Source organism: Tauraco erythrolophus, chromosome 5 (genome assembly GCF_009769465.1).
Source record: "Tauraco erythrolophus isolate bTauEry1 chromosome 5, bTauEry1.pri, whole genome shotgun sequence".
Taxonomy (NCBI): Eukaryota; Metazoa; Chordata; class Aves; order Musophagiformes; family Musophagidae; genus Tauraco; species Tauraco erythrolophus.
Window position 1 is genome coordinate 27915462 of NC_141469.1, and position 72089 is coordinate 27987550.

General features: G+C 37.9%; 3 protein-coding genes across 4 annotated transcripts; all 3 read right to left on the reverse strand.

The window, feature by feature from the left end:
* Window positions 1-25662: 25662 nt before the first annotated feature.
* On the reverse strand, window positions 25663-47332 carry RNF212 (ring finger protein 212). 2 transcript variants are annotated; one of them, XM_086612531.1, is made up of 12 exons: window positions 47221-47332; window positions 45607-45668; window positions 41590-41664; window positions 38719-38775; window positions 35564-35622; window positions 33385-33449; window positions 33226-33295; window positions 32362-32407; window positions 30953-31016; window positions 29098-29170; window positions 28121-28312; window positions 25663-25702 (listed from the first exon to the last, which is right to left on the reverse strand). In XM_086612531.1, exons 1-12 carry the CDS (start codon window positions 47330-47332, stop codon window positions 25663-25665), a joined length of 915 nt encoding a protein of 304 aa, XP_086468657.1. The 2 variants fall into 2 exon arrangements, with proteins under 2 accessions (XP_086468657.1, XP_086468656.1); XM_086612530.1 differs by having other exon boundaries at window positions 25663-25700; window positions 28116-28312.
* Window positions 47333-48911: 1579 nt separating this feature from the next.
* LOC104377336 (transmembrane emp24 domain-containing protein 11) lies at window positions 48912-53845 on the reverse strand. Its single transcript, XM_009984114.2, has 5 exons — window positions 53716-53845; window positions 52734-52834; window positions 51688-51813; window positions 49921-50067; window positions 48912-49061 (listed from the first exon to the last, which is right to left on the reverse strand). Exons 1-5 carry the CDS (start codon window positions 53843-53845, stop codon window positions 48912-48914), a joined length of 654 nt encoding a protein of 217 aa, XP_009982416.1.
* A 6624-nt stretch (window positions 53846-60469) lies between these two features.
* On the reverse strand, window positions 60470-66741 carry SPON2 (spondin 2). Its single transcript, XM_009984115.2, has 6 exons — window positions 66574-66741; window positions 65550-65775; window positions 64967-65190; window positions 64507-64698; window positions 62883-63057; window positions 60470-60648 (listed from the first exon to the last, which is right to left on the reverse strand). Exons 1-6 carry the CDS (start codon window positions 66739-66741, stop codon window positions 60470-60472), a joined length of 1164 nt encoding a protein of 387 aa, XP_009982417.2.
* Between the last annotated feature and the right edge of the window lie 5348 nt (window positions 66742-72089).

Consider the following 72089-nt stretch of genomic DNA (forward strand, 5'->3'; position numbering starts at 1 on the left):
CTAACAAAAGAGAACACCAGGCACAGAGAAATGAGTTTCCATTGCTGAAGTGCAGCCAGGAAGAGGTTAGGAAAATATTTTTATACCTATGAAATAATCTGAAAAGAACATTTCTTTAATGTAAAGGGCTTTTCTTTCTCTTCCTGTTTAACAATTTTGTATATATTTTAAAACAGATTTTCTTCTGTGCTCATATTTAAGTTACTTGCTTCTCTATAGAGAATTTCACTAGTGCTAAACCTGGGCCAGTCCTATGTTGCTGGATGTGAAGGTGCTCAGAACATAACAAGGCCTAGTGCCAACCTCATGGAGAGGGAGAAGAATTAATCCTTTTGTACATGTGTAATTGTGGCTCCTGGATGTACATCCCAAATTCACCAGTAAATTCTACTGGAGATTATTTTGGATTCCTACATTTCAGTTTCAAAATCATGTCACTGGCTCCCACTCTGTACTCTCCTTCTCCGACAGTGTTCCTCACAGCGGGAATGCACAGAACCCTTCTTTGCAGATGCATTTTTTCCAACCAACTTGCAGAAAATATTCTTGCAATGCTGCATTACATGTAAATACATGAAGTACTCAATTTAAATGTTTAGGAAGGCCTGACATAGTCAGACCATACAGAGATACTAGCAAGTCTGAAGCTGAAGGTTTTAAATAACAGTACTGGCTTCATGTCCTTGGATAGGTGGCAAGGTCAGTTCTGAAACTGCAGGAATTGCAGGGGTTGTACCTTTGGAGGACAATCCAAAAGACCATTTAGAGTTGCAGTGTTCTCTAATCTTCAGGATCTTAACTATTGTTAACATGGAAACAACTCAATTGTTGTTGTGGGGTTTTTTCCTCTCCCTGTCTTTGCTGTATGTGTTTGGACACTCCAGCTGGTACCCTTCCCTTCCAAATTTACCACCATCTTCCTCCACTCCTTTCTTCATGGTCCAGTTTGCTTCTCCCTTCACCTTCTTCTGCCTTTCTTTGTTGCTTCTATATCTATAGCATCCTGTCAGTGTTTCTATTTATGTCTTTACCTCATTCACGTCACGTTAAAGAAGTTATTTCTTTCAAAATGCCCACAAAGAGAAACTAATAATGGGCCAAGAGATCACCACAAAGTCATTCACCTCTTTAATGCTGCAACCTGTCTCTTCTGTGTTCAGTCCTTCACAGTGTGGGCTGCCTTTCCCCTCTCTCTGTCCTGTCCAATACCAAGAAACTTCATAAATATTTAGAGGAAGTGATTTGGTTTGGAGAATGAGGCACTGATCTTGCTCTGCTTTCAGCCCTACCATTAAGCTGCTAAATGACCTTGAAAAACTTTTTTAACCTCGTCTGTCCCAATCTGTCTCATCCTGTGACTTTCTTCAGCAAAACGTGTAAGCTCCTGGGCTCTTGTTATGTGCTGTTAAAGCCTCTTGAACAAAAGGGCCCTATTTTCCCATTGGCTGGCTCAGCTGGGACTTACTCCCTGTAACCACAGACATTTACACTGTGAATATCTATCTACGTGTGAGCTTTTAGCTAAAGTTTCCTAGACAGTCAGAGGGGAACAATAGGCAGGTTTAGGTTGAGATTCACCTAAGCAAATGTAGGGTTCACCTTTGGGATGAAATTAATTGCTCTGTCATAATGCTTGTGTGTTGAAAATAGTACCCCAAATATTAACTGATTGCAATTCTTTGGTGAATTTAGCTGAAATACCTAAATTATATTGGGACAACTAGATTGCATGTTTTAATAAATAAACCATTCCATTAAAAAAAAAATCACCCATATCTTTTGGGAAACACTAAATATTTGAAAGGTGATTATCTAAGTCTTTTCAGAAGTTTCTTTGTAAATGGATTCTTGAACTTCTGCTTCATGAGGAGATTTTATAAGTTCATGCTCCTGAAGAGTGATAACTCTGCACAATGCATGTAGACATGCAGGTATCAGCAAGTCAGCACATCAGACCCATCTGAGAGGTCCCAGGTTGGTTCTGTGTAAGCAAAAAGCATAAGCTCCTTAACATCTTGAGAACTACATCAGTACGTAAATATGGATGTAACACCGCAAAAATAAGATGGGACAAAGACACTTTTCCTGCCTTAAATGAGAACTCCCATGAAACAGCATCTGCTAAAGAGCTCATGGGAAGAAACATTCTGTTTTTCTACCCAAAGGAAGAAGTTTTGAGAACAACAGACCTTTTGCAAGGCAACTAGATGGAAAGGTCATGTCACTCACCAAATAGTCAGAAATGGAAGAGCTGAATAACTGACTCACATGAATATTACACCTATCACTGCTAATCAACATCACCTCATACAGCTGAAATGGCAGTAGAATATTGGAGTGTTTTTGAAAAAGCTAAATAACAGAAGGAACTTTTGAAAAAAGTCAAAGTTTTGCCAAAACCTATTACATGCACTCTACAAAGGAGTGTCTGTGAGCAACTGGGAGGGAAACAATAATAATAAACTGGAGGAATAGCTTTCATAGGATAATAAATGAATTGCAAATAGCACACGTCAGGTATTCTAATTCTAAAACAGAAAACTGTTCCAAAACAACAGAAACAAAATGAGATTGTGACTGGGACAAATAGCCTCTTCATCCTTAGAAAACGAGACACGCTTTCCTGAGTAAAGGATTAATTTATTAAAAAAAGAAATCTTTGGAGTTCAGGTACCATTTTATGTGTCAAAGCAAAAAAAAATATATATACATACATATACATATATATACACATCCATCCAACCAACCCACAATCCCGAGTCAAAGAGACCTTTTAGAGCCCATCTGAAACTGAATTAGGCACAACTAGGAGAATAGATCTAGCCCTAGGAGAAAACCTTCCTCAAGGAAGAAAATTCAGGGAATTCATTCAGTTATTAGTCATAGTTATTGAAAATGCCTGTGCCAGGTGTATGAGGCTGGAGAAGCCATCATTGACAATGGAACACAGAGATGAACACAGATCCTGTGAAGGAGACAGAGGAGTTAGTACCTTCCTGTGAGTCTCTTCCTCCCAGCACTCCTCAGGAAGGGCTGGTAAAATGTGGAGGCTTAATTATTCCAGCTCATGTGAGTTTGACACTCCAGAGAAATATTGGAGTGGCTTGTAATTTTGAAAACTAGAAGTTGCTCAGTCAAAACCTTAGTTAGTTGGAAGCCAGGGAATCCATCTCTGTATACAGCAGCTGGAGATGTAAAGAAGAGGAGATATAACTAACCAACTGGATGGAAAACTTCATCAGTTCATCAGTTCCCGCATCCCTCCGATCCCATGCCACTGCGTTGACCTGTAGATCATTGCTAAGGAAAGAGAGGATTGTCTTCTGTTTTTAACAACTCTGCAGAGACTGCTGCAGTACAATTATGTAATGTGAACACCTGGTAACAGGACAGAATGGAGGCTAATCATCTCATTTTGAATGGGCCACCATCCCAAATACCATTTGCATTTATTTTCAGGTTGGACTGGAATTTAGCAGGGCCTGGAAAAGAAAACTGTAGCTTTCAACAAGCCCCTTGAGCCATCCTGTTTAAGGAAGAAACAGCACTGAGACATCATAGTAAGGTAATGGAAAAACATAGCATCTTCTTTCTTGAAGTATATGTCTAATGTTTCTTTGGTTGTAACATTGTGCAGGCCTGCAGAAAACAAAAACTATGTGCAGGTGCTGAGAAACACCCCAGGAGCAGCCACAGATGAATACAAACTATGACCCTCCAGTCTTTGAGGTAGAGCAGTGACAACCTGCATCTTCAGAGACTTGCGCTGGTACATCCTCGAAGGGAATCAGCAGCAGTCTTGGAATTGTTTAGGAGTCCTAATGTTTATGGCAAAGTGTTTTAGAACTGAATAGGGCTAAAAAAGAAAATATTCCATAGAAATTAGTCTGCAAAACACCGCAATGTCTTAGAGAGTGAAAGTCTTTCTACAGGAAGCCTAAAAATTCTGCGTTGAGGATAAAATTCTGTACTAAACTCCCCTGAAGGATTCAACTGCTGGTTCAAACGTAACCGGTCTGCACTGCTTGGGTTAGTAAATAACGTTCTGCTGCAACGCCTGTGCTTGTGTCTGACTTCTGTGAAATCATTGCTTATTTCTTTCCTTTTGGTCAAACTGCAGTTCTCATGGTGGTCAGTAAAGGAAAGAGATGCTCGAGAAACAGAAGTAAGAGGATGGATTTGTAGTGAAGACTCATTTAGACAATTTGGTATCTATTACATGTTGAAGTCAGACAGTGTCTGCATGCAAATGGATGGAGGCAGTGAAAGTGAGCCTTGCACAGTGAGAGGGTCCCTTTTCTTCATTAGCATTTACAAAGTCAGTAAGTGACATAAATACGGGCTCTGATGACTGGAAACACACTGGACATGCTCTGCACGTCACACGGCTCTCAGGCCTCTCTGCTTGCACCATGTGTTGTTACCATGTTCAGGTGCTCTCTTCATCTAGTGACTTTAAGGATTTATTACCATTGTGGAGAGTGTTTGTAATCTCACGTCGGTACGACGTGGCTATCTGCTGCTGTATGCAAGGAAAACCTTTGTATTTTAATTCCTTGTCCCTTGAGCAGAATGACTGCATTTAGGAGAAGGTAATCAGGATATTGTCAGATGCCTTAAATTCTTTGCCACGCTGTCTATGGCTAGAAAGCAAGGAAAACAGAAAGAGGGTATGACTCATAAAATGACAGTGCATGCCCCAAGCCTGACAGTGTTTGAAAGGCACTTGGTCAGTCCTGAATTGGTCAGGCAGTTGGACTAGATGGTCATTGTAGGTCCCTTCCAAGTGTATGCTATGCTATGCTATGCTATTTTATGTTGAGGGTTAGAGGGTATCTTCCAAGAAGAGAGGTCAGCTGTCTTTGCCTTCAGATCACATCAGGAAAACAAGCTACAAGTTGCTCACAGAGCGTGACAGTAGCAATTACCTGTATATGATCACTTCTGCTGTGCTCCATGACCACTGTGTGTGCGAGAAGGGATGAGAGCAAGTGAGGAAGGCAGCGGATGGCCTCGCACCGGGACAGGTGATTTTGAGCAGCTTCCAGATGGCACTGGCTCAGTATGTTTTATCTGTCTCATGAAGAAAGTGGATCTGTCATTCAAGTCTTTCAGACAAGGCTTCTTTTCACTCTCCTGGAAGTGTTTGACTTTACCTGGCAGTTTTCTTACTGTTAACCATTAAATAAAGATTTGTATCAGTTACAGTGGAATAGCCACAACTTCTTTATTGTCAGTTCTGTTGAAACAGGAGGCCAGTGATGACTGGAAAAGCTGGCAGTGTGTACAGGCTGACACGAAAAATCATTTGCTGAGGCCTGTCATTCAGATAAGGACAAAGGACCAGGTCCAACTCCGAGGGAAGAGTGCAGCTTAAATGAGGGTCTGCAATTTGGGAAGACGCAAGGCAGCAGAGGAGTATGGTGAAGAGAGATTTCTAAAATGAGGATTGTGGAAATAGCATCTGAAAGACAAAGCAGAGATGGCAGGTAGCTAAAAAAACATTTACAAGATTTTGTGCACAAAGGAAAGAAGTGACAGAGAATCCACACTGTAAGACCAAGCGTGCAAAATCTTCCCACCACTCTCCTCTAGCCCTATTATTGCACAGAAAAAATGGGAGATATTTTGGGTGCAGCTTTAGAACAGGCAATCATATGCTTGAAATTGCACCAAAAAAAAAGCTGGTTTAAATTTCCCTGTTGAAGTACTTTCTTTTGCTTGATGTCAGTAAGTGGCCAGAACAAGACAGCTCAGAACAGTAGGAAGCTTTGTAACGTATGATGGCAGAAAGGAGTTAGCAGGAATAGTAATCGGAATGTCTTTAGACCTAATATTAATTCCTTTTTGCCTAGCAGTGGAATTGGAATATACTGCTAGGGAGCATGATATGCCATACCATAATTACAGTACTTACATACAAGAAATGCTGTTACAGTGCAGCAGCCCCTGCCTTGGCCTCCTCATGCACAAATACATGAGACAATACACTTCCCACGAGTCTTTCAACATGCTAGACAAATGTTTTTTCCAGAGAAAAGACAAAAGAGGAAATTCGATGAAGGCTGGGGCAGGGGAGACAAGAGGAAGGAAAGAGAATGGGGAGTGATAAAATGGTGAGTACAGAAAAGCACTGGCCGTACAGAGGATTAGCAGGGCTGTGGCATTCTTTTTTTGCAGCACAACATAGCATTTGGTCACTTGAAGGATGAGAAGAACCAGCACAGGGACTTCCTCCTGTATCTCCCACCCCACAGCCACTATCACTGCTTGGACCGAGACAGCGGCAGATGAACACAATATTACTGATGTTACTGCATTTAAAGGATGAGTTCAAACTAAACTGCTAAACTACTTTAATTATTTTTCTTAAATTTTTAAATCTCAAAATATTCCTTGAAGGCAGCTCCTCAGCAGGAGCTGAAGGAAAATAGGCTGGTTATGGTTTAATGGACTAGTCCCCGAGAGCCTTCATAAAATAGTTACAATATTATAAACGAGAAATGTTGTAAGAATAGCTAAAATGGGAATTTACGCAAAGTATGGTGCCTATTATTTGCATATGACCTCAATGATTATGTGCAAGATTTGGCCCTCCTCACAATAAGTGCCACATTCTGGTTAAAGAAATATGATGCCTTTGTTTTGGCAGAAAATAAATCTCTTAAGGTAATCAAAAATTCATGTAACATATTCTAAAAATAGCCCCTCCAAAACTGTCTGTGCCAGACAAAACAGGAGAAAATATTTGCCTTTGACAGGGATATTGATCCACAAAATGTTTCTTTTCTTCTCCCGTCTTTGCCCTCTTGATTTTCCTCCAAGTTCCCCTCTTCTGGTGCTTTCAGCCGAGCAAGGGCTTCTTCTGGGAAGGAACATCTTGAAACACGGCTTTGCCAGCTATTGCCTGGTTTTTATTTACACTGAGGCCCTTTGCACTGTTCTGGCAATTTAGAGAGGGATTACATCCATTTTTAGCTCTTTAGACTTCCCCCAGCATGTATAAGGACCTTTGTATGAACAAGGACTCAATATGTACATTTTTGCAAAGTGGCTTTGGATGCCCCCTCCCCTGCATAGAAATAAATGGAAGTGAACATGGAAAAAATATTTCACTTCCTATGAAAGTCGATCCACCTAGAAAGGAATCCTCATAAAGAGGAATATTGCTCGAGGCAGGGATTTCTCTGAATAAAGTAAGTGTCTAGGTGCTCAGGAGGTGTATTTCCTATTCATTGGTGTACACTAGCGGCTTTATTATGCTACGGTGACGCAAAGCACCTATGCTAGTTTAAAAATAGAAGGTTTAGGATCACTGGAACAGCAGTGCAAAGCAGCTGGACTAGACCAGAGTACCTGGCACTTGCTATACTAGTTGTGGAAGCTAATTTACACCAGCTGCGGCTTCCTTACATCGGCCACTACTCACCTCTCACATCTTTTTAAGCTGGGGCGAGAAGAAATTGCACCACTATACCCCTCCAAGATCAGGATTTTGTTTAATGCCCACTTTTCTTCAAAGGCCCAGCAGTGTCAAAAAAAAATTCTGCAAGTCTGTGCCTGATATGATAACAAAAGGTGTTTTTTTGGGGGGGTGGAAGGAGGTTGTTTTCTTGTTTAAAATAAAATAGCCAATCACTAGGGATACGGCATTTCCAAACAACAAATATCCCACCTGTCTCTTTAACCTGGCACCCTGTCACACCAGAATGGTGATGGATTAAAGCTTTTATACAGTTGACTGCTGTTTCTGAGTCTCATTTTTCCACAAAGAGCTCTATTTCCCCATTAGCAAGTGTTTTTGTTTCAGACAGACTACAATGCTTTGGTTGTGTTTGTTTGGCAAGACATGGCTATGCCTGGTCAAAGGAAGGTGGAGACACAACCCATCCCTTGTGTGTTTGTCTTTTAACAGCTCTGAAACGCTGCTGATGGGCAGCTGTCCCTTCTGCTCCCATGCTGTACTTCAGGCAGACCATTACTGAGATAAAACAATATAACCTATTAAGCATAAGCTGACATATGGATTTTGAGGGACAAAATCCAATAGGAAAGAGTTTAAATATTGAATGTACTCACACAGACTTATAATTTCTCTCTTTGTAAGGAGAAACAACACAGAGGCATACTCTGAACTCAATCATTTCAAAATGGAGTCAATAAAACCAGTTTATAATAGCTGCTGGTAACCACAATCATGTTTCAAACGATCATCATATTTTCTAGGAAAGAGGATGTGAGAAAGTCTGGTTATTGGACCATTCTTTTTCCTGGAATACTGTATGTCTAAAATAGCAGATTAACAAACCACCACAAAGATCAAGGGACATTTGCTGTCAAAGACCAAAGGAAGCACAAGGTTCCTAAACTGAGAGGTCTTCAGGGTCTGAAAGAGCTCTGAAAATGGTCTTTCAGCTTCTCTCTCTCTCCTTTCTGGTCTATTTTTTATTTGTAGCTATTTGTAGAACTAAATCCTTCTTTCTCCTAATTCACAATTCATACTTTCACATGGAATAGGCTTAACATTTGTTCAAGACGTATGACATAAACTGGTGTTCAGAAATCCGAAAATATACATCTGTATCTTTGTGCATACATGGAAGTACCTGGAGGGTAGCCAGCTACTCTGATAGCAGATTAAGGATAAGGATTTCAGCCTTAATATTCAAAGAAGTCTTTCAGGTCTTCAAATTTTGTGACAGGGCTTACTGTTTCCCCATGACCTTTGAGAAATCCTACTATGTTCCTGCTCCTTCTTTCCCTGCGGCCCTCAGAGATGACAGGTCAGCTCCCTAATTGCTAGTACTTTTATATTTTTTTGAGCCAAATAGTAAAGGAATCATATTTTATCTATGACCTCTTATAACTCTTCAGACAGTTCTTCGTGGGTTTTATCCAGTGTATAACTTTCAAGAAAACTCAATGTAAAGATGAACGGGTCATCTGCGCCCTGTAATCCGTCACCTTCTCAATGCAAGACCAAGCCTGGGATCCAAGATCCTATGCACAGCCTCATGTGGTGCCAGTTAGTTGGAGTCACTCTGCTAGAGTCAGGCTTTTGGCTTTCAATGAATGAAACGAGCACTTCCATCTCCTTCTTGAAATCTAGAAGCAGCCTTCACTGTTGAAAAAACATCTGCATAATTCTTGCCATGGGCATTTAGCGGGCTGTTGGATATCATGTAGCATAAGCTGCCAAATAGCTTTGAAATGTTGGCCCAGGACCCACTCGATCACACCTAGACCTGTGATCACTGAACCATCTGAATCTGGTTGAGTTCCCACCTTTTATTCATCAGAGAGAAAATATTGCAAATTCCTCACGTGAAGAAAAGGGGAAGCCATCGTGGCTGCTTGCGAAAATCAGTCATGAAAAAGAGCTGGGAAGTCATGAGTAGTAAGAGTGATTATATATTGTTGCATTAAAATATCTTCCTCTCTTGGCGAAAACACCCTGCCTCCCATCATTTTGTGCAACATACATCCAGTAAGCCAGCTAAATTGCTTTGAGAGAGTGAAAAGAAATAATATTCCTTCTGAGGAAAGCATGAGATCTTTCCTGAAGACATCATAGTTTTTCCTTAAACTGCATGTCCAAATCAAATAATTTGAAACCTTTGTTGCAAAAGCAGGAAGGAGTTGGATGTGAGAACCACTCACTGCATGGAAATCAGAGGTTTTGCACATCTTGGTTGAGTTCCTTCCTCCACCTCCTTCTCCTGCTAGATCCTCCCGAAAAGAGCTAAAATAATAATCTCATGAGGCTATCTATTACTGGCAATTCATTATGATAAATTGAATGGGATTCTTGCTTTCAGTTTAAAACTGGAGAGGATTTCGCCGTTCATGAACGATTTCATATTTGTTATAAAAACACAGCGCTGTGCGCATGTGTCATTTCAGAAACAAAGTACCTTTCATTGACACTATTGTTCCCTTTTATATTATAGTTAGAACCATTCTCGGATTTTATTTTAAAAGATAGGAAAGTTTCACGGAGTACTTAGAATCTTCCTCATGCTGAGCTGCTCTTGACTTCTTGCTTAGAAGATGAGTCAAATTGGGACAGAATTACATCTGACAGACTAATCTTCACATCTCTAGGACCAGTGTTAATAAATCAGTGGAACAGATTCTCATTAGATGTTTTGTTAATTTCTACTTTCATTACTGGGGCAATATTTTTCTATAAATTTGCAGAAACACAGCCGAGTTCAAAACTCTTATTTCAGAGATTTGCCAATTTATAAGTAGTTCGTAATCTGTAATTGTGAAATAGTCCTTTTTTCTCCCCTGAAGATATCAGTGTTTTGTAGAAGATTTCTGCATGTCTGTGTAAAATCTTGTACATGTACGCACAGAAGCACATACTGTTGCACAATTTGCCTTTGAATGGAAATTTCCCATAAATATAAATTAAACTACTCAGCACAAGTGCATACAGTACAAACACAATTACATCAGTGTGTTTCTTACATATTTTGGCAAATTAGTAGGATCTGGTTATCAAATTTATGATGTTCTGCTCCTGTAATAAATAATCTGTGAACCCATTAAAACTATGTTTCTCATATGTCATTAACTATAATAGACCCAGCACATGTGCAAGCATAATCTCTTTCCTAAAGCCAGATACTGTGAATCAAACTTCAGGGTTTTCTATGTGGCCTGTTTGTAATATTCTTGGAATCGAGGGAATTAAAATGTTTGCTATACATTTGAGACCTATAAAAGATTGGGTTCATGTCTCCAAATGTCAAAGAAGTTTTCCACTCAACAGATACATCTGAGTTTTCATTCAGTACCTCCCACCATCAGACCCAAGCCTTAATCTGCTAATTACCAGCAAAAAAGCAACCCCTCCATCTTTAACTTGCTTAAAATTACAAGTAGACAAAATATTTCCTGCTAATATAACATCTTGAAACTTCAACCTCAACTCACAAATGTCAAACTGCTTCTATTCTCCTCTACCCTTCTATCTATCCATTTTACAGTCACTAGCAGGTAGTTTTATTTTCTTAGCATCTATTAGCAATAAATACTAATGCTTTTGCAAATACCCATGACTTCCACCTGAGAACAGCGTTTCTCTTCTCACCAGTGGCACCACCTCTCCCTGGGAGAGAAGCAAATCCCAGTTTGAATAAAAGCTGGTAATCGTCAGCGCTCTGCGTTACCGCACAGCAGCGAAGGTTGCACTCCAGCTTCCAAATATTCGTCTCTCCCTCTCACCCACATTTGTCTGTGAATTTTCATTTGGGAGAACGTTTTCGCCCTGCTCTGTCTCTGACAAAGGTCAGAAGAAGCATCAGTGATACCACAGCCATCTAACATACTGTTTACTAAATAATTCTTCGTTACATCCCACCGACCGTGTTCTTTGGAGGGAAACAAACACTCTCACAAATGCAACAGATGACATACAAAATGATAAAAGTGCCTATTGGGTAAATGAAAGATCTCCTTTATTCTCAGAAACATCCAGCTTCACAAGCCTAATGTGGAGTGCTGTACTATGCCAGATACATTTGGAAACCATCCCAACTATCACTTTGAAACTCTGCCTATTTAAAAGTTTTGGCAACTTTAATCACAGGCACAAAAGCTTCAGCAAAATTGCTGTTTTAATGAGGCCAGCTCTGCCAGGAAGCAACAAAGCAACCAATGCCATCTGTTTGCATCTACCCACATTTAATCTATTCATGCGAGCCAAACTTACAGCCATCAGTATTGTTTTATTGGTATCATTGTCTGGCCTAAAAATAAGCTATATGTCTTATTCATTGCTGAAGTAGCTGAAATCAGCACTCTTACACCAGGTAGAAGTTTGACCCAATGCTTTTTTGGCTGGAAAAGAAAACAGAGAAAGTTCAGCTCCAGGTGCTGTGAAGGCAAGTGAACCTTGGCTAAGCAGACAAATGCTTTTTTTCACATATGCATTACAAGCTGAGAACTAACTACACTTGTGAGTCACAGTGACTGTATTCTGAATCTCTGTGGAGTTAAAATACGTGGAATAAAAACAAGTTAAAAAGATGTTACTATGTTCCTGCACTACTATCAAGTTTCTATTCAATGATCCACATGCAGTAGCTAAATAAATCCAAATGGCTTGTTTTCTATGCAAGCCCTAGGTCCCTCAAGATTTTTTTTGCGATCTATTTTCCACAGTTACAAAACCTTCAGACAACTGCAATGATAAAACAGGAATATAGGCATTAGTGGCTTCCTTATAATCCAGTGCAAAACCTAGAACTGTGAATTGATTTGACACTCCAAAGAAAGGCACTGCTGAGAAATGTCAGCTTACATTTCATGACGTCTCTGTCTACACATTAAGAATGGAGTAACCAGGGCTGAGTGTGAACTGCAGGAACCTGGAGCAATTCTTGGGCTCTAAATCTGAGTATGAGCTCTAGTGACATCTTGGCTCCCATACAGGGAGTACCACAGGTATAAATCTCCACTCCTCCCTCCTTATTCCACCCTCCCCCACTTTGCTCTCATTTTCTAGCCTTTGGGACCCTGGCACACGAATTGAAAGGAAGCCAAAGCAAGATCCACCAAGATCCCTGCTCCGGTCAGCACCAGGGTTGTGGAGGTGCCTTAAATCACACTTGTCTTGCAGTCTAAGGTAGTTTAAAATCATAGAATCATAGAATGGTTAGGGTTGGAAGGGACCTCAAAGATCATCTAGTTCCAACACCCCTGCCATGGGCAGGGAAATCCTCCACTACACCAGGTTGTCCAAAGCCTCATCCAACCCGGCCTTGAACACCTCCAGGGATGGGGCAGCCACAACTTCTCTGGGCAACCTGGTCCAGTACCTCACCACCCTCAATATAAAGAATTTCTTTCTTATATCTAACCTAAATCTGCCCTCTTTCAGTTTAAATCCATTGCCCCTTGTCCTATCACTACACGCCCTTGTAAAAAGTCCCTCTCCAGCTTTCCTGTAGGCCCCCTTTAGGTACTGGAAAGCTGCTATAAGATCACCCTGGAGCCTTCTCTTCTCCAGGCTGAACAGCCCCAACTCTCTCAGCCTGTCCTCATAGCAGAGGTGCTCCAACCCTCTGATCATCTTCGTGGCCCTCCTCTGGACTCGTTCCAGTAGCTCCATGTCCTTATTGTGTTGGGGACTCCAGAGCTGAACACAGTATTCCAGGTGGGGTCTCATGAGAGTTGAGTGGAGGGGCAGAATCACCTCCCTCGACCTGCTGGCCACGCTCCTTTTGATACAGCCCAGGATACGGTTGGCTTTCTGGGCTGCCAGCGCACATTGCCGGCTCGTGTTGAGCTTAAAATGCTTCAAAACTTCTTGAAGAACATGCATAGCAAAGGTGAAGTGTTGCTCACCAGCCTGGGCTGCAGCACCAGGGACGCTGTTGCATCTTCCGCAGCCAGGAGGAAATGGCCTGCCTCTTGTGGGCAGGATAGGTACCTTGAGTTGAGTAGTAATTAGTAGTAGTTCATTATCTCAACTCAGTCCAGCTGGATAAGAATGATTGGTGCCATAGTGAAGGTCTTCACATAGGGACGATGTGAGCTTGCGAGGAACAGAGAGCATTATCTTCCTTGGTTGGCAATAGTCAACCTTCCTGCTGGAATATTTAAGCCTAGAAAGAGGAATTATTTATTTCATTTTCGATGGTATGAGACTGTACAGACACAGAAGGTGATGGACAGACAATGCCTACGCGTTGTTTAACAAGTGCTAACACAAAATAGAGATAAGCAAAGCAAAGGAAGACAAACTGTAAGTTTTTTAACACTTGTAGGTTCTGGAATAGGTCATTTCAAGTGGATGGAGAAGGAAATTTTCTGGTTTCCTACATGCTTTCCACACATAAGAAAAAATGTGTGTGGAATCACTATTCTCCAGCACTTTTAAACACAGTTTACTACAAGAAAGATGTTAGTTTCATTGGCTGACTATAGATGTTCTGCTGCAATAGGGATAATTCTTCACAGTTCCTTGGGCCTTTCATGTCTTTATATCTTACTTGTTCGAAAAACTACTAATGATCACCTGCATCCTCTGAGTTAGTCTAACAAATTTTTTTGTTGTTTTGGGCAGCTTATGTTATGATCTCTGAGACTACACTGGATTTAAGGATTTCAGTTTGGTCTTTAGTGACTCATATATATCACAAATCTAATATGCACCACAGGGCACAGGCTAAAACGAAACATGTAACTGAGGATGGCATCTCTGTAAAAGCCCAGAGTGCTGTAGTACATTGACAGGCTAATCTGTCATGACTAAGAATTATTATTTTCATAAGTCTATACCACACAAACCGAATCCTCTGATCTAAATGAAATTACTCTGGTTTCATGGCAGTGCTACGTAGATTGCATCATAGTCCATTATCCACAGCCTTGTTCTGGCTATAAATGATGACAGATTCTGGTGCCTTATATAGCTGTATTGCCCATTTACTTTCAATGCTAGAACAATAGGCATAAACAAGTCTGGTTTTTAAAGATTTGGTACAGCTTGATTCACATATCTACCTCAGCTTTGTCCCTGGCAAGTACTATATTCTGCTTTTGGATCAAACCTTTTGAATATATCAGTCTTCTCTTTTTTCAACATCGGTCCTTTCAGCTTGCATGCCTGATTCTTAATCATTAGGATTTCAGTAAGCTGTAACATGAACAAATTTTTCCAGCATTTTCTGCCCCCTTAATGCCAAAGTTCACAGTGGTTTATGGATTTTAAGTTACCATGTTTACTTCACATTTTATTTAAGATACGAGTATATGATGTTCTGACATTGCAGAATGTTAAAGGGTTTAATGCTGACTTCTCTTAAACACAATCAATCGCAGTTCTCAGCCCCAGGTTACCTTAAGTGTCACTGGGCTGGATGACCCCAAAGGCATAAACACTGCAACACTCCTGGAGAGAAGCACAGCACATCTTGTCCAGCTCTGACTCGCGGCTCTTACACCAGCTGCTGCAGAAAAAAGGGTGCAAATGAGCAGATGCAGGGTAACCTCCAAAGAAAATTGCTTCCTAACCCACCAGGCCTAAACATTAGATTAAGCTCTGAAAAAGATGCATAGAAAATAATGATGGAGAATAAGAAAGTTATCTTCTTTATGTTTTAGTTCCATATTTTTTTCCTCAGCGCAAGATGAGGTTTACGCTGGCCTCAGGCAGCACAGCAGTGGGGTGGCAGCGTCAGGGGCAAGCGAACATCACGCAGTAGTTACATGTAGAAGGGAAAGTATTGATTATTAATAACAAACAAATTTCTGAGCTTTAAAGTATTGATTACTGATAACAAACAAATTTCTGAGCTTTGGATGCTATGCTGTTGAAGACACAAATAATCCCCCTAAATACACTGACACAACCTCTGCTGTCTAATTTCCATAAATACAGACCTTAGCCTACAAATACAAAAAGGGAGATAAACTACGATCCCCTTGGTTTTAAAATAGCAATTTAATAACTGCTATAATAGCCTCTGATATTTATTTTCCGAAGCTAAATCCAAACCCCCAACCATATTTAGCACTGGAGCATGAGCTGCCTCTCCAGCGCCGGCTCCTCGGCACGGGGCTGGAAGGACGCAGCAATGAATCAGTTACAGGCTGCAGACCACACTCCAGCTGTCTTACAATAAACTAAACTGCAGCAGCTCCAGAAGTTCACAGTAGCGACACTAATTTTTACCAGCTGAGGACTTGAGCCTTTATCTCATGTTTAGACTTCAGAACAGACCTCAGATCTCTGCAGCGTGAGCCTCTTCTAAACAAAGGGCTGATCTTCGGGTTTTCCCCTCTGGCTCAGCCGCTCCAAGCGCCAGCAGGCGCCGAGGGCCGTTTCCCAACACGGGTGTTCATACGCTTTGCTCGGCCCCGGAGAGCACCATCTCCCTGGCACTGCGATAGCGTGCAGCTCGGGTGACAACATGACACTACTACCTGGAAAAACGCTGCCGCGGATGCGGGGAATGGAGTACCTACCACACGGGTGCTACCGAAATGAAACCGGCCCCGTGTGCCAGCTTTGCAAAAAAAAGAACACTTTGTTTCTGCCTGGCCTTGGCAAGCTTTTAACCCTGGCTGATTTAACATTAAAGCTACACTAGCTGTCTCCGACCCGTATTGTTAAAGCCAGCTGGATATGCCAAAAACTACAAAGAGAGCGAGCTTTTTGCCTAAACAAATAATACCGACTGTCACTTTGTATCAGGACTTAATCCTGTTAATGAAGTACAGGTGGGGCAATTCCCTGATTGAATGCATTTTCCAGAGACGGTTTCCATTCGCTGTATTGCTCACTGACAGCCATAAGGTACGTACGGCAGTTCAGACTCCACTCTTACTCAGCAGTTCATTATTTAGAGTGCTTTCTGCTCGTACATCCACTCAAGCCCGTTACCTCCACGAGGGCCACAAGGAAACGCTGTTCCCATTTATCGCAGGGTTTGCGAGCTGTGTTCAGATTTGCACCCAACCGCAGGTTCGTATTTTGCGTTGTGCGAAGGGTTTTTGGGAGGTTTCAGCTGGTTTCGCACTAGTTCTGTTCTGCTTTACTTGGAAATTTCACGGGATTAAATTAATAGCAATGAAAATGAGGTAAATTCCTTCGTTATTCCACTTTAGATACTAAGATCTCACTTTGTGCTGCATACAAACAGGCCCATGGATTGGATAAATTTAACATCGGATTATGAAAATTAGTCCACCAATGCTATTTATGTTAATAACAAAATATAGGTACGTTGCTTTAATTTGATCCCGCCATGCTTTCATGGATGTAGAAGAAGGAAGAGCAAGTTTTTCTTTTCTTCTGAAAATAAATGGTTGAATTCATTTCCCCATTTATGGTACATGGACATCCTTGGAAGGAAAATCCAGTGCTACTGAATGAAAAGATGCCACCTCAGCCCCCTGCAAACTGAGCGAGTAGCTGCTCTTATGTTGATCCTGCTTAGATGCAGCAGGCTGGGCTTTGGCCAAGCTTTGCTATGTGACATCCCAGCTTTCTTAGCTTCACTTGCTGTCCCAGGAAGAAAAAGATGGGAGAGGAGGCAGCCAGGATACCTGTTTTACTATTCTCTGAATAAGAATATACTATTTCAGGTAAAACATCTTGTGTTTATGATCTTCCTTTTTTGGTTGACAAGTGGGAAAAATATCAAAATCCCATCTATTTTTCAATGATCACAAATTTTTTTAAAATCACCTATCTTGGAAAACTCACTTCTTTTCACTGAAAACCAGTTCTGCTGCTGAAAACCACATAAAGACCCGTGCTATCTACAGGCATGGGACCTGCACACCTAACTTCCCTGGGCTGTTTTGCGGATCAATACCTTAAATGATTTGCTGCTTGTTTTTAAACTAAGTACTAAATAAAAAGGGCTATTTTGGGTTAAATAACAAGCACCTTTTTGAGTACAGGAACTAATAAAAGCCTCCAGCAGATGGCTATCTCATGCTTTGTTTGTTTTTACCTGAATTAGATTAGTGCTGCAGCTTGATTTCACCCTTATTAGATGCTAGGAAGGCTACACGATGTAGCACCAAGCTCAAGGAAAAGTTCAGACAGAGTTTACAGCTAATGAGACATCCCAGGCTTCCTACAGCAAAGCAGCCTCAATGGTGGAGTGGATTCTTGCATGTCTGATACAACTGAGCCGCACAGGCGAGGATTTTTACTGCCACCAGCCCATGGGGCTTCTCTGGTGCTTGAACACTATCACATTCAGCTGGTGGTTTTCCCTCATAATGAACTAGTATGTGCTGTCTCTCCTCTCCCGGTTTGCATGTAATGTTTACTGGAAAATCACTGAGAACTCTGTTAAAAAAATCAAAGTTATACATCAGATAAATATTTATGACAGAACAGCATAACGAGGCATAACTGAGATTTTAAGAAAGGATATACACAGCTACTATCATTTAGTATAACTTCTTGTCTGACTTTTCTAAATAAACTGTAAAGTTAAAGTCAGTTGGTTTTTTTTTTCTGTATTATATTTAGGCTAAATAATCAGACGTTAAACATAAATTTGGTATTGCCAAAACAATAATATCAGGTTTATGGAAAAGAATTCAAACATAACCCCTACTAATTGTCAAGTAAACATTTGTATTTGTTACTTTCCCAGTCATAACAATCCGATAGCCAGGAGTTTGGTTATTTACAAAATTATGTGGCAAGACACATGCATGTACCTCGTTTTAAACCACCAAAACCCGGGATGCAGGTAGGAACTCTGACAGTGGCTGGCATTGTTTCACCCCAGTCTGACTTTCATAGAAATTGTTTCTCTCCCTTCAGTATAAAAGAGACTTGTTGCTCTATTTTAAAAGTAATCTTTGGCATCAAATAGTTCTATTCCAGGCACCTTTACCCAAAAAGCTTCACAAAGAATAAAATTCCCTCGTGTTCAGATGGTTGGGCTCACGTATCACTTCTGCCCCTTCAGGTTTTATTTTCGATGTGGGAGTGGGAAACCGCTGGCTCATGAGCTGTTTGCTGACAGTCTTTGCTGGAGCAAATTCACCGCTGGGTGCCGGGCTCTTCGATGGCAAAATCTGGCCTGTGCCCACTGACTTGGCTTTAACTGTGCTGTGTTAATACAGTCTTTCAGGATCTGCTCATTACTACTGCTTAAAAGGGAAACATAAGACGTTGTGTTCCCTGAATAGTCACAGTTTTCACTGTCTTGGGGTATAAAGAGTGTGGATTAAACACTACGTAAAGTTGAGGAAAATGTATAGCCAATACAGCAGTATCTCATTAAACGTGATCTGTGCAGTAATATGACATTACATATGGTGTATTCAAATAGCTCAATATAGTGGAATGGTAATTCAGGTAAAATAAAACATCAATTAGCATATCACAAGAAAGCTCTAAAGCAGTCTACATAAACTTCAGTGCTTTTTTTTATTCATGAGCTAATCAATTTTGGGGGAACAGGCTGCATCTATGGATTTTGGAAACTAAATGAAGCACGGCAGGGATTCCAGTTTATTGCCTAACAAAAACTATTACTCTTTTAACAGTTCTGACAGGCACAACTGCGTCTTACAAGAGCTATTCCCTCCTCTCCAACTCTTTTTTTTTGTCCCCGCAAACACTCTGTCACCATATTAACAATCAACATAGAAAATTTACAGTTACCTCGATAGCATATTGTAGGGAGCTCATTTTCTGATTTATATCTTACTCAGCTGATTCTCAAGGACCAGTGTATGAATTAACCATTGCAAACAACGGGAAGGCTTTCAATGTGCGTGTAGCTTTATAAACAGTGTACATATATTTGTGACATTTATTTTATAGCTTATATCTTTAGTGGTAATATTTGTAACTCCGTCATCAACAACCGAGGTAAGAGTTTTAAGGCAATAGTAGTTTGAAACGAACATTGCCCCAAAGAAAGAGCGCTTGAGTTGCAATGCATTGAAATGTTTGCACATGTGAAAAATACTTACGAAGTCACTCCTTGGTCTGAGTTACAGAGGAGGACGCGTGGAGCAGATTTCACTGCTGAAGTGTTACAACAATTAATCACAAGCAATAGGAAAGTCCCTTTGAGTGTTACAGGAGGAGAAGGGCAGGGGCACCACCATTCAAGGACTCCAAAGAGGTTTCTATACCCCGGCACAGAGATGACTTTCTGCCCCATCCACACATTCCTACAAAGACTGCCAAAAGCTACCAGTTTCAGCACACCAATGAGACTCTGAACTCCTTATTCCTGAACCTGAAAAGGCTGTTGACTCGTGTCAGTGTGCAAAAATGCTTCAGCAGTCTGACGCCTTAGCAGCATTATTATTAGCTGGCTGTGATTTACGGTGTGAAGGAGAGGGACTGCGGCTGAGGTGTGGCTTGCTAGTTTCCAATCGGAGTTGAACTGGAAATATAAAGCAGCTTTCCTCTAAATCTGCAACCATGGCATCAATAGTTACATGAACAAATGAAGATACAGATCCATTGTCCACATCCACAGCAGGGTACCAGTCGTTCATGTCAACATTTGGTCGACAGCTGACTGAATATGTGCCAGCAGTGTGCCCAGGTGGAAAAGAAGGCCAAGAGCATCCTGGCTTGTATCAGAAATAGTGTGTCCAGCAGGACTAGGGAACTGATGGTCCCCCTGTACTCAGCACTGGTGAGGCCGCATCTCAAACACCATGTTCAGTCTTGGGCCCTTCACCACACGAAAGACACTGAGGTGCTGGAGCGTGTCCAAAGAAGGGCAACAAAGCTGGTGAAGGGTCTGAAGCACAAGTCTTACGAGGAGTGGCTCAGGGAACTGGGGTTGTTTAGCCTGGAGAAAAGGAGGCTGAGGCGAGACCTTACTGCTCTCTACAACTACCCGAAAGGAGGTTGTAGCGAGGTGGGTGTTGGTCTCTTCTCCCAAGCAACAAGTGATAGGACAAGAGGAAATGGCTTCAAGTTGCACCAGAGGAGGTTTAGATGGGGTATTAGGAAAAAATTCTTCACTGAAAGGGTTGTCAAGCAGTAGAACAAGATGCCTGTGGAAGTGGTGGAGTCACCATCCCTGGAGGTATTTAAAAGATGTGTAGATGTGGCACTTGGGGACATGGTTGAGTGGTGGACTTGGCAGTGTTAGGTTTAGGGTTGGACTTGAGGATCTTCAAGGTCTCTTCCAACCTAAATCATAGTATGATTCTATGATTCAGCCTATGCGTACACACGCCCACCCCTGCCTCATACATGCCCTGCAAAATGTGAACGGATGGGCTCTTTAACAAAGAAATTACTTCAGGGGCTCATGTAATTGTTTTAGAAGGACGATATTGTACTACCCAGCATATTGTGTATGGCATAAGTTGTGAGAACGCCAGTTAGGTTAAAGAAAAAATCTTTACTATATGTAAAAGCTGCTTTATATTTCGTTTACACATTTTCCACAAGAACTATTGAAAACCCTGACAAAGTGATATACGAGCAAATAAAATGTGAGTTTACTGCATACAGACTCACACTTTCTGACACATTTTTTTCTCAGAACTCAGTGCCAACTGTTTCCCTTGCCATTTTTCTCAAAACCCACTGTGCCAACCAAATGTCATTGACATGTGACTTTCCACACTGATAGATAGTACTGCAATTTTTCAAAATACTAGACTAAGGCTATTAAGCATATTGCTTTAAAGCTGCACCAAAATTGGAGGATATGAAAGAAGCAGACAATTGGCAGAACTAGCCTTTCCACCACATATGTCAGTAAGACCTATAGCTTGGGAAAATGATGCTTTCTGGAATACAGCACTAATGTATTTACCGTATGCTGTGCTAGAAGCTTTTTACACTCATGCTAATAATCTGCAAACTTGGTAATTTCACACACACAAACTAGAGCTCTCCTTTTATGTTTCAGCAAAGATTTAATGTGTGATGCTGTAATATAACTAGGCTGTGTTACTTTTACCCACACACTCTATAGACTCTATTGGTAAGCTGTGAAATGCTGTCAAAAGTAACAGTAACTCCACTGTACTTCTGAAAAAGTGCAAGTCCTCTATATTATGAAGCTTACTGGCCTTGCTTCTCATCCCTTTATCTGTTTATTCCTTAGTTAGAAAGCTGCATAATTTGTAAAAGACCTGTTAGCCATTACTAGGAACTGCAGAGATTCCAACAGAAGGGGAAATAAATACACAGAAAGCTGGAAATGCCCATTTCAGAGCTTACAATGAAACAAATAAATAAGGCAACCCAGGTCCGCATATCTATTCCAAGAAAAATTATACCAAAGCACAAAACAGCAGAAGTCTTGACCAGGGACGTGCAATCAGTTCTCCTTTAGGTATTCCACAGTCTGTCCTTGCTTTAAACGCCTCCCGGGATCAATCCACTACTAATCTTGTATGGGCAACAGCAGAAAAGAGAACATGCATGAACATCTGAGTATACACAAGGAGAAAAGCTGAGCAAGACTGGAATGAGGTCATTTACTTTGAAAACATTCCTTGATGCTTCTGGTTGCTTTTGCTCTTCCTCCCTTTATCCCCTCCTCTTATCTCCCAGCTAGGCTTTCCTGCCCCTCCCCTGCATTGTCTCCAGTTTATAATTCTCCCATGTTACAGGCCTAACAGCTAACCCACAGAGAGCTGTCCCCCTCCCAGGCTGGGTCTTGTTCGCAAATATAGGTCAAAAACAGAGTTGAGACTGGACTGGGTAATCCCAAATGGCCCATCTGTTCCTTACTCCCATCTCACGAAGCCTTCCCTGTTGTCACCCACTGTGACGCTCGGAGCTCTGTCCTGCCTGTTTCGAATCAGCAGAGTTCAGAGGACCTGGAGATGGCTGAAATGTTTTTTCACCATATTCTGCACAGCCAAACGCATAAAGATGCAGATGTACTTAGGCCATCTCCAAAGTCAGCTTCTGTTTGGCTCAACACTGAGCTGGGCAGGGATGTCAAACATGGCTAAAATGTGTGCTTGGTTAAGGCATGGGCCAGAAAAAAGTCTTTAGGAATGTCTAGTGGGACTGATTTCCTCTCCTCTTTTGTGTTGTTTCCTCCAGATGCCTTAACACGGGGATAGACAGACCCTGATCTTGTTAGGGAGGCTGCCCTGATTGGAAATTTGTTGTATGCTTTTATTTGAGAGGCCCTGTGTTGGTTAGGACAAAATATCTGCATGGGGTTATTCTCTAGAGTGCCAAAATTAAAGTGGATTCCCTCAGTGGTGTTGATGTTCTGCAGGGGTTTTTTGCATGTGGGACTTGGCAGCACAGCTGGGGTAAGTGCCAGGTTTCAGAGTACTGGAAGGTGGACCAGGATGTAGAACAGCCTCTTTTCAAGCTTTGGTGGCTTCTGAATAGCTCTATGGCACCAAGGTCAGGAGACTGCTGTTTGCTATGGGCAGGGCTGTGAGGGACCTTTCCCATGTCCTGCGTAGAAAAGGAAAGCAACTCTTTTCATTTGCAGAATAGAAAGAGTTTTCCTCTTTTGCTGGTGGCAAATTGTGAGTAACTTGGTAACACAGCTTGTTCACTGACTCCTAACACTGAAAAGCCTTTCACACACACACACACGCACACAGAGTCATGTCCTTCCCCAGCTCATCACCACACAAACGTCACTTTGTCCCAAGAAACTTCTTTCCCTATCCCCTCCAGACAGCTGGCACTCTACTCCCTGGTACCACTGTGCTCACATGGGTGCAGGACAAATGTTTTTAGTGCCTTTCCAAGGGACAAAGTACCAGGGCTTTAGACCGAATCGAGAGAAAAGCTGATCAGAGCTCATGGGGCACATCAGCCAAAGGATCCAAAGGATCACTAACCTCCTCCACGAAGACACTTAGCAAGCCGATCTTTTTTTTTTTTTTTTATGAAAGGCACTGGTGCATATTGGTGCAAATCAGGCAGTTTTCCCTGCAAAGTGTTGTAGCAGGCAGGGGCTCTAGTAACAGATGCAGATGATTTAGTGACTGCACAGCACTGAAGCTTGCTGGAGCTAATGGGATACCTCACAATCCTAAAGGCACAATATGAAAGAACTCCTAATGTTCACAGCATGGACATGAGCAGTGTCCTCCCTGCTGCACAGACATTTCTATCTGCGCAGAAGAGATTTGTAGGAAGAGTCTGCCACGACAGGACAAGTCTGACCATCAGAAACAGCATGTGCTCCAGAGGCACACAAAGCTGTTCTAGAGAGTGAAGTACGTTGGCACTTTTGACACAGAGACCACAGAAGGAGAGAATTATCAAATTGCATTTCCTCAGGTCACGAGCAGGTTAAATTCTTGAGGAAAAATCGGACTATCGTAGATAAGCCGGCAGTGCTGCATCTTGATGAGTTACGGCATTCTTTCCTGACTGCCAGAACACGAGAGTTCAAAAATAAGTGGGAGCAATTTCGCATTTTAATTGGCACAATTGTAGAAAATGCTACTTGGCAAGTATCAGGTATTATGTCTAACAGACTAAGCATTTGTCTGCAACAGACTTCCTTTGTATTACAAAGCAATAAACAGACATGATGCTGCCTTATATGGTATAAGCATCACCTTGTGAAAAAGATAAGTGATGACTGTGAAATGAAGCTGAAGTTGGCAACGATAATGCAAACAAGAGGATACTTTCAGCATTAGCAGTGACCCCACTGCATGAATAGCCCGATTTTGACTTGTAATAAAATCTTATGCTATTGTTTAGATATGCATGAAACATCCTTGTAGTGAAAGATATACTCTTGTGTTCTCTCCCAGAAAACTGCAAAAGATAAATTAGTGCCCTCTTATGACTGAAAGCCAGAAAGCTGCAGACAGAAACACTGAAAAGAACTCGAGGGCAGTTCAGTCCCTGTGTTTCTCAAAGCTATACAACACAGCTTAGCACCGGCACCTTAACGCTGAAGGCTGGAGTGCCCACTGTCATGGTGCAGTGACTCTATCCCGAGAGACTGGAGAGCTGCCAAAGTACTCTGTTAAGAAACTTTCCCAATATCAAGCCTAAATAATTTCTTCCTTCAGACCACTACTGCTTACCCCACCAAGACTAATCCCTGTTTCCATTTTTACCTTTCACATATTTGTGCACTACTCCATCTGAGTTACTGTTTTAACTTCCAGTTTGGTTCATTCAGTCACTCACACGTTATTAATCTTTGGGTGCTTTTCTGATGTTTTATCTTCAGACTCTACATCATTTTGTTGCCCTTCTTCTGATTATGTGTAGCTTTTATACATTAATTCCAAAATGAAAAGCCAGAGAAGTACAGATTTCACTCCCCAAAAAAGTGGGATGATTAAACAAATGTCTTTAGAGGTAAGTTAGCACCCTCTGGTGCATCGTTAGTGTACTGCAAATTTCCTTAAAGATTAAAGGACTAATTCCTCACAAAATTAAGAATTGCATTTCATCATCGGTCATACCAAAATTTTGCCATACATAGTAGTGGTGGGAATTTGAACTTAAGAGATCTTCTCAAAATAAAAAGGTTGCATTCTGGCACTCTTCATTCAGAGTCTCCAGTTGCTATTAACGTCTGAGAGTAAAGGTAGTCTCCACTGTGTTTTGTCTCTCCATCCCAGTTCTGCCTTTTCATTCCATTTTGGGAAGAAATCATCGCTGCCTAAAACAAATGGTAAACTTCTTGGAGTGTGGAGTAGATACCGTATTAGGAGTTCTGCAGAGCCTGCTAGAAAGTAATATCCCTCAAACCTTACACCTTTCAACAGTGCAAACAAAAAGTGATACATTGAGTAAGAACCAAAATTTGGAATTCTGGAATCAAAAATCCATAAATTAATTTATTTTTTTAATAGAGTGTCTAATACTTCACAGGCGCAACCATTTAAAAATAGAGTTCTGCAGCAGCTCAATGCAGTCACAGCAAGAAATGCTCATTGAATATATAATCATTTTAATCTTAATGCTTAGTTAATAAAGGCTGTTTATTTATACAATATATTTTAAGCCAAAATTTCTAAAAACAATAAGAGGTACTCCTGTTTAAAACTACTGTATATGTTAATCAGCAAGATCAGTGATGTTTTAAATACATCATTCACGCTGAATAGTTAGCTGTCTCATGCCAATTTGACATTTTATACAAATTACAAATATTTGACATCCAAAGACTGTGTAGGGCTACTCCAGATGTTTTTTGACCAAAGCAATTCACAGATGTTTGCTTATCTTGCTGAGGAATGTCCTCCAAAATTAGTCGATCCTAGAATAAGAATATAAGTACGAATAGAAAAAAAATTAGTAAGACTAAAGGAAAACTTTGTTCATGTAAATTATTTTGGGAACTAATTCAAGAAAAAAAGAAAGTGAAAACTCTCAAAAATTAAAAACAATATGTTTTGATGAGAACTTTTTTATAGCTCTTTTCATGAATCTAAATATGCTCCTTTGTATTTATAGAAAAGGATTAGGTTTCTCTTTCCATAAAATCATCTTTGCCGCATTCCAACTTCAGCTACACGGGTGAATGTCCAAAGCATTGTTCTGCTTATGAACTGCAATTAACTTGTAAACATACAGCTCAAAAACCAACTAACACTTACTTTCAATATAGCTGGGTTTTTTTAACGTTGATTTCTATTACATTACTTACAGATTCTATCAAGTTCATGCAAATCATTCACACGCTGTATCACTGTCCAGAAATTCCACAAGAAAACAATTATGATGTAAACTTCCACAATCTACAAGCATTCATAACTTGAGTACAAGTGAATTTCTTAAAATACCTTTATTTTGGTTTAATGAAGTTTCATGAACTCAAAACTGCTTGGGATGTGTTACTCTTGGAATAGAAAGGTCACATTTATTAATATGGACTAAAAAACTCTTTATAGCTGAATTATCCTTTTAATGTAAATAACAAAGATTTCACTTGTGTTGTAAACTCTGCCATATGAAGAATTGGGTTTCCAAGATGTGATTGGTCAGGGTGCTAGATAATCTTATCTAGGCTCCCTTTCCTACAAAAAGTTGGACTAAGTGATCTTTCAAGGTGCCTTCCAACCTGGGCTTTTCTGACTCCGTGACCCTATGATTCTATGATTTTATGATTTAATCTGCTCCAGTGCAATTCCTACCTGCACCCCTTTTAGGCTGATTATGCAGCTAATTTTGCTCGTGTTCTGCTGCACTCAATGAACAATACCCCAGATTATCTCAGTTCTTGCTGTAACTTGTGGACATGTGGGTGTCTTGATAGCTAGATTTGTAAAAAATGTGAAGTTGAGACAGAACATTTGGCAAACGAGAGAACAGTACCAGGACTGAAAAAATCATGGGATTGGAAAGATTACTACTGAAGACTGCGATGGAGTAATAGGTAATTATAAAAGAAATAAAGTTAGTATTGTACAGACTATGGGAAAAATTACCAGCAATAAATGATCATATTTATCATCTAAGTCTTTCCTCCCAAACTCTGAAGATATGGAGCATGTAACAGAGAAGTAAAATGGAACAAATAATAATATTTAGAAAACATAAAAATAAAAAGCTAAGAAATGCTTGCATCTTCTTTAATTTTCTTCAAATTGCTTCTCTATTCTTTGCTTTTTTGTTTGGTCTGTTTGTTTTAACTATCCAGATCGTCTCTTTTCTATTTTTCTTGCTTCATGGGAAAAATAGCCTTTAGTGTCCTCTCATCTTTTTCCTTTGGTCCATCCCGCTTCCTCTTTTACACTAATATTCTGCATTCTTACCTCCATTCTTCATTAGTTCTTTAACCTGCTTCCTCCATAGCCTTTGTTCTGTCCCATGCACTGTTCTGGGCTCCTTTGCTACTTTGAACCATTCTAATATCTTCACCTTTTTTCCTATTCCTTAACACATCATCCTTCCTCTTCTCTGTCTCATCATCTGCTCGTTCCCAATCCAGTGTTCACTTTCAGAATGAGTTCACTCATTCATTCATTTCCATTAGTATTCCCTAGCTCCTGATAACCAGGTGACTAATACTTCATTTTTACTCTCGGAATACTGCCATTTCCTTTTTGGTTTTGTTTTTTTTCATTTTTTCTCTGCTGGACATAGTAGAATATCAGCTGTCACCCATTTTCTACAACATGCCGTTCAGTCACACAGGAACTGTCTCCCATTCGTTCTTCTCATTATAGACCTTTCTTCCTTTCTGTCAACTCAACTATTCTGCTTTATTAAAGGACTCCTATTGACCACCTCAGTCTTGCTGTGACTTCCACTGACTTCATTGCACTTCCTTCATTCATATTTTTCTTTTCTCTGCTCCTTAAGATTTGTGCCAAGATTAGTTTTTGTCAAATTATTATATGCTTTGCATTATTTAGAACTGGTATTTTTTCTAGGAAACATATATGGACACTACCAGAGTTAAATCTCTGTTAAAATACCATTCTGAGGTGAAGCAAGAACACATTTTCACAGCAGATATTCCATTGCACGGAAGACTAAGGCAAAATACTGATCATAAACATCAACATTTTTCATATTTTGCTGATCGCCTACTTCTAATTTTGAAATATCATTTTTGTGTTAATTTATTTCTTATTTACTTTTCTCCAGTAATTAAGAAATAAGCATAAGTTATGCTGAAAGTTTTAAAGGAAGTGTTAAACATCGTTATTTTGTAAAATATACTTGCCTAAATGTTGTCTTTGAATAAGTCCAGAGATGGTGATTGGAAGTCTTGTTACAGATGACTGTGTAGAAGGTGATGTAAATGGATACAGCTGATGGGTTCTGAAATCAGAAGTATCCCATGACCCCCTTCTACTGCTTTGTGATCCAGACGATGATGTAAGTGAACATCCACTATGTGGCAGTCTTATAGGTGTGGATCTGTTGATGAAATTAATTCATGGATATGAGTTGAGGTCACATTCATAGTACAAGAGATTTCAAAAACACTTAAATCCATGGTGCTAAAATTTTCATAGAAAATGCTATAAATTACTGTGTTCTACACATTCCTTGTCAGATTTTAACTTCTTTAGAATTTTTATGTATTTTAAAAAGCAGAAGGACAAAACACATGATATAAGAATCAAGAGATGGAAAAAAAGAAACATTTTGTTACATATATTTTAAATTTGTGCTAGAAAGATATAGTTGGCTTAATAGAGAATAAGAGTTTATTTTTTCTGGAACCATTTTAAGTTATTTCTTGATGTTAATAATTCTCACAGTTTGAGACATTTTCAATGTTTCGATGAAAAACCTGAACACCTGCTACATGCCACATGAAGATGTTCAGGTTATGCAGAGAATAGCTCTTGTGTAGATGTTGTGTTGTCATCTCTGATTTTTAGAAGAATTATAAAGCAGATACGTTTTTGTACTTTCTTACTATAAATTTAATACCCTTTGTATAAAAGTACTATCACCGTAGATGTCCACAGCTACAGGAACCGAGGCTATCTCTGCACATTTTTGACTAAAGTGATTTCAAAATAGTAACAAATATAGTAACAAAAATACTCATACAGGTGACAGCTACCCTGCACGATAACATTTCTTCAGATGTAGAATATAACTTCTAAACATACAGATTAAATCCAGGCCAGACAAGAGAAATTTCAGTCTCTTACAGGAGACAGTAACATCTTGAAGAGGCATTTAATTACCTTGTAGTTCCTGCTCTACTATTTTGACTTGACATTATTCCAGATGACTGAGAACTTCTGTAGGATACACTACCTGCAAGAATCGAATTTGTGAAAATGAGACCAACATGAATTATCCATTTTACTTAATAGATAACTTTGGAAACAAAGATTAGTACTTTAATTGCATTATTTGGGACAGATAAATGATTGGTTTATTCAAGAATGAAAAATGGTCCACAGTTATAACAGTCAATGAAAGATAAGGAATTGGCTGACAAAATAAAGTCATCATGTCAGTTGAGAAAGGATTAAAATAGCCCTAAAAATTAACAGTGTGTTTTTACAATCTAGCACAGACAAGACATTTGCTGAGGCACGAGTTGTCTTCCAGTACCTCTTGCTGGAAGAAGATCCAGCAAAAGCGACAGCTATCAAAAGTCCTCAGCAGTATTCCAACACAGGGTAAAGGCAAAAAATTGTCTTTAGTCTCAATAGATTAATCCTACATAGAGCTTAGCTGTCACAAAAACATCATATTGCACCATTCCGGCAAATCTTTTTCAAGTTAAACACATATGCTTGTTTTTTTCACCTTCTCTCATTTATTAGACTAGCGAGATAGTTCTGCTGAGGTTCTCCAGTTCTTCAGCTACTCTTTTTTGCCCCGTCCATCTCTGAGAAGAAAACTTTCTTAGTGCACCATTAAATCATTGTTTCTACTTGCCCTTACTTTTGCAAGTACACTTTGATTCGTTCAGCTTTGTCCACTGCAAAACTTTATGGGTTGATTCTGAAATGTGCTGAACACATAACTGTTCTACATATAATTTTACTATCTAATTAAATATCTACTTATATTTAGACACAATAAAAAAACTGTTAACCTCAACTCTTGCTATCTTGTTATCCATAAATTTATAGGCAAGCATGCACTTAGGAAGGATCCGAACATATAAATCAGACATAACATAGACAAAGCAATTTTTGCTACTTCATTACAATTGCATTGCAATTGCATTTGTCTTTGTTTCAGGATGTTCACATCATGTGAAAACACAAGAGTGCTAAAAGCTCCTTATGTGGCTGGAGACAGATTCTATTAACTGCTGAAGCCAGGTGAAAGACTGCCTGAGAATGGACTGTTACAGAAACATACTGAATGTAAAACCAAGAATGCGAGAGACACATGAATGGTAGACTTGAAAAGCATTAGGAAATCTGGGAAACTCCTTACAAATAAACAATACTGAAGGAGGTGGTACTAATTTCAGTAGGCTGTTATTCATGCCTTACTTACATAACAGTGTTACCCAACCTCTGCAACAGCCCAGGAATGAAAGTACAGGAAGGTAAAATGTCTTACACCCTATTACAGTGACATGGTGAAAAAAAAAAATCACCTTTCTGATGAAATTCTTGATCTCAACTTAAATATTCCACTTCTATTATGAAATACTTTTATAACTTCTATTTAGTTTCCCCCTTTTTCCTCACGTGATTTTAACATGACATGAGCAATGTTAATCTCTGATAACTATAAACAAATATAATTATGAAGGTTCATAGAGGATCAACAACATATACTGCAAGTATGCCTGTTCTGTTCAATCATACACATCATTACAGTATTATTCTTTGCAACTGTTGACTACAATCAGAAGTAGTTATTCACAGAACAGAGTAGGTCAGTACAAGGCGGACTTAGTTCATTCTTCATTTCTGGCCATTTCCCATCCGCTGGATTGATGTCTAAAAGATAATTTTTCACACAATTCAAGTCTGCTCAGTAAACTAGTAATGTACGGATTTTAATTTATCAACCCTCTTCACATAATGCAAATGTTATCCAGTTACGAACTGTATTTTCACTCACCCATACGTCCATCTTGCGGTGGAGGAATTAATGATAATCTTGTGGGACCGGGCAGTGTCTCGGGCTAATTGAATGGTAAGGTATTAATTAGAGTGCAATAAGTATATTAATTATTAAGGTATTTTAAGCAATAATGTTACATTTTTGAGGTCTATAAAGCCTGCAGATTTCTGGCACTCTACACTGCCAGTTTTGTTTATGGCACTAAAATGCAAAACCTCAGAATTAAGTTACTATTTTTAGAGATCTATAGGGGCAGGGGAAAAGTACATGTATTTTAGCTTTATTCCAAGAAGTCCTCTCTGTCACATTCCGCTAAGAAAAATATCAGACACTTGCATAATTTTCTGTGCTGAGATTCCATTCTTAAGCTAGCATCTGTTCCTGGATGTTACCTCTCCTAATCAGAACACTAATACAGTGAAAAGCTGCTGCCTTCATTCTCGTCTTCGAGATGTCATGCAAAGCTTGCAATTGCCTCAAACTCAAATATCAGTTTCTAACACTCCTTTCAGATCGTTGACTTCCACACCTAGCTTTTTCTTAACATGTGATGATACAATGCACACATTGATACCCCTGGGCACACACAGAAGCAAGATCACCCGGTCAAGCAGCAAACAAAACTGTTTATGAAAGGTGAAAGGTAATGACTGGCTTGATTTTCAGCTTAAAAAAAAATTATCCATCACAAATGAAATTTCAGGAATATTTTGAAAATCGATGTGATATGAAGTCAAGAGTGCCAACGGATTCACCTCTTGTAACTTCAGACATCTGCGATGACAGCACTTACATCCAGCCTGATCCCCCAAAATTCCCTTTATGGCCAAGGGAGGGAAACAGGAACGAGACCGGTAAGATTCCTTTAGAATGAGGTGAATCACACATACTAATCCATAGGTTATACACATGGATATAAGTAATCCATAGGTTATAAAGGAAACCCTGAGATACTAGCATAGATCTGCACTGTAGACATCTACATGAGGTCTGGTGAAGGTGGAAATCTTACATATATTTCCATTCCTTCATATATTAGAACTTAAATTTAATTGCAACTTGCCGTTTCATGCATTAGCAACATTTATTTTGGAACGGTTCCAGCATTTTTATAATGTAAGCAGACTGAGATTTCAAAAATTCACCATTTAATTTAGCGTCAGAAGTTTTAAAGCCTGTATATGGAATGTGGAGAATATAATTCCAGAAATGAATGTTGTGATTTATTTCCTTTTGCTTTCTTTTTGGGGATCATCTGCCTTCGACTAAGCATCAAGCATAGCTGAAATCAGCATTTGCATAAGAATTGTTTTGAATGGGAGCAGAGTTCTATTTTTGGCAGTATTAACAGAGCAGGAGAAATCAAAAGCATGTATATGTATACGGACGTATATACAAAAACTCACTTTTCTCATTGGTGAAGGTACAGGATCAATCTCCATTGATTCCCTTCTTACAACAAATGTCAAAATAAGTACGACATTGTAATAAAAATAGCACACTCATTATAATGACTAAAATTATGTTACAGTCTCCTGTTAAATTTGACTAATAATGGAAACACATAATCCATAATGCACAACACATATGAGTATTTAGGATTTGCTCCAAAACCCACTAGCAGTAAGAAAAAATCTACTAATTGATTCTGAGCTTTGGGTTAGACATTTACAGAGAAATTTATTTTATGATTAGCATTATTATTCTTGTATTTATGTCAGAATAAACATGCATATTTATATATTTGTTATTTGTCTCCACAACAAGGGCATTCTGAAATTTTATTTTTTATAAAAAATAAAGTCACAGTCACAGGTATAGAATCTTTTAGCTTGAGCAAGCTGTATGTTCCATTTATTTAAAACTTAATAAGCCTTACTGGAGTTCATCCCATCTAACTTTAGACATCTACAATGTACAGATAGGTGTATGTATAAGTCATTCAGTTTTTCTCTACAGTCAATGGGAAGAGTTCTTCACTAATTAATCAAACTATCCAGAAAGTCTTTAGAATAAGGTGCATCATGCCTTAGAATTTTTTTCCAGTTAGCGCAAAGGCAACCTATGCAAGTAGTTATTATGTACACTTGGATAGATAAAACCCTCCCCAGTTCCTTCATACTTACACAGTTTGCAGAAACAAAACACAAAATAAAAAAAAATATACTTATTTTAAATTCACCACACACACAAAAAAGGCACTGTGGATAAAATATCGGTATGTTGTCACTGTTAAGATTTTCATTAAAAATTAACAGATTTGTACCTACATTTCAGAAGTGGAAGGATGACTAGGATGAAGAGAACATGAAGAATAACCATTCTGTACTCTTGAAGGAACTAAAGTCATTAATAAATTTGATATTAGAACATAGCTATATCCAGTGATATACATTCCACAGTCAGTATCTTTAACCAACATTTCTTACTGGAAAGTGGATTTCTAGTTGTACTGGAAAATGGTAGTTGTGCAGCTTGTTCAGGAGGTTTCATACTAAAGGGGAAACAGAAGAAACAACAGATATAATTTCAAAGCTGTTTGGTTAGTTCATTTGTCTAGCTGGTCAATAAAGCATAAAATCAAAGCATTTTATCCATCAAAAGCTGGTTTCAACATGACACTATTTGCCGTGAAGCAAAATAACAACTTCTTTGATAAGCTATTAACTTCTTCTCTAGATCACAATGCCTGTATCAGCCATTATATGCCCAACAATGACAATTTAGGATAGCATTATGGCAAAGTACTTTATGGAACAACAGATGTTAAAATACAACTATTAACTACAGCTGAATCAAAAATCTTCATTTCAGGGTACACATTTCCAAAACTTTAAAAAATCTAGTTATCAAAAGAAATGTTTGCATATTTATGCTATTCACCAGCTGCTATGAAAAAGTGATACCTTTGCCAATAACCATAAATAGAAGGAATACATCTACTGGGCATGCAAAAAAAAGTCCTAGGTCACACTCTTGGTAGAACTCTGAAAAATCTGAAATTCAGTAACAACTCTGTGTTGGGTATGACAAAGATGCTATTTATTTGAGATGAAGACAAGAAAAAGGAGGCAGATGACAAAAATATATAAACTATGATAATCCACCACATACATAGTTTCCTTTATACTGTTTTTCTTTCAGTTACGTTACACCAAGCAGTATAATAGAGCATAATACAGTAGAGCGTGCATATCAGAGTCAAAAGAAAGTCCATACTGAAAAACACAGAAAACAAATAAAGATCAACAAAATTTTGCAATTAAATTGCTGGCTTTATGAACTGGCTTATAAGGAGATTTCAGCATCCCTGATCACTGGTATTCATAAAGCGGTATTCATGAAGGACATCTCTCAAGATGGATCTATAAGGAGAAGTATGTTGTAACTTCACACTAAGTACTCTTAACACCCGTATTCACTAAAAGAGAAAAGCAGACCAAGCCTGTGAGGTTTTTTCCCTAGTAGTTTTTGAAATCTTAGAAAATGGAAAGGATAAAATAAGACATAGAAACAAATGTTATATGGAAAATGTAATAATTTCACCACAGGTACATCACAGTAGATCAATGTGATATCTTTTTTTGTTTGTTTTACGTTCTAGTAAGCAGATTTTTTTAAAACAGTAGTAAGATAGTACAGTTTTTCCGTGTTAATTCAATTTAAACATTAGTGTTGTATAGGCCACGTGGAGTTTAAAGCAGTGATAAGAGCAATCAATTCAGCTAAGTATACCATAAATAATGTTAAAAGGCAAACAATAAGAAAGGGTGAAGAGAGTGCAGAAATGTTCAGTTTAGTCTTGCAACTAATCCTGTTTAATACACTCCCTGATGACTCAGGGATGGCCTGCAGTTTGTGAAATCTGAAGAGAGAAAGTTCTGAAGATAGAAAGTTACATCAGTATTGAGGAGAACTACATATTTATTTTAAAAATACGATATTTTCAAACAAATAATTGCAATAAAATTTAATGAAATGAAAGTAATAGCACAGAGTGCACTTAAGGATCAACAAGAACTTTGGCTTTAAGTTGGAAACAAATAAGATGAAAAGACTTAAGGTGTATCAGTCAATAAGTGGGGGGATAACAGTGAGCTATCCCTTGGCTATCTCTTTGACACATTTGCGAGAAAAGTCAAGAAGTTGACTTTTACTAGAAATCACGAAGATGAGAATCATGTTACAAAACTCTGGCAATTATGCAAATGGGATGGATACTAGGAAAGATATACTACTTTCCAAGCCGATACTGGAAAGTCCATTGGAAAAAGTACAAACATGTTAACGTAAATGCGAATAAAAATTTACAACTGAATATCTTTATGATAGAGATTGCCAATAGTTCTTTTTTAGAGCAACTACTGGCTTGAATTTGAAAATAAAAGGATTCCTTCCCGAGAGGCTTGATTACTGTGAAGAAAATGAACCTGATGACAGAAATCACTGTTCACTTATTTCTGTAAAAATATGCTTCTTCTGTTTATACAACACAATACATGAGAAAGGCAAACAAAGCATTACTTTTTTATAGTTTTATCAATTATACTTAGTTGTCTGATTACAAAGACTATTTGTCATTTACTTTTGCTGCATTAAACCTCTTACCATTGCATCTGATGTATTTGTTGTGTTACTTTCTTGAGGGATTCTTCCAACTTTACTGTCTGTGAGATAACCATAGTTAAACAAAATCTATTTGTGTGATATATAACTTCATTTTCATACAACTAGCATTATAAAGTGCTGAAAGGCTGTTTTCTATTGGTTTTAATCTGTTATCATTGCTATTCCAGATTCATTGGGGCAAGAGTATAGCTGTTATATGGATGTGTTAAACAGTTACCCTGAAAAAGATATGCCTCTTTTTGGCAGTTACAGGCTTAGTTTTATTACCTTTTGTTAAGTGTACTGGCAATATTGGATAAATGAATACATAAGAAAAGTGCTTAAAAATAGTTTGCTTTAATTTTTCTTCCTCTTTTCCATATCTGATATAAAAGTTATGTTGCATTTAATATGGAATTTTCTGGAAAGGATACCAATAAAATATCAAATACCATGTTCCTATATTTCTCATTTCAGGTTTAAAATTTATTCAGTTCTTTTCAGTATTTATTTCTAATAAGCTTATGTGAAGAGTATTTCCTATTATGTTATAGAGATAGCCAAAAATCTCTCCATTAAAGAATGTTATGAGCTTGTAAAATTGAAGAACATTAAGGTCAAGAACATTAGGTCAGCTCCCTAGTATGTGTATTTTTTAGTCTTTCATTACATGATCATACATTATATTTTACGAAGGATGTAAAAATTTACTCAATAGCCTCAATACTGCATCTATATTTTATCCTTAATTTCCATTGTGTGACCTTAGTCCTTCACTACTTCACACTATTAATATTTTGACTTGAAGACAAACTATTAATTTTCTTGTTAACTTTTCCTGCTTCTCCTCACAATATTATTTGAATTCTTTAATAACTTCATCTGATATATCTTTATAAAATCATACTGTTTGTGGGACATACTATGCTCTTTTTTCAGATGAGAAACTCTACAAAACAAATTAAAGACAAAATCTAATCTACATAAGATCTGAAATTTTGTATTCTTTATTCTTTTTTCTAATGAGAGCAAGGTTTGATCAAGAAAGTGATCAGTACAGATGTCAGGAGTAATGTACTTTACCCTGTCACCCTCTAGGACTAGATTATTTTAACGCCAAAATGCCTTAAAGAAAGCGAGTAACTATTTGGTTTTCAATATCTTTGGGTCCTAGCACAACATAGGGTCTAGATTTGCCAGGAATACGGACTTCAAGCGCCAACACCATGCACCATCATCTGCACCCCAGTATCTGTACAACTCACAGCCACAGCAACAAAGAAGCTTGTATCAGGGTCATGAGAGCTGTTGGTTGACAGTGACAAGACCAACATACTAGAAACAAGGAAGGGGCCCACAAACAAGATAGTCAGGCACAAAAACCCTGTTGTGAATGTCCTGCTGCAGTACTCCGCCCTTCCTAAAGACCAAGACCTGCAGAGTGAAGAGTTGCAGGAAGAAGCACTTGTGTCGAAGGGTAGATTTGTGCTTCTTCACCTCCCCGGGTACGATTTACCAAAATGTTTATACCGTACATCATTCCTGCTCCATCCTTTCCCACTCACCTCCATCTCAAAGCCAGTGGCAGAAAGATTCAGATGGAGATTATAACCCTGTGTGTGAGCATCTATTCCCACTCTCTCACCCCGTGTGCCTCTACCAGCTGTGATCTAGCCTTCCCCAGTTCCTTTAGACTCCCTCCCAGTAGCCCTGAAAGAGGGAGCATTGCTAACTGAAACTCACAGGAAGGGAAGAGGTATATCATTGCACAGGGAAACTTCTCTTCCTTGCTTACCTCAGCCTCACTGCCAAACCACTTCTCTACCAAAGCAGCCTCACCAGTGCTAGCCACAGCTGGACATACAGTGTTTAAGACAACCAGCCTCTTCTGACCCTGATCCAATGCAAGCAGTTTTAAAATAATAACTTATACACAGAATGGACAAAAAACCAAAACCACCCAAAGCAGTGTGCCATTCAAACAGCTACCAACTAAATCTTCAGCTGTTTCTGTACTGTCACCGAAACGCCTTCCCTAGGTCAAGCAGCATCCTTGAGAACTTTACAACCACTGTTAAATTAATATCTCAACAGTAAATAACTTAGAAACGTACCATCAAAAGTAGAAAAACTCTACACAGATTCATTGGAGACAACAATTCTATTCATGCAAAATTTTATTAAGAGCTTTATTTTGCTCTGCCTACAGGTTTCAATTTTACCATCCAGAGTCCATACAATAAATTAGAAGGGGGCATATCATCAGGATTCCTCCATGGCCTGGCTTTGAAAGCAGAAGGTCAGAACCTTGAATAGAACTACCCACTCCACAGTACACCAGGACTGATCCCAAGATGCAGTCATGGAAAACAGGGGAGAATGGACCACAAAGCACTTAAGTTTCTGAGCTGTTCTATCCATGAGAACCACATCAGATGCTCTCTGCACACATGAAATGGTCAGTTGGCCACATACGAGTTTGCCTCTGTCATTTCATACCTGGGGCACCTACTGATGGGTCAATTCACCAGTATTGCCAAGTAGCTTTAAGTAATATACCTGACCATATTCTTAGAAATGGATGAAACAGCTAAGTATTTTATCAAATAATTAGAAGGAGCTGAGAAATAAAAGAGAAATTTTCTTCCAAACCTACACAGGAAAAGGCATAGTCACAAATTTACTACCTGTTCTCCACAGAACGATTAATTCCATTCCTCTTCCCATTGAGCTACCTCTAATTCAGGGTACTAGACCTTAGTCCTGTTCTCCATTGTTCACGGTTCTCATTTTGTTTCTCAGCCCTAATCTTCCTTGCCTCTAGGCTTATCATCTGAGTACCAATCTCTCCCCATCCCTTTCGCTTTCTCCTCCATACAGTGAATTTGTTTTTTCTCTCCCTGTCCTTTTGACTGTCCAGTTAATCTCAGCCACCCCACAACTAAAATCTGTTTTATTAAATAATAATAGCTTTGATTAACAAAGTCCTCACAAATTTTAAACAATTAAATCCTGTTTTTTATAATGACAGAAATAAGGCAATCTTGATAAATTATTCTAAGTATTCCAATAAAAGGTGAATATATTTTCTAAAAAAAACCCCTAAAGTAACAAGGCAAACATACGCAACAAAAATAAGAAAATCACAGAGTTACCTTTTGTCTGTGGTATGCTAATAAATGTTTACGATGTTTCTCTTGAAATTCTGAAATCTAAAAGAAATACAGCTATATCAAGCTTCACCTAATTACATTTATGCAACCTTAGTAAAAAAGTTGAGAGCTACTTCACAGTATTCATTTTTTTATTATTTTAGTAAGTATTTAACATATCTACTTTAAATCCTCTCCGATAAAACATTCTAAATTATTTATTATCATTGACGGAGAAAGGCTTAGAAAGTTTATTTAATCTAATAGAACCCACCCTAGAGTTGGTAGATTTATTTCACTGAATTTATATTTTAACACTTAGTTCAATAACAAGGTAAAGACATTGGAAAGCCAGTTTAGCTGCAGTGTTTTATTCATTAGTGGTAAGCAAACACATAAAACTAATGGCAACATAAAAAGTAATGTGTCTTACTGGCAATTATAACTTGCCTTGTAAAAATATCCTGTTAATTAAAAAATAATTGTTAGACATAATGTCTGGTGGTGTGTTAGCACTTCTTGTGCCCAAACGAGGACCATAAACCATGACAGGTTAAAAGTAAAAACATACAAGGTAGGCAAGACAAGAGCTTGAGGAACAAATTACAACAGGCAATAAATTACTAATAAATCCTTCTTCTCATGTGTAAGAAAACTGTCAGAAAACATGTGGGGATAGAGACAACCAAGAAGAAACTCTCAGAGAAGATAAATCCCTAGTGGAGTATCTAATTGAAATGGTTACTTTTTATTCACTGTAGAAGAGCCTGCGATGTTCCCATTGGATACTCATCAAAGGTTCAGAAGTATCTTCAGAAGAACTGATGGAAGAAACAGCCACTCAGAAAGTAATGGCTCTGAGCTGCCTCCTGCCACACAAAATGAGCTCTTGAGTCTATAAAGCAGAAATCTATGAAAATGTCAATTCAGTGCTCAGTATCTCTCAAAAAAGCAAATCAGATCTTAGAAGTGGTTAAAAATCAAATAGAATAGGGAACATCATTATTTCACTTTAAAAAAAATGTATGTTCCGATGTCCTGAGCCTGCTTAAAATCTCAGAAAGGATACAGTAGGTCTGGAAATAGTTCACATTAATAAGAGGTATGTAAGAGCTTCAGTAAAAGAATCACCACATAGAGTATGAGTCTTCATGGCTGAAAAAAAGGCAGTTGAAGAAGGGATGCGTTGGCAAACTAAAACTAAAGATTAGCACAGATGTATTGGATGGGAACGGTCGCTTTTTTCTCTAGAATGAGATTCAAGAGTATCAAATGAAACTAGCAGGTAGCAGGTTAAAATCTGAAAAAGGAAATCATCATCACACAGTGTATATAACCCGTGGACTTCCTTTCCATAGTATGTGGTAGATGCTAAATATTCAGAAAACAACTTGACAATTACGTGAGGAAAAATATCCACCAAAAATTTTTGAATGCAAAGGCACCAACCCCACCTTGAGAATTCCATGTGCCACAAGTTCTTGAAAGCTAGGAGGCTGTTCTGAAGACATATCACTACACATCAGCCTTGCGCTCGTATGCTTTCCTCAGCATTGGCTGTTGTGACAGGATATCGGATTAGGCAAACCTCTGCCCTAACAGAGCACAAGCTCTCTTAGATCTTCCAGTGTTGGCAGCAGTTCAGAACATCCCTTAATGCCTTAATTACACTTCAATGTATTTCCCATAGGCTATCTCAGGCTGCAGAAAACCCTTTTTGAGAAAACTCTTTTGAGATCATGTCCTCTTTTTTCCCTTCTTTGACACATTACAGAAGTTTGTATTCACATGTGACTGGCGACATAGCTGTTTGGATTTGTTCTCTTTACAGAATAACTCCTGATCATTGGACATGCTGTTACAAAGTGTGTATGGAAGGACAGAAGAAGGCTTCTTGTTTAACTTGTGTCACCTATGCATCTCAGGAGGAGGAGTGCTGAGGAAATGAACCATGCTCAGCTTTGGAGGAGTTTGTGAAACACTGAGCAGAGCAAATGTGAATCCATAATCACCACTGAAGAAAGCAGATGATCTTCCCTAGGTTACCTTTCTGCTGGGTCAGGAAGCTGACCACAAGATCAAGTAAGTGCCAGCCCAAGGGAGATGGGAATACAAAATGAAGGTTGCAGGTGGGTTCAGGGAGAATGTACTACTACAGCAAAGACAAGTCCCAAAGCCAAGCCGAAGAGATGCAGAAAACGAGGAGGCAATGGGAGTTTATATGCATTCACTTAACCCAGGCTAAAGTTCTGGACTGGAAACTAAGCCTGAAGGAAGGCATCCTGCCCGAAGTTTACAGAAGGCAGGGAGGAAATCCACCTTGAAAACTTCTATTGCATCTGTCTGAAAAAAGCAGACTTGTTTTGGTTTGGGTTTTTTTTTTTGCTTTTTAAGAATTAAATTGTTCTTACTTTTAAGAAAGCCTAGCCTTTGAGATCAGGGATCTTTGTTTACTTGTCCACTTTGATTTTTTTTTTTTTTTAAAAAAAAAAAAAAAGGAGAGAGTGCATTCAGCTCAGGTCTTTAGCCAGCTCAGGTTTTCACTGTGTAACTTTTTATTGCTATAATTAGGGCACACTATCTGGGCATGTTTAAGTTTCTGGCAGATCTAATTTTTCATTGCATGGCATCAAAAGTGATTTTAGATCATTAAAATCACCAGAGTAGTGGTCCTCAGAGAGAGTTTGAAAACATAAGCAGTGACCGTGATGAATAATTTATGCTTTCTTAAGAACTTTGAGACTACGGAATTAAGGAAGTAAAGACTGTAGTGGGTACACATTTCTTTTCAAACATTCACTCATATATTTTTCCCATTTATATAAAAATCAGTAAAGTTGCTGATTATTTTATAAAGTTTTAAAGCAGATTCACCTGTGTTATTTCTTTTGAATATTTCTTGCATAACACATCTATTCCCATGAACAGTGATTGAATATCGGGATTTGTCTACCAAGAAAAGAAAGTATACCAAGGTTAGCATTTTTATGTGCAAGTTATATTAGATAAAGCATTTTGTGAAGTGTTCCTTAAATTGATGGAAATGGACAGCTAAAGAGTAGGATGACACAGAAACTGAAAACAAGACCAGTTTTATTTAATGCCCTTGTTAACCATCTGGAAGACTCTGTGCTTTTGTTTAAATATATTACACACATATACACTTACCGTAACTAAGGCAATCACAATTTCCAGAGGACATTCAAGGAAGATTTTGTGGTCCCCTGGCAGAGGCATTGCCTTCAGACCAACAGCCAGGTTTCTGGCAGTCCCTTTCCGGGCTTTTTGGTTCTCACCATCCCCAGCCACACGGATGCATCCTGTAATCAATTTTGTTTCCAAGTCTTTTTTTGGAATGGTTTCCATACTGACTGGGATCCCTTTATCTCTTCTGCCTATGGGGCAGCAGATTGCTATCCTAGCATAAGAAAAAAGCCTAAAATGAGTTAGTATTTTATGACTGAGACTTTCAATCAGAGATCATGATGTGGCCTCACCAATGGCCACCTGTGTTATTAGAAAATGCTGAGTAAGTGCTCTGTACCTAAGCTATCATTGTAACAAATATGTATTTGTTACTTATGGTGAGAAAGAAAAGCTACACAATGTGAAGTGAATTTCAGTATGATGGTGACATTTGAACATCTATCCAAATCTACAAAGCAATGCAGATAATTCAGTTAAGTGTTAGTTTAATCCAGAATACGTGTATTCCTAATTTATTAATAAGAAAAACATACTAAATACAACCTCAAAATGGTTAATCTAGTTCTAGTTCTAAGGTAAAATACTTATATTACTAAGAACTAACAGTGATCACATTTCAATCATCTTCTACTGTACAGTAAAGAGCTTTTAAAAATGAGGAATCTAACAAAAAAAAAAAAAACAAACATCTGCCTGTGGACTGCAAACTGGATGGTTTTCTTTGATATATTGTGATTGCATAATAGAAAGTACGTTTTTGGCTAGCTAAAAGTTGAATAAAAAACCAAAACCAATCTCAACATACATAGATGACAAAAGAAGATTATCCCAGTAAAAAGGCATCCTTCATGTAAGGAATCACCTTTCAAAATCCAATAAAAAAGAACTGAAACTGTTACAGGCAAAATGTAAATTAATCCCAGAAGTACTAAAGTATCATTGAAAAATTAAAGTAAGGAAAATTACTGAAAGAAATAAAAAGTAGGCCTCCTGTGAATGAAGCAACAGTTTTGTAGGCTACTAAGCAAATAGAAAGATAAGTTCTATCACTTAAATTAAAATATTGTATTGAAATAAAGAAAGAATTAGGCTTTGCTCCATTTGGAAATACACAAACATACAGAAAGATGGCATTTTTACCGTCTTGAAAAATAGTATAACAGTAGTATAATGTCACATATCCCAGATTAAGTATCAGGGTATTGAGCCTCATAGGTATGAAAAATAATTATATGAGGAGCTAAATTAATAACTTGGATTTGCAACAGATTTATATCTTTTGTTTCCCATATTCTGACATCAGCTACTTCGATGCCCTGTATAGCAATTCATCTGAGCAAAGACAGTGTGCACTGTTTGGTTCCTACAGAACTGTGCATGTGGCTGCTAAACGCACTTTTGATTATTGATGAGCTGTGCTTGCGTTTCTGTCACCAGGGGAACTGAACTGCTTTTCCTTCCTTTTCCCAGTTACTAATTTTTATAGAACTCACAAGAGGAAATTAATAGCATTTGAGACTTCCTCTGCTCTTTTGAATTTGGCTGACATTAGCCAAAGCATTTGAAAATTTCCATAGGGTGAACTGGTAGACTGAGAAAGCAAAAAGCAGACAGACAGAAAGAACAATCTAACCTAGAAAATACAAACAAGACAATAAAGTTTCATCTAGAAAAATTAATGTGTTCATAAAAATACATTTGGCATCTTTAAAATGTATTCATAGGAGGCAAGCTCTAGAAACATATTTAGGGTCCTAACAAAGCAATGACCTTGGTTTAAGTACTTATCGATCAGATCTGAAAACAAAAACCAAAAACCAACCAGCTTCCTCACTGATTTAAAAACTCTTTAAAATAAAGGCTTGTAGAATGCTGTTTATATTTTATCTGTTGCATGGAGGAGTAGCAGATGTTAACATGATATTCTGAAATAATGAACAGTGAGATTCTGATTTATCCTAACACTCAACCATCCTTTGGGAAAAAGCAAGCGGGGATCGTGAGACATAGAGGGAAGACATAAAGGTGACAAGCATGCATTACTGTAAAGATGAGAATATTTAATGTGTAGATGTTGATTGCCCCAGTATACAATTTAATGAAGAGTTTTAACACATTTATAGGACCTCCTACTCATTGGGAATTCTTCCACAGCATCAAGCTCATAAAGGTTACCAGGTATATTTCCACTCAGGTTCCTGAATTATAGAGCCATGACTTTTTTATATGCATCTTTAATTATCATTCCAATCATTTTATCTGTTCTTAATCAAGGCTAAGCAATCATCGTTAATGTCTTTTTTAAAGAATATGGTAATTTGATTCCTTCCAGTCCTCCAGAGGTGTGACAGGTTCTATTGAAACATCTAATATTTTTGTTAGCATCCCAATCATCACATTTTTAAATTCCTTCAGTATTTTTAAGTAAATTATCAAGTTCCATTGAAATGCTGCAATTTAAGAGCGATCTAACTTCAAAATTAGATTTGAGCAAGGTGTTGGACAAGATGACCTCTAGAGGTCATTGACAACCTGAATTATTATGTGACTGAAATTAATAACAAAACTTGCAGCCAGAGTAGGCTGATATTGAAAGCTTATTAAAATACTTCCTTTAGAAGTTTTATGAGGGCCTTTTTGTTTGTTGGGTTTTTTTTTATTTGATTACTGTGTGCATTGTTCCTTTGTGTTATGTTTGCTTTCTGTTGTTTTGCCATAACTTTTTATTCTTGGTAGCATTGTCTTCTTCTCCCTATTTCATCTCTGTAAGATTCTTTGTTTACAAGTATGAAACATGGTGTAACAGGTTTTTTATATACAGTATGCAGAGGCAGACATTTCTGTATGAAGATATACATCAGCACAGTTTTAAACATATCTACAGAAATTACGCCCTCCTTCAAGGTCATCTCTTCAAGGTTAGCCCCAAATTGTTCTCTATTTCATATATGATTGTCTTATAGCCTTACAGGACTTTATGTGTTCAGTACATTCAGCTGTACTGTATGCTTTTAGTATTTTTCTTCTCTCATTGTAAGGCAGGCTTGTCTTTAGGTAGGCATGTCTAGGAAAATATAAAGGTTTTCACAATGCATTTATAAAATGAGCTAAGAAGAAGATTGTTCCTGGGAGAAATGGGAAAATTAAATCTATTCATTCTTTAGGGAATAACAAGAATTCCCAACAATATTTCAGATCCTCTCTTAATCACATGGCCATGAGGAAAACAGTTAAGCTTAAGAGAAAATGGAGAAAAAAACCCAATACACTTGAAAACACTGATGTGCTGCTATGCGAACTTTCAGTTCAGTCTCTTACATGAAATAATTAATTACAGTCCCCTTTCTCTCATGTACAAATGCCAAAGTCAATAAACATTTTTCCACATTTTGAAAGTAGTCACTGATGTTACACAGTAGCAAGTCATGTTTCTTGAAAACGTTGGAGTGATTTACAGTCCAGCAGAATCTGAAAACCTAAAAAGTCTCCGTAGGCTTTTATTTGAAGAGATCCATAAAACTAAAAGTTGTATAGTGAATATGTATCTAAGTCTACCAACTTATCATCAGTAAATATTCATGTCACAGTTGGCAAACAAAAGGGAAGTACTTTGTAATGTAAATAATTTAGCTGTTAAGCAAACTACAGATTAATGTCATACAACAATACTAAAGCTTCGTTTACCTGCTTTGAAAGGAATAATGTACGACAAGGAGTTCTACAGATCAAACATTCATCTTTTTTGCCTGCAAGGTAAAGACACATTTAAAATATACATCAAACTGAATAGATATTGAATACATTTTAAATAGAATTTGATTCCTAAACCTTTGCTTGGAGTTTGTGGAAGGAATCTGAAGGTTATACAAGAAATGCAAATAAACACGAATAAAGAATTTACTTCTATAACCATTACACACAGTTGCACAGGGAAAATGTCTGTGAATGTCACCAGGTCTTACTCCTGCAAATAAACATTCCTGTAAATGATTTTATGAATATCATTAGTGTCTCTAAATGCAGGTGACTTTTAGTTCCTTTGATTTAAATAAGACTACTTCCCTGGTTTAATTAAATGTATGCTTAAGTGCACTAATGAGTTAGAGTCAACCAGATATATGACTTCTTAGATTTGGGCCCAGGCTTGTACTCTCGATAAAATATACACAACCTTAACTTCGAAGAATTAATGATTTTATCTTGTGAATTTTTCTAGTGAAAAATTCATCACATCACTTTTTAAAACTTTATCATTTTTTCAAATGTCTCTATAATTATTTGCAGACATATCAGCAAATATTTCCAGTAAATATATATGACTATGATATTTATAATTGACAATTTTACTAGCTGCTTCCTTTCTAAGGATTCATGTTTATAAACACCTTTAAAGTGTAAATACATTTTAAACCTGATAGTATCATTATTATTGAACTCGGAGAAAAAAATATATAATGCCTCAGGTTTTTTTCTTCCAAACGACATTACGAATAGAAAGGAAAGCTGCTGTTCTTGGTTCTAAGAGCCTGCAAGTTGTACTTAGGGGCTGCATTTTATGATCCTCTCTCCTCAACAGCAACCCTGTGAAAACTTTTAGTCAAAAGTTTTTGATTCTGAAACACAGATTGATCATTTATTCTGTGTGCCCTTACAAAAACCACGGCATTTAGCATGACCTCAAAGGGAAAAACCATTGATGTCTGTCTTTTTGGTTTTTATTATTTTGAAAGGCAACTTCCATATTCCGCTATCTTTTCCACAGATCTTCATCTAAGCACATCACAGGAGCCTCAGAATATGACTCTGGAATTGCATACAACACACAAGAGCTTCAAAACATCACCTCCAATCCTCCTAACGTTGCTGAAAATTCTCTAGTGTTTCCGTGACAATACTGAGATTTAAAATGTCTTAAGAATATTAGCAAAATCTGCCCTAAACAAATCCTAAGTTTTGCAAGTTGCTCTTACACTAATGAAAAAACGTGCCCTTTCAAAATTAGAAGAGCGGACTGCCGCCTTATTTTTTTTTTTACAATTCAAACATGGATCATAAGCACGCTAACTCAACTTTTACTAAAGCCTTCAGCTTCTGTGTCTAAGGCTTGTTCTCAAAGCCGTCACGCTCCAGAGAGATTCATCTGAAGGCTGACGTAGGTGGGTTTCACTATTTAAAGAAATTCCATGGCAAGAATTGAAAAGGTTTATCAATAACATTCGATTGACAAGAAGAAGCGCTCAGGCCTTCCCTTTTCCACAGTGCGTCAGAAACGTTAATGGTTAAGGCGGCGGCCATTACCTTTCTGGAGGCAGGTCTCACAGATAACGTGGCCGCAGCTGGTGAGGCTGAACCGCGGGGTGGGCTTGCGCGGCTCACAGAAACAGGCGTTGCAAAAGACCGGGACGGCCATGGAGCGGAGGGGCAGAGAGCCCGGCAGAGAGCAGGCAGCTGGGGCAGGCGCTCACCCTCCTCGCCGCCCCGAGGCGCGGCCTACAGCCCTCCCGCCGCCATGTCCCGCCGGCCACAGGCGCCGCCGGCCCTGAGGGGGCGGTGGCAGCGCCCCTCCCCCGCCCAGGGGGGCCTGAGGGAGCGGAGTTCGAGCCTCACACCCCACAAAGGGGGATTTTCCGGCCTCTCACTGCCAAACCGGAGAGGGTACCCAGGCAGGGGATCCTCCGAGAGATTTTCCCTTCCCTTCCCTTCTCCACACTAACTGGAGCAGCCACTGGAGGCCTGGGTCGGTGCTTCGCCTGCTCTCCTCACAGAGGCAGCCGTGCAGCAGGGCTGCCATCGCGGCAGCAGCTGTGTGAAGGACCGTAGTGGCTTTTCACTCTTCTAAATACAGGAATCTGGGAAGGTTATTAATTTTCTGTCACAGGTTTGTTGTTGCTTGTTTCGGTGCGGAAAAAAAGTGCCGAACAATGAGGTTTTCTTTTCATTTTTTTTTTTACATTAAAAAAAAAAAATAAATCCAGGGCTTGCTAATTTCCCTTGATGACAATTTCAAGGGGAAGCTCGCCCGCAGACCTGCCGGCTGTGCGGGGTGTGGCAGTGACTGTGGCAGAGCCACGGGCTGCATAGGATGAACCTGTGGAGGCTTTTAACTTCGTAAAGACCACTGCCCTCAAAGTGCCTCTCAAAAGAGCTATGATTCAGATTCTGCTTTATAGAGTTAATTTAAAATCTTGTCAGAGACTGAAAACATTTAATCAAAGCAAAGATATTTTATTATTATTATGATAGATAAAGAATGAAACACTCTCTCGCTATAGCCAGGCTCCAAGTCTCAGTGCTGGTTTGAGTATAGACCTAATTAATACTAAGGAACATTATCAGCTCCTTTATAAATTCTGACATGGTGCCTGCCCTTTTGATTTAAAAGCTGAAGTGTATTTCAAGTGAGATAAGTTTGTCATTGGCATGTAGTTAGGAACCTTACACTAAATACCAGCTAAAGTCTGAAGCACAACCTTGTAGCAACCCTTTATTAAACTTTCTTCTTGGACTTCATATAAACACATCTCTCCTCCTTTCCCACCGCCAAAGATATTATTACAAGACATGTTGTAAGTGAGTACTCTATAAAAGTGAATTTAATAACACTTGTTTACTGGGCATTTCAAGTGACAATTCTAAAGTCTCAGAATTTTTATATACAGGACAAACCTCAGTGAGTAGCTTTATGAGATTTTATTTTGATTTATTTGGTATGTAGAGCATTGCTTTTTTGTCTCTACTTTGTACCAATTTTAGATTTATCTTTACATCTGGGAGGGGGGGGTGGAAGATGGAATTCAAGGAGTAAAATGTAAGGGAATGCCAGAGGCTGTGACATAGAGAAACCAGAGTTAGAGTAAGAACCGGAGTAGAAGATGAGAGAAGCTTGAGAGTTATGTACAACCAATTTTCTCATAGATACAGGGGTTTCTTTGGATGTTAGGTGTTATATGGTGCGCAATTTTCAAACTGGCGCATTTACTTCATAAGACTTAGACAAGCTTCTTAGATATAAAGAAATCTCTGAGAGATTTGATTTGCCAGATTCCAATGGAGATGAGGATTGCTGTTTGTACAATAGCCCACCACAAAATATTGCTGTTGGTTTCTTCACTTGTCTTCCGAAATTTTTCTTCACGCTCCTGAAGAAAAAAGGAAAAGCGTAATTATTACTTTTTGGCATCTGTATGTTTCACGCTTCTATCTGAGTAACTAAACAGGCATCTCTCTTCAGCATGCTAGTGAACAAACACTTTTTTCACATTGATAAAAGTGAAAGTTTGTTCTTATCCAGGAGGTAGATATATTTACAAATCAAAACCAGGAAGCAGACACACTGTGTCCTGAAGGAGAAAGGCAGACAGAGCTTTCCCTTGTTCGCAAAATATATATTGTGTTAAATATGTTCCATTACTAGAAGCCTGAGACTTTTTAGGTTTTACATTCACTTTCATATTACAGTCAAGAACCTTTTTGCAGCCAAATTTCTTTTTTTTGGATAAGTAGTTGCTATATTTCAAACACAGTCTGACTGCCTGCATACGTATAGAAAAGTGAAGACAATGGATGTACACTTGTTTGAAGGAAGGCTTTATTTCTAACTGCATGGAAATACATAAATTTACACTCCTTACCCACTCCAATAAAGTTTATGCACAAAGACCAGCATGGAAACAACAGCTGGCAACATCACCAGCAACAGTACCTGCCACCTGCTCAGCTGCTGTTACTGACTCTGACCAAGAAAGTTATATTTGGAAATTCCTGCTTTAAAATAACACCTGTTGCTATAAGCATGAGTTCACAGCAATTAATTAGTTTTTATGTTACAGCTTAAAAATATTTTGCAAGGTAATGTAGGTTGTATTGGTTAAATACCCATAGATTTTTATGAGTAACTTAAAAATAACACTGAAATTAAATAATAAACCTCATAATAGTTTATGAATCAATAAACCTATGTACAATATTTTTAATATTTCCATTAGGGAGCATACGTACTCTTTCATAGTTTTGTTCTTTGGATATGTGATGAATTTGCTCAATTAGATGTTCTACTCTAAGGTTAACTTCATTCACTTTGTCTTTGGCTTGAATAACAGATTCATCCAAAAAATGTTCTCCAACTCTGATGTCCAAATGGATACGCTGTGAATGGAAAAAATGTTCTCATTACTGGGTCTTCTGTTTTTTCAAAATTTCTTAGAAAAAAAGAAACAACGCATAATTTCCCTTTAAGCTCACTACAGGAAAATAGTTTTAATTGCTTATACAACTCCTTTCTAAAATTAGAATCAGGTGGGATATTAAAAGTGTTTCTTAATTTTGTTTTTAAATTAATTATACCAATTTAAAATTTTCACTACTGTTAGAGCGTTAGTTTATGCTAGTATTGATTCAACCACCATGAAAACGTTTGTTCTTTGTCTAAACTAGTTAAAAGGACTGATCGTTGTATTTCACATTCCATCCTAATACTGCAGAAATTACATTCTTCAGTAGTACTGCAGGAATTTTTTTGTAGATGAACTTCTAGGTTTCCTCCACTAACAGTTAGGAATATAAAACTGGAAGGAGACCAGTTGAGTAATTATTTGCAGTTTATCACAGATATTAAAGCAGAACCATCCATAAGGTATCTTTTTTCTTTCTCCACACACGGTTGATCTGGTTTGAAACACCTCCCAATATCTGATAAGGTATTGTACACTTTACAGCAAAAATGCCCGAAATCTGGCAAGCAGTAGACCCATAGAAAGAAAAGAGAATGGAACTTGCAATATTATGCAACTTATTTTGGCATTGATGAAAAGTTTTACTAAAACTGATAGGACAAAGTTCTCTCAGAAGCCAATTTGTACCTAAGAGAAAATGAAAAAGTTTTAGCCAGGTAACCTGTGGAAATCCTAGAGCTTGATATTACCACGGTAGAAGTGTGCTCTACTCAGACATCGATCACAAATGAAGAGCACAACTTTCAGCTCTCTTAGAGTTGACTAACTGAATATCCAAAAATCCATCTCACAGCATTATGGTAACCTTTGTCCATTAATTTGTTTAACTTTGGTTTGAAGTAGTTCAGATAACCACCACTGCATCTGGTTCTTACAGAAGACGGCATAAAGATTTAACTTGGCTAAAGAATGGTTTTCCTTTTGTGATCTTTATTCCTGCAGATACAATTACGAAGAGGCATAGAGATAAAATTATCAAAACAATGTTTTATGTAATTGTTTACTGAAATAGGTTAGAGCCATTATATCACCTCTGATGGCTTTTGCTTTTTTTTTTTAAATCTGGATTAAGACCAACTTTGTTGGTAGTAGACAATATCAAGTATGCTAATGTATTCTTAATTTGAATATTTCAAAAATTAAAATGTTACAGTTTTTTTTTAGGAATTCAATCTAAGTTAGTGAAGACATGAAATATCTTTATGCCAAATGTTTGTGTTAGTCAGTCTCACATACCTATCTTTTTCAACCAGATAGTTCATATTGATCAGAATCTTTCCTATTCAAAGTACTGTACAAACTATATTATATCTCTACAGTTATTAGTCTTGCCTCTTTAATCTTGACTTCTTAAATAGCAGAACAGAGTCTTTTTATTTCTTCATCTTCATAATTCTGAATTTGTCTTTTTTAATCACTAGGAAATGTTGAACTATCTGCTAAAAGTTAGACAACTTCTCATCTAGTTTGTAATCTCTGCAGTTTGTAAGCAATGATACTATTGCAACAAAGAATATTTAAGAAATACACCTACCAGTTTGCTTCCTGCAAATGCTATAAATCTTGTGGAGTTAGACTGTAAACAGATTATATGCTCCCCAGATATATAGGATGTAAAAGAAAATGTTCCTTGTGGCCCATACAGTTTTGACAATATTACCTGTAATTTAGATATTAAATATATTGGATATGTACATTATAAATATCAATAAAACAATCCAAAAACATTACTGTGAATTGGCTGTAAAAAGTAATCAATTAACCTCGTGACATCATTGATTTTGTCTAAATTTCAGAATAGGTATAGAGAAAAATAAACAATTTTAGCTCACAGTGAACATTGAAATGTTACAGATTTCTGCAATGCACAAAACCCGGTTGGTATCTAAAGCATTCAGAGTTTGAAAACTAAGACTAGTCTAGGCATGGAAATAAATTGTTCATGGCTGAAAAAGCTCAGGACCTCATGGCAATGCAGGCGGTTGTTACGCATGACGGCTAAATGCAGCCTCACGGAAATCATTTTCAGTTTAGTTTGTCATCTGCCTCCTTTGCTGCTGCTCAAGTGCATTCTGTACCATTTTGCTTCATTAGTGAATTTTCATTTTTTAAAATCTCACCTGTTTTCTCAGTTACCACTTACTATTGTTACTGGCAGTTTCCCAAATCCAGTAGTAATGCAAAAATTGTCTGCACACATCATTATCAAACGTTGTCATTTCTGTTTACTTCGGTAGCAACGTTAGATAGAAACCTTAGGTAGAAACCTTTGATAGTCGCCTTCTCTGGAGATGTTCAAAACCCGCCTGGACGTGTTCTTGTGTGATCTGATCTAGGTGGTCCTGCTCTGGCAGGGGGATTGGACTAGATGATCCTTGGAGGTCCCTTCCAGTCCCTAACATTCTGTGATTCTGTGAAACCACAGGGTGCTTATACCTTTCAGCATCAAAATACTGAGCCTGCTGGTAGACTCTAGATTTACTTTCTCCCCAAAAGTGACTATTATTTTTAGATAGTGCTGCCTGCCAGTGCTGAAAGTGAATTCACGAATCTACAGAAACATTGGTAAAGCACACTTACCTCATCAGAAGGAGTCGTGACAGTCACAAACATTCCCAAACCAGGAGCAGATTCCAGAAACTCTAGTTTATGTGTATCCCAGCGTTGTACTTTGTAATTCCCTAAATAAAAACATAGATAAAGATCTGTTAAAAAAAACATAGCTTAATATTAAACATCTTTATTGCTTTTTCAGCAAAAATATAAAGATAAATTATTAACAATAAAACAATATATATATTTCATGTGCTAATGATTAAAATTGCTTGGGGGCACTTGATAACAGTGTGAAATGCAATAAATTTTTACTACACTAGAAAATGTTCTAGAATACTACAAAAATGGTTGATTAGCAAGTAATACTTACTGATTGCTCTAATGCTCTGGCAAGATTAGCATACAGAAGGCATGCTGAGACCTCTAAAGCGTAAGTGTGCTGTATTCAAATTATATTTTTAGGATTGTCTTTCATATTTATCACATTGTTGATAAAAAAGATGATTATATATTATTTTTTACTGTGCTCTTTCAATCTTATATTTATAGTCTTGTAGACGAATTTACTGCGCTTGTTATATCCTGGGTGAAATTGAATTTTAGTACATCTTGAATTGCTTCTTTCCAGACCAACGTTAATCAAAAAAGTAACTCTACGTTCATACTGGGAAAATCACATTACAGAAATTCTGATATGAATGAGTAAATCAGTCAGAATGTACAGAAGCACACATTGAAGCAGCAATTTCACTGCTGTAGAATTAGAATTTTTCTTTGCCTAGTCAGTTAAGCGCTCTGGAAACCTGCATATCTTTGTGTGATGGATACACACAGTGTGTGAGGACATTATGACTAGCCCCTGCTGCAGGAAGTTATTTTTGGTGCGCCCTCTTTCTTATCGCTATGTTTTTATCATATTCATCAATCACAAATCTTCCTGTTACCTTACAATCTATCTTTATTATTATATAGTTTAGGTGATCATATGGCGTTGACAGGTACCTACCGGTTACCAGTGTGTCGCTGGGAACATCTTCAATTATACATTTCTCTTCTCTTTCTCCGCTGTGAAAAAACAAAGCAAATGAAAAAGAAATCCAGAAGTTCAGAAGAAATCCTTTTAATTGACTTTTCATGGTTTTTATGTATCCCAGTTGTACTGCTTTTGAAGATAACTATTTACAAATGTATGTAGTCGTGTGGTAGTCCTGTGGTCGTTCCTTGTTCGCTGCTTATCAGGGAGAGAAAAAAAACTGTGAGAAAAGGCAGCTGGTGGTTACACATTTATAAATAACTCCAGTGTGTTCTGAAGAATGAGATAACATGAAAAAGAAAACTTGTAAAATCTTTCTTCTTTCCCAGCATCTAGATTAAAATTTTATTTTATACACATAGAAGAACATGAAAATGCAAAAGACCTCTCAGGTACTTGAGGTCAGTTCCCTAGATTACTGTAAGCAACCACATTGGCTATCTCTGTTCATAATCTGCTCCATTTTTAACTTAAACGAATTTGCTAACTTATATTTCCCATTTATTCTGGGTGATTATTCCAGAGATTCACCCTTCTTTTATTAAGAAATGTTGTAAATTCCAACCTAAATCATTAGGCATACGTACACATCTCTAGAAAATCCACGAGAGCTGCATAAAAGGGCTGAAAGAAATACAAAGAAAAAGTCAAAAGAACTTGAACAACAAAAGAATCTGAAACACTAATAAATATGATACTGCAGGAAATAAATAACAAAATTAACACTTCTGAGTAAGATTTTTTTACGTAAAAATGTCATTTTCTTAGATACTGCCTGATAAATTATTTAAAGAAAGTTATAGTGTAAATTAAACAATGATAGAGGTTTTTATTTTTACCCTTTGTATTAATATAGACCAATCTATATGTCTGATGATGAACTCATTTACCACTCAGGTGATCCTTGTCCTATAAACTGAGATCACTGTGTCTGAAAGGTTGGTCTCAGTGTGAGAGGATAGTTGGTCATTTTCCAGCAGGGAGGACTAATCTATGGGATCATTTCCAGTAGGGAGGACTCATATTTGAGCTCATTTTCCCATTCAGAATCTCTCTACACTCCCGTTGAAGGCTCTATAGTTTGATCACTGACTCTCTCCAACCTTGCCATGTTCCTCAGTGACACCTGGCATTTGCAGATTAAATTGTCCAATGTTGTCCTTGAACATGTCTTTGATGAACCTCTCAGTTCACTTCAGAGTTGTGTCATCTTGACTTCAGGGTATGGAATATAAGCTACCTCTACTGTACACACATACACGCCATAGATGTAGTAGACTGTGCTCTAGACAGGGAAAACACCATTTCCTTGCTGGAATTTTATCAGCAGGTACCTTTCTTGAAGAGGTGGAAGTTAGATTTTATTTTATGTTTTGTTTTTATATAGCTATCAAATGCTTAGCTGCATAAGTTGCATCCTCAGCACGATGCACACACTGAAGTCTCATGACTGGGCCTTTTATCATACTGTCCAACATCTCCTCTGAATTTTTCTTTCAAATTACCTCATAAAATGTCCCATTTGCATTTAGTGTTATTTGGTTACACCTATACTAGTAAATAAAACTATGTTTTCGTCCTATCCATTTCTGAGCAGCCCTTCTGAGAATCTGCTTTGGCAGGAAATATGTTTTGCTAACACTAGTCACCGTCGAATTGGCTCCACCGTAGCACAAAAACATGTATTTTCCTTGTGTCAAGGAAGAATGGTGGACAGCAACTCATCTCTAGTATCTGTGACCTAAATACCTAAAATTTCAGGATAGTAGCTCTTACAGGATTATTTCACATCTGCAAAAAAAGGACTGATTCACGTTTATTGCCCTTGACTGCACCTGCTATCTATGAAGTTGTCTCAATAAAAAAATGTCTTTGTCTAGCACTGGCACAGGCTTGCAACCATCATCGGTTCGGTCCATCTCACAGCATGAAGTATCTTCTCAAAAGTTCTAGGGCAAGTATTAGTTCACCTCCAGCAAAATACAACATCCCTATACTGATAAAGAGATTGTCAGATGAGGAGACTTGATTCTTTAAACATTACTTCTTGTTCTTTAACTCCATATCATTGAAGATAGAGCAATACAAATTGCATCGCATGGCCATTGAGTCCTTAGGAGCGTCAAGGGTGATTTTAGGACTCCGTCATGACACTTTAACATTTATCCATCAGAAATAATTTACAATCTTATCATGTCATTGGACTCTTACCTCTCCACCACAGGGAGATCTTGACTGATATGCACCTGCATAAATTCTCATGCCATACTATACCTGTAAGGTGACTATACCAGTCCGGTAACTGACTGGATAGGAAACTTCTGCTTAAAAGACCCTACAGTGAATGTTCATGTATGTAAACACTCTAAAATAGAAAAGTGTTTTATCACTAACTGGAGTTTCCTGAAGTGTGCTGGCTTTTTACCTATTCACTTCCCTTTCTACTCCACCTCCCCCTCTCATCCTTTCTCCTTCAGTGTCCTTTGGGAAACTTTTGGCTTCAGGAATTTGAGTAATTCCTGAAGCGGGACTGCTCCACTATCAAATCATATCTTGTAGGACTGAAATCCTCGATTTGGGTCATGTAAACAATTACAGATGCAGATATTCTTCCACTGGACCCAGCCTTTTAGTTGTTCTGGATATGTGGAGAAGCAAACCTCTAGTGTTCAGACAACTTCCAGGAAGGTTTCTCCAAGGATACCGTGTGGTTTGTGGGTTTGTTTTCTTTAAGTCGTAATTTAAACTTGCATCTGATTTCTGCCTGTCATGGTTTAAGCCCAGCCAGCAGCTAAGCAGCACACAGCCACTCACTCATTCCCCCTATTTGAGATGAGGGAGAGAATCAGATGAGTAAAAGTGAGAAAACACATGGGTTGAGATAAAGACAGTTTAATAGGTAAAGCAAAAGCCACATGCACAAGCAAAGCAAAACAAGGAATTCATTCACTGTTTCCCATCAGCAGGCAGGTGTTCAGCCACCTCCAGGAAAGCAGATCTCCGTCACATGTAATGGTGACTTGGGAAGACAAACATCATCACTCCGAACATACCTCTCTTCTTTCTTCTTCCCCCAGATTTATATGCTGTGCATGATGTCATATGGTATGGAATATCCCTTTGGTCAGTTGGAGTCAGCTGTCCTGGCTGTGTCTCCTCTCAACTTCTTGTGCACCCCCAGCCTGCTCGCTGGTGGGGTGGGGTGGGAAGCAGAAAAGACTCTGTGTAAGTACTACTCAGCAGTAACAAAAATATCCTGTGTTATCCACACTGTTCTCAGCACAAATCCAAAACATAGCCCAGTACTAGCCGCTGTGAAGAAAATTAACTCTATGCTAGCCAAAACCAGCACATTCTCCACCCCTTATTCCATACCATTTACATCATGCTTAGGTCCCACGCTATCCACAGACTGCAGTCCCTTAGGGGTATACTTGGTCTGAGTGGAGCCTTATCTATGAGCCACAGTCTCTTCAGGGATATACCCGCAGCAGCGTAGGCTTATGCACAGCCACAGTCGCTTTGAGATGCACCTGTTCCAGCATGGCCTTATCCATGGGCCACAATGCCTTCAGAGACATAACTGCTCCAGTGTGGCCTCACCCACAGCCAGTCCCTTCAGAAGTAAACCTGCTCCACCATGGCCTTACTCATAGCTGCAGTCCCTCCAGGGGTGTACCTGCTCTGTTGTGGGCTTATCCATGGCCATGTTCTTGGAAGTGCTCCAGCATGACCTCATGCATAGCCACTGATGCTTCAGTGTGTACCTGCTGCAGCATGGACTTATCCACAGCCACAGATGCTTCAAGATATACCTTCTCCAGCGCGGACTTATCCTTGGACCACAATCCCTCCAGAGGTATACCTGCTGTTGCATGGACATAACCACAGGCATAGGCACTTCAAGAAGTATCTGGTCTGGGATGGGCTTATCCACAGCCGCAGATGCTTTGGGGTGTCCTGCTCCCACGTGGACTCATCAACAGGTCACAATCCTTTCAACTCAAGTTCACTCTGGAGTTCCAGCCTGTCTAGTACAGGCAGCACAGAAACAGCAGCACAGAAGTAGCAGTCTGGTCATCTGCTGTCACCAAAAGGTTCCCAGGCACAGTAGAGTAAGATGATAAACCATACAGCAGCACAGCAAGTAACAAAAGCAAAAAGCCACCACTAATGAGAACTAAACTCTAATATACAGTAAGACCAGCAAGCCCCACAGCAAGCACAGGAGCCTGCCAGTTAATAGCTAAATGGCAATAACAGCTATAAATACAATCTAGGACATTCCAATCATATCTGTCATTATCTCGAACCCTGCAAGCCCCACATTGGGCACCAAAAAGGACTGTCATGGTTTAAGCCCAGCCAGCAGCTAAGCAGCACACAGCAACTCACTCACACACCCTGGTTGGGATGGGGAGAGAATTAGAAGAGCAAAAGTGAGAAAACACATGGGTTGAGATAAAGACAGTTTAATAGGTAAAGCAAAAGCCACATGCACAAGCAAAGCAAAACAAGGAATTCATTCACTGCTTCTCATGGGCAGGTGTTCAGCCACCTCCAGGACAGCAGGGCTCCATCACATGTAATGGTGACTTGGTGATGAACACCATCACTCCGAACATACCTCTCTTCTTTCTTCTTCCCCCAGATTTGTATGCTGAGCATGATGTCATATGGTATGGAATATCCCTTTGGTCAGTTGGGGTCAGCTGTCCCAGCTGTGTGCCCTCCCAACTTCTTGTGCACCCCCAGCCTGCTTGCTGGTGGGGTGGGGTGAGAAGCAGAAAATGTCTTGATTCTGTGTGAGCACTGCTCAGCAGTAACAACAATACCCCTGCGTTATCAACACTGTTCTCAGCACAAATCCAAAACATAGCCCAGTATTAGCCACTATGAAGAAAATTCGCTCCATTCCAGCCAAAACCAGCACACTGCCCAAGATCTTTATTGAGTTTTGTTTATCGCTCGTTGATCAATCAATTTGAAATTATTTCCTTTTGTCAGAGAATATTTAAATATATACCTCAATATATGCTTATGTTTTCTGAGATGGTGATAACTGTGTAACTATACAGTAAAGAAGTTTAACAGAAAAGAAAACTTAGAATCAGTCAAAATTAATATAAAAACAAGAAAGAAAAAAACTGAAAAGGCAGAGAAATTAATGAAACACGAAATATGAAAATGATAGTGCAGTAACGCTATTTCTGTTATAGAATGGAAACAGAGGAACCTGAAAAATATAGGTATAATGAAAAAAGTAAGTGAAACGGTTTTGAAAAACAGTCAACAGTGTGAATCTGAAGAATACAAAATGTAGGAATTCCTATACTTATCTCTAGCAACTGTGTGTTTATCAGCATTTGCAAGACTAACTTAGTCTAGTCTGATAAAGTTTGAAATTTCTTTGGGTCTTTGCAACATTCGTCTCCTGGAAAAAAAGTATAGGGAACTTTTTAAATGTTCCAGCCCTACAGAGAATACAGTGTGCTCCTTAAAGCATATAATAAGTTTTCCAATATTTGGCATATTCCAAAAAGAACCTGCTGAAATCAACTCTCCTGCTCAATATCTGTGCTGTGTATTTGTAAAATTGCAGTGTGCTGTAAAAGTTTTGTTGGCTGACTGTAAACATATTGTATTGAACAGTGCTATTCCAAAATTCTTTTCCTAGTTGATAGCCACAGTTCTTTATAAGCCATGTTACATTCATTTTATAATCGTTATTTGAACATTAAAACTTGCAGTCATGAATGGTTTCTGACATATTGCGTTGTTATCTCTGTGTATACCTCAATGTTAAATAATATTAAAATATTGGTAAGTTTTCTCTGTGAAAAGTTTAGGATGACACAAACAGCAGTAAACACATTTAAAGAAATATGGACACATTTACTGCATATGTAAAAACAATGATATAATTTATGTTATGGTCAACAGTGTTAACTTTGAGATAATTGTCTCACGAGGGACACACACCAACAATCAAGTCAGCTTTTAAATCTCAGCTAGCACTTTTAGTTAAGTTCAGAGGTTTTCTACTAGTATGCAAACCTCTGATTTTTTCTAATTTGTTTGCAGTGTCCTCATGACAGATATTGTTCTCACTTTTGAGAAAAAAAGGAAAAGACTTTTTCATGTATTTGTAAGTCTCAAGACAAGTTTACTCAGTTATACTGTTGTCTTCCTAACTACACTGCAAACATCTCATCACTCTGATTTATGGAAATAGTTCCTGAAGAAATGTATTTTAAACATCTTTAGAAAGATGACAGAAATTCTAATAAATTATAAAAACATAATTTAGAGAAAAAACTATTTTCTAGGTATAAATAGCTGTAGATCAACAAATTACAGTATTTAAGAACGTTATTAGTTTAGATTTTGTGATTGAAAGATTTTTGTATGTGTGAAGTAAAATCTTTGCAAATGTCTTCTTTTCTGCCACTAGAGGGTACTCCAAGAACTTACAGTATATTTATAGCAAGGATTTATTTGGGGTTTTTTGGTTTGTAATGATCAAGTACTGTTGTCATACTAAACCTTAGGAGTTTAAACCCCCAAAATCATGATATTAAACAACTTTCAAAACCAGTCTAATACACCTTTTCAGCAAAATAGTGCAGCATACTCGAATTATAAGAAACACTGACTGACACGTAGGTTAGATTTAGTTGCACTCCTCCTATTTTTAAATTATCTAAATTATTATCTTTTCTTTATTTCAGACACAATTCTCTGGTTCACATCCTGTTTCTTCATCCAGATTTGGACAAGGCATTCCATTATTGGCAGGCTGAAGAAGTACAAAACGAGTTCTGATCTTGGTGCCTGTTTTTCTGCAAAGACCTCTACAGAGACCCCAGGAAGACCATTGTGAAACCTCACAGTCCAGTGGTGTTTCTGCAACATACACAATAAAAAGATAACTTTACATAAATATATGCTTAAGGGAAATACATAGTTGGCAAAGCATTAAGGAATGATGATCGAATAGTGTCCTTTCTTATACAAAAATATAGGTGATACTAAAAAAATCCAGATGTCATCTTATAAACGAAAATGTGAACTTTCAGCTGCTAGGCTCATCAATGCTGATATTATTACTATTACTGCAGTCTAGAGACTATCTGAGGTACTATATCAGTCATGTAGCATATTATCTATTGAATTGAAAATATAGAATTCCTATCAAAGAAAACTGAGCTTAAAAGAATTGTATTCAAAACATTGCATTATAAAACATTTACTGTCAAATTTTATAATTCATTTTCTTTCACATGGCTTAATAAAAGCACCATTATTAAAGCCTTTCTCTGGTTTATTTAGGTGTATTTATTTTTCTTTGCATATAGAAAAATATATATATATTTTTCTTTGCATATTGTTGTTCATATCAAATTCCGTTTAACTTTTGTTCCAATTTGCTTCAGAAATAAAGAAAAGTCTCATTTTTAAAATAATTTTAATCATCTTGCCATTGTTTGGTATAGTTCTCTTTGCCAATAAAGATATTCTGTCACTAAAAGCATTTGAATACTAAAAGGGTTTTCAATGTAGTTTTCATTTACTGCAAGAAGAGAAGTCAGAAACTCTATCATACTTTTCGTAATGTATGCTTCCATTGAAAATATCTCCCATTAAAATACAGGTGACTATTCCTTTGCAGGTTAAATAAAAATATAGCTTTTTTTCCACAGAAAAATACATCAAAACTGTGTATCACAGCATTTGTGGGTAAAATAGGTGTGCACAAAACCAGCTTTAAATGCCGTACAAAAAGTGTGACCTCTGGTATATATTTCTGGTATTACGGTGGAACTCGTCACTTCTGTTGGGATCACAGGGAGTGAGGGACGTGGTTTGATCTCTGGTAATTGAATCTGTCCTTTTGATTCTGGAATATGTTTTTAAATGGACTGATCTACTGGTTAATATATGATAAAGTGAGGATATATGATTAAAAATTATTTTTGAAATCCATACTTTAAATGCGTTGTTTTAAATTTATATCCAAATAGGGCCAAATGTTCTTTTCGAATGTTGTGGAAAAGACATATGACTAAAAACGAGATATGTAGCACTCACTTTGAATATGTCTTGTTTACCAATAGAAATACATTAAAACACACTATCAATTGACAGAGAAATAAATTTATTAAAGTATAAATCACGCATTATTATCTGTGTAGGGAATGAGCTTTATTTTAGTGATTGTGAGGTGACTTCCACACGGAGCTAGACCCATGCAATCTTCAGACATTCTGCAGATGCTCTTGGAACATGGCAGCTCTTCTAGGAATACATTGAGGTTTAGCCTATTGCTGTCTCAAATAGTATTTAGGATGTCAGTCTTCTTATTCTTAACCCTTCCTCTTACACTTTGCAAAAATCCACTAGACAAGTGTAAAGAGAAAATCTCAGGTGACACTGTCCAACTGCTATCTTTCCCTTAGAGCAAATATTATGTTAGTTATGTATTTGTTAATTTAGAGGTTTGAAAATTGCCCTTAAGACTGACTTGAGTCAGTAGTTTGCATGTCTTCCTACCTAAACAAGGTTATTAGCTAATATTTTGAAGAAAAGAAAATGAGAGAGAATATTATTTTTGTTATCAGAATGTATGTTTCTATCACAAATATGTCCAAATCAAATCTTATTGCACATACCTATTAAGCCCTCTGACCCAGAAGAGTTAGCATTAAAAGTTCTTTGGCTCCATCATCACATAAAAACTTAAGGAGGAATATTTACTTCAAAGTTGCAAAGAATTTGGGAACTTTGATTTTGATTATGTTGTTTACTTCTCATCAAATTCATTCATCTATGCTGATACTGAGGCTTGAGCAGCCCTTACTGTGGAGATAACCCAAACTTTTGAACCATAGCTCAAATATGCAACCCCTTCCTTAGATTCTACCAGGGGTTCTCTTTGATGTCCACCAGCTTGTTTTATTTCCCCATGTGTGAGTCTGGAATCTATTCCTATGCAGATAGGAGAATATTCTGCCTAATCACCTATTTCATCTACATCACCTGCCAGATTTCCACATATTTTCTGAGCAAATGGAAATAACAGAATTGAGCATATCAAAGTACTAATCACTCACCTGAGGCAGTCTGTTATTTCCGCTTACCTGAGACAGAGTCTATTACTTCATTGCTTTTAGCTGGCGGGTTAATATAAGGTGCAGAAAGACCCAGCTGGCTTTTCTTTAATTTCACCATTGTTACTTGAGCAATAGGTGGCAAAATTTTGAGTTTGGGATAATAAAATGAATTTGCTGGGTGACTCGGAGAGGAACAAGTGATCTGTGAAATAAAAAGGGGAACCTTAAAGAAACTACACTGTATTAGTGAGAAGATAACTGTAAAATTGTGTTTACACATCATGCTAGTACTTTTTGGCAAGTAAAATGCGTATAAACAGTTTCTGTGGATGTCAGTTCACACAACTACTGCTGGTAATCCCAGAATTTTTCTGCATAATGCTTTGAGACTGGGCACAATGAATTGTGCCAACCTTTGGACAGAGGACTGAGGCAGGAGGTACTGAAAACACAGTAACGTATGAAACGGTTTGATGGAAAGAATCATAGAATCATAGAATCGTTAGGGCTGGAAGGGACCTTCAAAGGTCATCTAGTCCAACCCCCCTGCAAGGAACAGGGATAAGAAGTGGATGCTATTACGAGAAAGAATACAAGAGTATTAAATAATAATATTAGGTATGCTATAGCAGCTGTCATACAGCTATAGGAGGTAAAATGTATTGTTTTCCAGCTTCTCTGTTCCTTTTCTCATTACTCTTTAGCACAGCATTTGGCTCTAGAAAAACTGACCTTAAAGAAAGGATTAACGGAATGCTTATACTATTCAAAACATTTGAATCAAATTTCTCTGTTCCCCACCACCCTTAAATGGCAAAAGCAAAGTATGAGGCACATAGAGTATCAAGTGAACAAAAAGGATTGGAAGTGGGGTCACCACTGTAGCAATGAAGTTATCTGCTTTCCCTTAGCTTCTTTCTCTCAGATGTAACAGTTTCAGGTTTCTGCAATGCTTTGAACTGAAAACTCCTTCCCACATCAGTATTCACTGCTCTAAGAATTTTCCTGCTTAGATAGAATCACAGAATCATAGAATGGTTCGGGTTGGAAGGGACCTCAAAGATCATCTAGTTCCAACCCCCCTGCCATGGGCAGAGAAATCCTCCACTACACCAGGTTGCCCAAAGCCTCATCCAACCTGGCCTTGAACACTTCCAGGGATGAGGCATCCACAACTTCTCTGGGCAATCTGTTCCAGTGCCTCACCACCCTTAATGTAAAAAATTTCTTCCTTATATCTAACCGAAATCTCCCCTCTTTCAGTTTGAATCCATTGCCCCTTGTCCTATCACTACATAGAAACATACTTAGTAAAGCCATGACTTTAGTGACTATTTCTAACAATTCCTATAACACCAGGAAAATAAAAATAATCTAAAAATAGAAGCTTTTACAGAAAATACTTTAAATGTAGAGCCCAATTTTCACGAACCATCTGCATTTACCTAATGAATTTGAAAGATACAGAAAATAAACAAAAGCACTAGGGTTATGAGCTATGTAATAAATTCAAAGAGAGAGAGCATCAGCACGCTCAGATGCTGAAATCAGTTTCACAAGAGTCTATCGTGTAGGCATAGGATAGTTATGTTTTAAAGGAAAGACTCAAAATGTATAGGTATGAAATGCTAAACTGTGTATATAAACCTACCTCTGTGACAGTGTCCTGTGGAATAGTGGCAAAGTTCGGGGAGGAAAATGTGAAACCACTGTCAGTTCCAGCATCATATGGAAACAGATCTACTGATACTTCTTCCATCCAGTGGTCTCCTTCACAGAGATTTAGGCTGTCGATACCTACAAACCAGTCTGGGCTTGGAACAATTCTTACGACAAACGAAACCTAATAAAACAAAAGGATCTATCAGGATTGCATCACTTATTTTGAAATGCTCCAGTCCTGCTTATAGTAATTTTAACTTAAAACTTTTTAAACAAATGGCATTGTGCGCTTCTGCTTTACAGAACCTGTGCAATGCTCCCTGCAATGTGACATGCTTTTTAGTAATTCTTTGCATTATATTGTTCCTGCAAGTGAGAATTCGAATGCTTGATTTTAGGTGCTAGTGACATAAAGTAATCTTTCAAAATCAGTATGTACATTTACTTACTAAGGGATGTCTTGAATGCACTTCTAATTCAGTGGAGGTTTGTCCTGTGCCACTGGAAATGGCAGCAGCAGAGAAGATTCCGTGTACACTCTGAATTTTCTCTCCAGCTTCTTCTATTTCTTTCATTAATACCCATGCTTCACCCTTTTCAGCAAAATCACGTACACCATTGCTGGCATATTCATTTTTTTTCCACATGCTGTAGTCAGAACTATGAGTAACACCTATTTGAGTGAATACATGGCATGACATAAAAGTCTGGTTTAGATTGTCCCTGTTTCTTCAATTTCTCTGTTTTATTTCTGAGGTTAAAAAAAATTGTCTCTAAAAATGAGTGAACACTAAAACATTTGGCTTATCACTGTTGACTTCAGCTGCAGCCAATTGAAAACAGAAGTCAACTGAAAACAGTTGTGGATTTTTGAAAGCATTGTGGATACTTCAATTTCTGCATTTCATTCTTAATGACTTCAGCTATTTTTTTCATTTTCCATTAGTTATCTTAAAATTGACTATTAAGAAGAAAAAAATCACAATGGTCAAGAGACTTATCTGTTCTTAAAACTGTACAGACTTCACTTACCGAGCATTGATGACCACTGTGCTGGGGGCCTATACAGTGGATACTGCTTAGGGAACGCAGTCTGACTCCATTTCCCTGTGAAGATTATGCTGTACTTAGCAAGTTCCTCTGCTGTACAAATAGAATCATCACCCACAGGCAAGCTGCTGGCATAACCTAGTATTGTCACAAGTAATGTCCAGATAACTTTACAGGGGCGGTAGACAAACATCAGGTTTTCCATTCCCTTCCACACACACAAAAAAAAAAAATTTAGACATATTAGTCACACTAAATTCAAAATTGTATAACAGTTACCTAATAAAATGTAACGTACCATAAGTCATAATGAAAAAGAAAGCATTTATCTGAAACACTAAAAATTGTTCTGCTTCTAAAAACATTATTATAATGCTTTCAGATTTGGTATTTCCATGCTATATACTAAAAATCTGTAACTCTATCTGGGACAAGTGTTTCTAATAAAAATAAAAATATCTGAACCTTGTCCATAGTACTACCTCTGAGAAAAATCTGTTTCTGATTATCTTTTGAAATCTCATTAGAGTCACATCTTGAATTAATTAGAATAGCAACTGTTTCTGTGGAAAACATTAGTAGTATATTTATTCATCTGAAGATTAAATTGCAGGTTACTTTGCCAAAAGAAATGATTTATTTTAAATTTGTGTTCTACAAAGGCTGTTTTATGGCATAACATTTAAAGTCAAATACATTTCATATTTATATAAATTACTTTGCTGTCCTAACTTGTGCATTAAAAATACAATGTAATTTCTTCAGATTGTTTAAGCTACACGATTGTTAAAAATCAATATTTTTTAAAAGTTGCTTTCATGGGTTGTGCAAATTTTGTTTTTAAATTAATATGGTAATTGCATCAGACTGCTGAACTCCAGCAATTGTTTAAAATAAAAGCTTTAAAAACTTGTTTTTAAATGTTATTGCCCTTTGAGAAAACTATACAAATACAACTAAAACGCTAATAATATAGTAATTTGTAAAAAGAGCTGTGAATACTCACTAAATATTTCCTCTGGAGCTCTGGTAGGGGGAGAGCACCTGCTTTTGCTGGCAGCTGAGTTGGTCTGCAAGAGAAGACAGTAGGAGTCTTGCTATTTATGCCTGAAGAGGGTCCCGTTGGTCCAACAATTATTGTAATCTTTAGACTTTCCAGGTTTGCAAAAAGCATGCCATCTTCTTGTTTGCAGTCTTTTTGGATGGACTGTCCGGGGTTTCCTGTCTGTCAAGTGGTTCAGGTTCCTATCAGAAGACTGTGATGCCGAATAGACAAAATGCTTTAAAAAAATACCTTGGATTCTTAGTAACAGTGCAACTTTTCTGGTGCCTTTACAGTTCTCTGCTCTTATTAATGCCTCCAAGCTATACAAATGAACTGAGTCCAACACTGAAATAGTTCTAGTGAATACACTTTAAATGAGAAGCGTGTTTTCTTGTAACTTTTATTGTCTGACAGATGCTCCTTCCAAACATTTACAGAGAGCTTGCTCACTCTCACACACCATATGTATGTGTTCAAATAAAAGGGGTGAGGCAGCTAAAAAAGTCAAGAGGGAAAAAAAAGTTACGTTTCATAATTGCACATACTCACACAGACTGTGTCTCCTGCAAATGTGAATTAATTTAAAGTAGTACAGTGTATATTTTTGTGTTCTACAGTACCGTATGCTGGATGATGAAAGGGCTCTGTAACATTGTGGTTTCTTTGGAAAGAGTGGTTTTGGGAAGCCCTGAGATTTTTCTTAGCTGTCTTCAGAGTAAAAACCCCAAAGAAAAATTTTATTATTGCAGTTAAATCATTCATCTTCTGTAGCACAGTACATGTACTTACATCTCTAAAGTTATTTACATTGTCTAAGAAAAATTATGCATAATACAGTGACCCAATTAAGAAATAATTTTTAATATTTATTTTAAATTATTTTCCTCACCACCTTTCAAAGAAGGGAAAACAAGGGCTTTGTGCCATGCCTATAAGGTTAACAAATGCTGTTGTGGCTGATCAGTAAAGGAATTGAAGTTCAAAAGTTTACAATGAGCCATGAAGTAAATCTTTCAGAGTCTTCTTTTGAAATTTTGAGGAATCTCACTTAAGTCCTTCTCTAATATGATTGTACAGCACATGGAAAAAAAAAACAAAACCAAACAACAGTTCTTTTTCAGATTAAACTCCCAGGCCACCACAGGTGACATGCTATTGAACACCAGGAGGGCGTTACCAAACAACCAGTTTGAGCTTTGTGGCACTTTAACTGGAAACTTATATTTCCCTTCTGTCCCGCACCCCATGGGAAATCTACAAGAAAAGCCAAGAGATGAGTAAACTGGGATGTCTGAATGGAATTTCCATTGATTATTCTCCTGTCAAAATGGAATCTATTACAAGTTATAGATTCATTCATAGATGAATTCAGCACCTATAACCATCTCTTCTGTAGAGATTGTGGGAATTCTGTGGCAGATTAAGGCACCTTGACGTGGACATGCTCTTCATTTCCAACACCCTTTCCTGTATCCTATGTTAGTGCAAGGTTTTCCACAATTTATTTCTATTTCAGGAGCCAGACTCCACTAAGAAAAAGAAAAAAGAGAATTCATGGATACTAGTCTTTGAGTGTTTGTTGAAGGATATTTGAATTACATCCAGTTCTCTCCCTCCTATGCACAGAATTCCAGATCCACAGGTTTCTTAGAGAATTGAGTCTGCTTACATTAGAAGCAGGTGATCTTTCCAGCCTTCTAGAGAACTATACAAAGGTCCTACAAGTTTTAAAGTACATTCCTCAGAGCACTGTTAAAATTACTTAAGGCTTACTTATTTATTACTAAGTAGCTTCAAACTTCAGTAGGTTTTGTTGTTTATCATCACGATTACACAATCAGCTGTCTTCACATATTGAAACATACTGTGACACTTCCAGGACAATACTTAAAATGAGAACAAAGCAATTAGCTCTGGATCCAGCACAGAATTATTTAATATGTCAGACAAGCCTTTTCCTTCTGAAGAAAAATTACTACCAAAAGGCACATGACCAGACTAGATCATTCTGGTTCCATGACTACATGTTATGAATGTATCCAGGAATTTGGTAGAGCTATTATAAGAAAAAACTTACTAAATGATAAAAGAAGCTGGATTGTTGGAAGTCATTAACTTAGGAAGTCATTTGAGGCTTCTAAGTACAGAGTAGACAAACAAATATCAAAAATTACAAAAGTTATAGTTTATTCTCCTTTGGAATAGGAGTATGTGATGCTTTGCACTCAACATCCAAGAGGCTTTCCAGTTCTACAATTCTGTGTGATCAGTTTATCCTTCTTCTAGAGCTCCATTACTCCAATTTTTTGAGGTTATCATACTCTTCAACGTCAGATATGCAGTTAATGGAATACAACTGACTCTAAATCTTTTGCTTTCCTGCCTTACCAGTGTGGGAATGAGAGATTTTGAAGCATTTTAGTTTGAAAAAATGAAGAGAGATTCTTTCCTCAAAGGCTGCAGATACTTACAAGGAAACTGGATTATAGTCCTTATTCTTGTTCTCTGATCCTAGTCCAGAATGGAAGTTTTCTTCCTTATCATTCCTACACTTGACCTTTCTCTGTTTACAGTGAGGACTCTACCATGACAGATTTCTCAGGAAGGATTGAAATCTTCAGGACCTACAGCCTCATTCTTGTCTTTGTTGGATTCATGGTGAAATTCTTGGCAAAATACAGCAACTGTAAATTTTATTTAATTATCTTTTCTCCTCTCTCCCATTCCCCTCCCACCCCCATGGCTGAAGAAGAAGGGAAGCAGAGAAAAACATACCAAGTACTGTTATCAGAAAATGCTAACTTGAGGACTCTCAGTTTTATTTCTTTTAATAGAAATTGTGCTAAGCATAATCAGTCTCAGATATTGTGGGGGACATCAAAACACCAAATTTAGTACCTCATAGATGAGAAGAAAAAAAAAAAAAAAAACAAACCCCAAACAAACCAAAAACCAGAAAAAGAAACAGGTTTCCACTCAATGGATTACTTTCATGGCTGGGAAGCCACAGATGCCAAATTTCTGTGGGGCAGCAGTTGGAGAAAAAAATTAAAAATTGCTGTGGGATCAGAACCCATGCTTGCACTCCTTCTTCAGTTTGTATGTGCCATTAGAAAGCAGCTGAAAACTCATGGAAAACTGGAAAGCAACTCTTCCATTTATAAACCACTTTATCCATATATATAATTGGACTTTTTTCTTTCTTTTCTCGCAGCAAAATAGCTTTTGTTTTTCAGGTTTGTATCTCTTCAGGTACACCTTTTTCTCTCCGTATGGATACCTCTATAGACCCCTAATGCTTGAAGGATTAGACATTCAAAGCTTTTTTACTGAAGCATGAGTGTCAAAGTGTGCCTTGTGTTTAATTTTACTTGCAAAAGTGTACAACTTCTGCTGTTTTGCATCGATAAGACAACAGTCTTACAATTCCTGCAGGCCTTTCTGAGATTCACAGAATAAAAGCTGGATAGTATAAAACAAAAATGGTATCCAGATTTTTTTTTTTTAAATAACAGTCATAACTGTGTCTAAAATATTCTGTATTTTTGCTAACCAAAAATAATTAATAAAACAAGAAAATAAAGAAAAAGCTCTACTTAAAAATATAGCAGTACAATCAGTATCATGTTGATTTTTGAGTCATTTATACCATAGAAAAATGGTTATATGAACATGTTTAGGCTATCACATAGGAATATAGCATTTTGAAAGAGTGCGAACTCCATTTTGATTAGTCAGAGGATAATTCAGCCCTTTTTCTGGTAAACAACAGTATTGGCATGACAAGTTATGATTTTCTATTAAATTGTAAGATTAAGAGAAAAGACTTAAGTTAGTTTGCCCACCTCTATTCAAAAAAGAAGCTCCAGAAATTTTGTATTTATATTCCTGAAGTGTTACCACACATTACAACCTTACTAAAACAATTTCCATTTTGCTGTTGAGGAGTATATGTGCAACTTTGATATTCACAGGCTGTTTAATATGCTTATGACTAGCTAGCATCTCTTTGTCTACCAAGAAAAACATAACATTGTGTTACTTAAGAAGGATTATACACCCATACTTTCTCTCCGGTAGTTACCATGGATACACTTATGATTATGGACACTCAGCAATGCCAAAAGGTTTACATTCAGTCAAAACCCTTTGAGGTCTAAGTTGTAAAATCTCAGTACCAGAGTGTCGAACAGCAGAATATTTTATCATGGAGAAATTGTGGTGTTGGTTTGGAACCTTTTATAAAATAAAGCATTTACAATAGGAGAATAAAGCATTCTCAACAGTGAATGGTAAAACAGTAATGAAGGCAGCTTTAATCTCTATTTATCTTTTGGATAAAAATTTAGTTTGCAGATTAAGGTAGCTAAAATAAGTGTATACGTATGAACTAGATACATAAATTGTCACTGTATATAATGGAGGTCTAGTGGATAGAATTTAGAGCGTTGTTCAGCTCATCCTTTAATCCATACCTACATTTGACCAAATGAATAACTGATGAGTAGCTCCTGGTCTCAGCTAACTGTATTGATAATCTCTCCATTGATCAGACACCTAGCTCTCATGGAGACATCTACACATAGGTAACTGATTCGGGCATCTCTATCTTTTGCTGAATCCAAAGCCAAGTGGACTTCAGTAGATGTTGTCACTGACGACTATAAACAACGTTCAGCCTGCTAGTAGGGAATTGCAAACTCGCTCCAATTCACTTTGTAAAAGGAGTGGTTTTGGGGTTGTTGAGGGAGTGAGTGAGTTGTTGTTGGGTTGTTGGTTTTTCTTCTTTTTGATTCTGGGCTCACTGAGAATTCAAGCCAAGATAAGGAAAAGGAAAAGGAAAAGGAAAAGGAAAAGGAAAAGGAAAAGGAAAAGGAAAAGGAAAAGGAAAAGGAAAAGGAAAAGGAAAAGGAAAAGGAAAAGGAAAAGGAAAAGGAAAAGGAAAAGGAAAATTTCCAGTTTTATTGAGCACAATGACACTACGTAGGCCAGCACTACAGAACCAAATCAGTGTCCCCTGTGACAGTGACCAGAGACTATGTTTCTCTTTGGACTTCTTCCCCTGCCCACAACCTAGGTTCACCCAAACTGCTCAACAATAGCAAACATACCCTCTGTCCTGTTTTCCGAAAGAACTCCAAGAGAACATCCTAGAATCCTACCCTTTTCTGCATTCCATATTCTTATTTTCACTTCCTTTACACCAGTAAAAGGTGGCTACACAGTGAGACAAACCGAAGAACTGCTGACCCAGTTAATAGTAAATCTTTCTAAGCTTTCTGTCAAATTAGTTCCTTCATTTGTCTCACTGTTTGACACAAGAAACACACTGGAACAAGCAACTCCCAACGAAAAAGATGATGGGAGCATCACGTCAGTGGCAATATAGCTTTCAGTTTACATGAAAGTCACAGTGTAGCCATGGATTACACATTGGTTCGTGTATCTGTCAGTGCATCCATTGCCTGGAAGTTCTC

Coding starts and splice junctions, on each gene's coding strand:
- SPON2 (XM_009984115.2), bottom strand. CDS start 66,741: ATGCTTTTTGCAAACCTGGAAAGTCTAAAGATTACAATAATTGTTGGA. Junction 65,776..66,573: donor AGCTCCAGAGGAAATATTTA/GTGAGTATTCAC, acceptor TGTGTGTGGAAG/GGAATGGAAAACCTGATGTT. Junction 64,699..64,966: donor TGCATTCAAGACATCCCTTA/GTAAGTAAATGT, acceptor TTGTTTTATTAG/GTTTCGTTTGTCGTAAGAAT.
- LOC104377336 (XM_009984114.2), bottom strand. CDS start 53,845: ATGAAAAGTCAATTAAAAGGATTTCTTCTGAACTTCTGGATTTCTTTT. Junction 52,835..53,715: donor CAGCGACACACTGGTAACCG/GTAGGTACCTGT, acceptor GTTTTTATTTAG/GGAATTACAAAGTACAACGC. Junction 51,814..52,733: donor TCACGACTCCTTCTGATGAG/GTAAGTGTGCTT, acceptor TCTAAATTACAG/GTAATATTGTCAAAACTGTA.
- RNF212 (XM_086612530.1), bottom strand. CDS start 47,332: ATGGCCGTCCCGGTCTTTTGCAACGCCTGTTTCTGTGAGCCGCGCAAG. Junction 41,665..45,606: donor CATTATTCCTTTCAAAGCAG/GTAAACGAAGCT, acceptor TTTTCTTGGTAG/ACAAATCCCGATATTCAATC. Junction 33,450..35,563: donor CAAATACATCAGATGCAATG/GTAAGAGGTTTA, acceptor TTTCCCCTTTAG/TATGAAACCTCCTGAACAAG.